Source organism: Elgaria multicarinata, chromosome 1 (genome assembly GCF_023053635.1).
Source record: "Elgaria multicarinata webbii isolate HBS135686 ecotype San Diego chromosome 1, rElgMul1.1.pri, whole genome shotgun sequence".
NCBI lineage: Eukaryota > Metazoa > Chordata > Lepidosauria > Squamata > Anguidae > Elgaria > Elgaria multicarinata.
In genome coordinates, this window is record NC_086171.1 from 159,875,026 (window position 1) to 159,947,114 (window position 72,089).

At 42.7% G+C, this 72,089-nt stretch overlaps 2 protein-coding genes across 2 annotated transcripts; one reads left to right on the forward strand and one right to left on the reverse strand.

The window, feature by feature from the left end:
• The first annotated feature begins 11,981 nt into the window (after positions 1 to 11,981).
• On the forward strand, positions 11,982 to 47,630 carry BRPF3 (bromodomain and PHD finger containing 3). The gene is made up of 13 exons (XM_063140871.1): positions 11,982 to 12,033; positions 16,246 to 17,612; positions 18,471 to 18,627; positions 19,634 to 19,765; positions 21,638 to 21,766; positions 22,158 to 22,470; positions 23,877 to 24,146; positions 29,170 to 29,673; positions 35,492 to 35,591; positions 37,137 to 37,234; positions 39,271 to 39,368; positions 44,502 to 44,656; positions 45,123 to 47,630. Exons 2-13 carry the CDS (start codon positions 16,264 to 16,266, stop codon positions 45,304 to 45,306), a joined length of 3,489 nt encoding a protein of 1,162 aa, XP_062996941.1. The 5' UTR covers positions 11,982 to 12,033; positions 16,246 to 16,263; the 3' UTR covers positions 45,307 to 47,630.
• Positions 47,631 to 50,995: 3,365 nt separating this feature from the next.
• On the reverse strand, positions 50,996 to 57,763 carry LOC134393799 (armadillo repeat-containing protein 12-like). The gene is made up of 6 exons (XM_063118900.1): positions 57,317 to 57,763; positions 56,202 to 56,350; positions 54,297 to 54,431; positions 53,039 to 53,212; positions 52,824 to 52,895; positions 50,996 to 51,412 (listed from the first exon to the last, which is right to left on the reverse strand). The coding sequence occupies exons 1-6, from the start codon at positions 57,456 to 57,458 to the stop codon at positions 51,059 to 51,061; spliced, it is 1,026 nt and encodes a 341-aa protein (XP_062974970.1). The 5' UTR covers positions 57,459 to 57,763; the 3' UTR covers positions 50,996 to 51,058.
• Positions 57,764 to 72,089: the final 14,326 nt, after the last annotated feature.

Genomic DNA, 72,089 nt, shown 5'->3' on the forward strand with positions numbered 1-72,089 from the left:
ACAAACAATTCTGACGGCTTTCTAAAAAGCTAGAACTTGACAGTGTAAGGAAGTATCTCAATTGCAAACAAGTATGTTTATTTTGAAAATGTCACCCGTTATCTTTAGACTTCTTGAGACCTTTTGTGGAACTACCTGACTAAAAAGAACAGCTTACCTGTTGTACTACTTTTGCCTTTAGGATTCTAAAGTGTATTCCATGTGTATTTTCCTTTTCCATTGTTTAATATACCATTACTTCCTAGACTAGTTTCAAATTGTGATGGTTTTCCTCTAGGTTATACAAAAGTACTGTGCAATTCAGTCTCTAAGCAAAGCATTGCTCTCAGTGAACATTAAATGCAATGACAATAATCAGGTGAATTCCTGAATGATTCATATGAAACAATTGGGTACTCTGTTCTACTCATGGCTGACTCAGATGAATATTTGGAAGTGTGTTTTAAAAACTAGCTTGGGGGACACCTATGTTGAATCTACAATCAGTTGTATGAGTGGGTTTATCGTGTGCCCAGATTATAGGTATGCCTATAACAGAGCTGTAGGCAAATTTGTATTAAGGATTAATATGCTGGTGATCAAAGTACGTGACAAACCTTACTCAGCTAGTTATTCAACACATTAAGGTACAATGGTCTTGGGTCTCACATCAGATTTCAGAGCAGTGTACAATCATAAAAGAAAAACTGAAAAATGCAACACTCACGAAAGATCAAAGTAGTAGAGACCAGTAACTCTTTAAAGGCAATTTTAGAAGCTGTGTAAATAAAAAATGTTTTCCCCCTGGCACTTAATTGACACCAATGTTGGTGCCTGGTTAACTTCTTTGGGGAACGGTTCTATAACCGGGGTGCCACTGCCAAAAAGCCTTCTCCCTTATTGTTGATCATCTCACCTGACCTGACCTGAAGAAGAGCTTTGGCAGATGATTCTAAAGCACAAGAAGGTATTTGGATTTGGGTTCCAAGCCATTAAGGACTTTAAAAGTGAGTACCAGCACCATGAACAAGTCTTGTGCTTGTATGTCCTTTCACATGCCTGGCTTTGAAGATATTGTGGTTTGGCAAAACCAGTTTCCTCGTGGAAGATAAGGCCATCAATGGCAACTAGTCCTGATGGCTATATGCTACCTTCAGTATCATAGGCCGTATGCCTATGCACAGCAGTTGCTGGGGAACATGGACAGGAGGGTGATGTGGCATTTACGGCCTGCTTCGGAGTTTCCTTTGGGCAGCTGGTTGGCCACTGTGTGAACAGAATGCTGGACTTGATTGACACTTGGTTTGATCCAGCGTGGCTCTTATGTCTGAAAGTGATTTACGGCGCAATCCTATGCATGCTTAGACAGGGAAAAAAAGTCCTACAATTCTCAACTTTTCACAAGTTCCTTCACTATCTAGCCATACTATTTGAAGTGCTGTCAGTTTTAAATTGCTTCTACCTGCTTTCATGTCAAAGTTATCTACTCACCCTCTCCAGCATTTCCTACAACCTACACCTCCTACAATTAAAAACAAACATTCCCTCCCGAGATGCTCCCTTGGCAGTGACTAGTGTTGTACTCCCCCATTATGTGGAGATATTACTTGATATGGCTATTAGTAAACTGCTAGGAAAATACCATGTTACACCCATGGGAAACTACTTTCATTTAGAAAGCCTTAAGGATAGTCACAAGGATCACAAATTCTCCATTATTTTATTATATGGAATGCATATTATTCTTGCCTTTCTCAAACATTGCTGCATGCTACATTGGAAGGTTTGGATACATTGGATATTTAGGTATCAGAGAGCACTGTAATAGTTTTCAAATTCAGCACAGTTTGTTCTACATGGAAGGTTATAAATACAGCATGAGCTAGAGAACTCACTGGATTTAAATTAGTATACAATTTTGTATACATATGTTGATCATGTTTAACATGTACTTTGAAGTGTTTGCCTTTAAAAGGGCCATGGTATCCCTGTCTCTACTTCCTTCCCCCATACTTGATCATACAGTCCAATACTATATGATCTATTAGCACTGTTCCAACAATATGTTCTGTATGTAAACCATGTATCTTTGATACTTTGCCAGAAGATGAGTGGAAATAATTTGAGACAATGGGACATAGCATGAAAAGTCTCTCTTTACTATCTGAGCCTGACAACCTCTTAGCAGTACCAAGGATTTTGGTTACCCTATCTCTAAATACACCAAAGCATACACTGACAACTCAGTCATAACATTTTTAAACATAATGAAAAGTTCTTCTCCTTCAGATTTCTTCTCCTTCAGTTATCTCCTTCAGATAACTGAACCTTTTGAGCAGGTTTTGCATGATCAAAGTCCCTATTAACACCCATAGAAACTGGTATAAATAACAGTAAAAAATGAATTTTTCAGTAGAGCCTATGGACTGCACTTGAGTACTTTTAGTATCACTATCCATTTCTAGCATAATATTTGGAAGACAGCTAAACCATTGGGTTGGGGCATAATAAATCTCAAGCACATTACCCATAGGCATTTGTGGAAAAATTCCAACACAGTAAGTAGCCTTTCTATTGTCATTTACACTAAAGGGCAGGAATACATAAGTCTGCCATCTTAGTGTAAAGAATAAAAATACCTAAGTCTTTATCGGTTTGTGCTCATACACTGTATAGCACAGAAGCGCCACCTATCAGATCACTATAAATGAGGGAAAGGAAATAATGCTTCGATCTGCTTCTCCTGTAGAAAATGGTCTTCTCTTCTATTACTGTCTCTTCTGAAATAAAGAACACCCCATTAAACTGGTAACACAGACAATCAATTTTTTCTTCAGAAAGCAGTGACATTCTTTGGAATGTTATTTGAAGGATTAAAATAGATTTCATGATTACAGCATGTTCAGGTGGAGTAACCATATGTGGGACAAGCTTGTATCTGCCTAAAAAGCAACTACAGCTTTTCTTAAGTATCAAACAACAAATGTGATGTTACCTGAAAAAGATTCAATATGGCATTTCTTTGCATCATTTTGACTGCACAGCCCATATTTGGTAAGTTTGTGGCAGCATGCCATTTGTGTGAATATTTTATTTAAGGCAAATATAACCATCACCAAAGAGAGATAAAGCTCACCACACGTGTGATATGTTAAGCCAGACCTGTCTTTCAGCAGATGGAAAACCTGGGTCTGGACTGTACCACTTGCACTGAAGTATGTGGGTCTGCACATTTGTTCCATCCTATGAGTCTTCATCTAAACTGGCACAGTCAAGACACAGGTTCACCTCCTCCTCTACTGTTTGTAAGAAGGCGGCCTACATTAGGACTGCTTCACACATGATGGCAATGACTCTTTTGTTGGAACCTGTGCTAACACCACATGTAGATCACCAGATGATATCAAAATACTTGTCATTTCCTGATCTCAGCTACCCAATGTATATGTCTGAAACAAATTACGTATTAAAGCATGACATGCAACAATCTACATATGGGTTTCACATACATTCCTGCACAGTAGTGACTTACTGTAGGAATTTGATCATGTAAACAAGACCTTCGATTGCTGCAACAGGATGCTATCATGAACCCTTTGATTTAGAAAACAAGGCACCCTTTTCCCTATATCCCCAGCATTCAGAGTGGCCCCCAAACTGGCCCCCAAGGGTACCAGTTCAAGGCTTCCCCCACCTCTAATGCAACATAGTGCATCCGAGAGTATCAGCCTCAAAGGTCTGCTCGCAACAGTGCAGTGCTCATTAACTTATCTCGGTGTGCTCCCCCCCCCCACGAATCCACCGCTGCCCCCGGGCCTCCAAGATTTGTGTCCAGGGAGGAAACGCAAGGGGGGGCGGTCCCTGTCCGGGGGGGGGAGAGAAAGAGAGTGGAGCGCGGTAGCAGCCCCCTCCCTCGCCGCCTCCTTCCCTCCCCCCTTTCCCTCTCTCCATCGTTTGGCCGGGCTGCGCTCCTGCCGCCGCCGCCGCCTCCATCTTGCCTTCCCTCTCTCCCTCCCCCCACCCCGCAACAGGAGCCGGAGCCGCGGCGGAGGCGCTGAAGCAAGCGGCAGCGGGGCCGAGCGGGCTGGGAGCCGCGGGCATGAGGGGGCGGCGCTGAGGAGACACGGGCTGAGCCGACATCTTGTCCCCCCTCCCCCCTCGCCGACGGTGCAAGCCCGTCTGCCCCGCGGAAGACCCGGTGCCGCCGCCGCGGAGCACAAGGAAGCGGCCCAGGCAAGTAGAGCCGAAACTCTCTTCCCCCCCCCCGCCGGTAACCCCCGTTCCTTCCGTTCCCTCCCTCAGTTGTGCGGTCCCAGGGTCGCGGAAAGGTGACCGGACTGGGCGGGAAGATGGCGGGACTGCAAAGGCCTAGGGCCCTCCGAGTGCAGGGCGGGGCTCCCTCCACAGCGCCTTATACCGATGTTGAGGAGGGGGATAGTGAGTGAGAACGCGGGGGGGACAGGGAAACCGATCCCCGCCATCTTGTTCGCCCTCATAACCGGGACACCATTGGCCACGCCCACCTTCCCCTTCACCATTGGTCTAGTCACGGACACGTCGCTTCTGCCCGCGAGCTGGCTGCTGCTATTGACGGTAGGGGAAGACGATGGACAGCAGTGGCATCCAATGACAGCGTGGCTACAGCTGTTTCCTTTACCTGCTGTGTAATTAATCGAGGGATATCCCCTTCAGAGGGGGCTTGTAGATGTTGGCAAATTTATATGCAACCCCTCTTTCCTACCCTGCCATCGTCTTGCTTTGGATGGAAGCGGGGCCGCTCGCATCTGGCAGAGCGAGATGGTTGCACCTTTGTCACGTGAAAAGGGCCGGAGTTCTGACACGGTCCAGTCCGTTCCCCTGGGAAAGGATTTCTTTTGCGAGGCTGGTGGATTTCTGCTTCCCTGTGAATATTGGAGTCTCGGTACTTGCCAGTGTATGTGAATTCGGACTTCCCGCAAAGGGCTGCTGCTAGGACCCGGGCACAGATCAGTGCACAGTTTTCAGAAGACAGCTCTCAGATTTACTTTATTATTGGCAGAGCCAAGGCCAGAATGTTATAAGACGATGTTCAGGAAGTGACACACAAACACGCACTCCTCATACTGTTGTCAGCTTGGTGACAGAAAATCCTTTCTCTGTTGAAGAGATGGTAGCCAGGTTAGTCTGCTAAGAGCTCTGTGGCACAGTTTATGGTAGATCCTTCCCTCTTGAGTGGTTTCTACTATATGAGCCTTCAACACACAGAGAGAGATCTAAAAGAGTCTAGTGTGGTCTAAGTTTTATTTCTTGACTCCATATGGTCCAAAGAATGAGAACAAGTTGTCACCTTAGGGTTTACTCCTTGCTTCAAGTTCACTAAAGCATAACTACACATGAATTGGGGCCAGCTTCTCATGACATACTTTGCGCATTCTGTGGCAAGAAGAAACTGCCTTCATTGAAGGTACTCTGCATTGTTTATGTTTCTTCTGCTGCTGCTAGAGTGAGATATATTTGAAAGAAAAAAAGGTTGGAACACAATACACAAAGAACATCCCATCCCACTTCCGTTCATGGGGCTATACTTGTAGTGTTGTTTTTATTTGATGCAGAATGTTCCTGCCCTAGAATTGTGAGGTACACATTGGACTCATTGAATACACACTACAAATCTACAGACTGATCTAATTGGCTGGTTAGTTCCAGTTTGTATGTAGGAGTTCAGCTCTGTTCCTCACTGCTTCTTGCTTTGGCTGTTCTTGCCCACTTAGGTTTGCCAGGTCATAATGCTGCTGTGACAGTAGAAGCCACAAAAGACAGAATTCTCCTGTCAGGGTCTCTTCATTTAGGCAGAGCAACTCTGTGCCTCCTTAGCTTTCCCCTTTGATTGCTCACTTTCTTCCTTCTAAAAGAACACAGCCCCTCCTGCATCTTAGTGGTATGTGTAGTTTTGCCCTCGTCCTACGTTTTCCGTGGCTCTGTTTCCTCAGGTGCTTGCTAGTCAGGCCATTTCTTGCTTTGTCCAATTTCCTTTAGCCATCTGTCTTTACTAATATTCCTTTCCTAATACTTCTAATATTTCCTTTAGCTAACAACTTTCCTAATACTCCTTTCTTGCTCCCTTCTGATATTAAGCATTGTGAAATTTCTTCAGAGCCCCCCCTCTGATTAGCCCTTCCTTGTTTCAGTTTCCTTTCTCATCCTTGTTTCAGTTCTTTTCCTCAAACTTCATTCTCCATCTATCCTTCCTTTAGATTCCTCTTTCTCCTTCCATTGCCTATCTTGTTCTCTAGATACCTTGTATCCCAAGGCTCCTCCATAGCTCTCAGTCAACCTGTTCGGAGTTTTAATCCCAGCCAAACTGACAACTTTGCCTTTCCTCACAGAATCAGGACAACAAAGTGTTTAGTTCTGTGAGCAACTGAACATGCTGACCCAATTCACACTGTCAAAACAAGCCACTGTGGCTTAAACAAGTGGCTTGTTGTAAGTCATGACACATGTTGGGTGCAATTTGCATAATTACCACCAGACCACAGCTTATTATGTTGTCCAAACCCAGGTGGCACGGCTTGTTGTACGGTTATTTGAGGATTGTTTAACCCTCCCAACAAACCATCTGCTCTGGTTTATTTAAATTTAATTAAATATTAAATTAATATTAAATATTAATTAAATTTAATTAAATAAATAAATAATGCAAATCACGCCTGGCACATGTTGTAGCTCACAACAAGCTACCATGGCTTGTTTTGATCATGTGAACCAGCCCTCTAAGTCATCACACCAGTTCAGCCAGTGTCAGAGGAGTTCAGAAGTACAAAACAGTCTAGATAATCTTTTGGATCTCATTACGCTGGCAAAAGCTCACTGATCAACATGTTGCATAGAGCTTCGTCATAGTTTTGCATGCATGGTACGTATTTGTTTTTAATTCAAGACATACTTGATAGAAATACAGTTTAAAAGCATGTGGAAAGAGTGGGATCGAAGGTGTTACAAACGGACAAAACATAGTTTGGAGACAAGTAGAGGTGCAAAAGGAATGTGACAAAAGTTTCAGCAGAGAGATTACCTATATTGTTGTTTGGTGACATTTGGAGATGGTGGCTAGCATGCACAGAAGCAGGGTGACAGTGCTGAAGGAGTCTGGCCTGGTGATAATTGGCAAATGTTGGAAGTAGGCAAGGGGTGAGGTCTTGGAAAGAGTGGAGGAAAGGTAAGGCCATTTCAGAAAGAAAGGATGTTTGTTGGCACTGGAGGAAGACTGCCACAATATTATAGAGGAAGGGGTCCTTGGTTCCCAAATGTTCTTTGCAATAATGGAAGAAGGGTGGTATAGTGTCAAAGGAGAGAGACCAGAAACAAAACCATGTGAAATAATTAGTTTGTGTTTGTGAACTGTGGGTAATCTCTATAATTAAACAAACAAACACACAAAAACAATAAGTGCTGAGTTAGCATTGTTAAGATACTTTGAATACTGAAAAGCAAGAAAATGCAAACTAGAGCAACGCCTATCTTGTGTAGCCAGCTGGCAGCATTAATGCTTTAGCATAGTAATAGCTAAAAGGGTTTTGATAGGCAAACCAGGGATGGCCAGCTTTGGTATTATTTGCGAAGGAGGCACTTTTCTTTAGGCAGTGGTGCAAGGGACTAGAAGTGTATTTTGCCACACAATTGATTTCCTCACTGGTAGTTAGGCAACTTTCCATATGGTCACTGTAGCTCTATGGTCCACAGCTTTATGGACTAGTTAGCTGTCCCAGCTGTAAATCATTCATTAAAGGGGTACCGCATCTAAAGTTCACAAATGTCTAAAACGAATCCTGTTTTATAAATATTTTTTTCAAGACCCCCATATTATTTGCATAATTGTTGTTAGGATTGCACATATTTTTACTGGTCCTAGTCCTATGCCTTTAACAGCATCCTGACATGCAGAATTTAAGCAGGTGAAGCTTTTCCAGTCACATTACCTTCCTGCCAGGAAAAGCTTCACTTTCTAACTTCTGCATGCCATCCTGCTATATACTGTGGGAGCAAAACTGGTGCCAAAAAAAGTTGGCAGATGTGCTCCATTACTTTGGAGAGCTCTCAGTTCCTTTTCCTATATTAACATTATAAGCGCAGAGTTTTGGCCAACAAGGGAGGGCAGGAACAGCTCAATTTTGCACTTTGCTTTTAATAGTGCATTCCTATTGCTGTCTACTTAGAGGTAAGTCCCATTGAATTCAATAGTGGTTACTCTAGTTAAGTGGGTATAGAATTGCATCCAAAGTTGTACAAATATTCCCTAATTCTAGACTTGCAAAGTTGTTTATATCCTCTCCTGAGCACAGAGCAGTTCCAAGGGCATCACTGCATGGTTTAGTTTTCTTTAGAGGAAAGAAAACTAAAGAACATTGCCCATGTGTCCTTGTAATATCTGTTTTATTACTATAGCATTTGCCAGAAGCTTTTGTATGCTGGCATAAATCCAGATAAACTTCCGCCAATGGAAATACACCGGTGTAGTTACACACTTGCACTGCTGGAGTGGCCAAATTAGGGCAAAGGTAGGGTGACCATATGGAAAGAAGGACAAGGGTCCTGTATCTTTAATAGTTGTATAGAAAAGGGAATTTCAACTGGTGCCATATGTATGCATGCAGCACCTGGCGAAATTCCCTCTTCATCACAACAGTTAAAGCTGCAGGAGATATACTAGAATGACCAGCTACAAAAGGGCAGGGCTCCTGCAGCTCTAACTGTTGTGATGAAGAGGGAATTTCACCAGGTGCTACATGCATACATATGACACCTGCTAAAGATACAGGTGCCCTGTCCTCCTTTCTGTATGGTACTTTTGAAAATATACAAGTCTAGCTGTTACCCAAACTGTTTATCATCATAAAAATATTGACTAAAATATACTATATATATATATATATATATATAGTGAAATATATCTTCAGTCAATATTTTTATGATGATAAACGGTTTGGGTAACAGCTAGACTTGTATATTTTCAAAAATGGGGTCCAGCCATTGCTTCTTCTTCCCAGAATCCTAGATGTCATCTGACTCTTACAGCAACCAGTAGAGACTCATTAATTCAGTATGCAATCTCCATCTTGAGACTCTGTCTAAATGCAATTCTTGCTCTTTGTACCATTGAGCTTGATGGAGAGTTCTCAAGAACTTGAAAGCTTGCATGCTATTTTGTGGCATTTTGCTTGTCCAACTGTGAACTTTGTTGTTGTTTTTCTAATGGATCATAAACCTTCTTACGGACTTTTGCTTTTTAATGTAAAATTAGTTCTGTACAATATGAACAGTCTAACAAAATCAACAAACCTGATTTTAGCTTGTTACATTTTGATAATTTTGTTAAAGATTAAAAGCATGGAATTTTCAGAACTAAATTGAAATGTCCTGCTCTAACTAATCAGCATTTACTTCTATGCAGTAATGCAGTCCATATATACACCACAGAACTGAGCCAGGGGACTGAAGTAGTTTGCAGAGTAGCCAGATAGGCTATTCTAATTTGTTTCAGTGTTCTGTGACTTTACTTCTCTGACGATTATTTTTATAAATTTATTTAAAATATTTGTAGGCCACACCTCCATTTAACTATCAGGGTGGGGTACAAGAAAATGAGAAAACCTCAATATTCAGTCACAATAACATATACAAAGCAGAACACCAATACAGGAGAAAACCTTATCAGCCAGTTCACATTCCATACTGGAGGGCCTGTGCAAATAAAAAAAAAGTCTTTGCCTGGTGCTGAAAAGACAAGACAGTTGTTGCCAGGTGAGCCTCCCTAGCAATGGCATTCCATAAAAACGGTGCTGCAACTGACAAGGCCCTTTTTCTAGTTACCATCCAACAAACAAGTATTCCAACTACATTTGGTACATTGAGTTGGATGCAGGGCTGAACACTGAGAATTTTTCCATTTATTTTAATGTTCTCTCTCTTAATACATGAACTGATTCATTCACTTTAGCATTTACAAAAGATAATATTATTTCTCCCTTTTAGTACGGAATTGTGCAGAATTAAATTAGCCTTGAACAAAGGTGGTAGCATTCAGTAGTTGAGCAGTGCGAACCTTAATGACATTGGAAACAGAATTAAACCAACACTAGTGTGATGTTATTAGTGCTTGGTAGTGTAAATTCTTTCCCAAATTTATGCTGGCACATCATTAGCGTTAGTGCTGCGTCACCATTCGATATTGCCCATTAATCCTAGATTTAAATATTTGCTTAGCTATGGAACCCTCTGGGTAACCCTGAGCAAGTTATTATTGCTTACCCTAACCTATTTCACAGGGTTGTTTTGAAACTACAATTATGCGCTGAACTAGGGCTCTACTCTGTTTCGGGTCGTAGAAGCGGGAGCGGAGCGACCCGCTTCGGCGGAGGCGAATTGGGTCGGGGGCAGCAGAGCGACACGGAGCAGTTCGCTCATTTGCGGTGCGCTCCACATCTTTTCAGAGCTCTGTCCACCATTTTGAACTTTCTTTCCATAGGATTGCATTGGGCGAAAAATCACCTATAACTTCTTTGTTTTTAAAGCTAGATTCCTGAAAATTAGTGTGCTTAGACATTGATAATTGGGGGGTCATTTGTGTCGATTTTCAAAAACATATGTTCAGTGCTTGGGTTGCTATTAATTTTTATTGAATGGTTAAAAGCGGGGGGGGGGGAACCTTTTCCCCCAGTGTTGATAGACAGGTTCATCTCCTAATCGTGATAAGTGATCAGCCCATGTGAAGCATCCTCCAATCCCAATGTTGGAGGGGGGGGGGATAAGCAAAAAAGGATACTTAGTAACTTTTCTTTCTTTGTCTTTCGGTCGGACTTTTTTCAGTGTGTAGTGGATTGGTAAAGCAGTAGCCCGAGCAAACTCACACACAACCTTAAATAATATACAAAGTAAAATAACAGATAGGCAACACAGCACTGCTAGGTACCCACCATAACTTTGGTGGACAACTGGATAGAAGTGGTGCAAGTGGATGACGTCCTGTACGGCATGTGGACATGCCCAGTGTCCACCGCCCTTGAGGGTAATCAGAACCCTCCAAAGGGGAACCAGTGGAAACCAATGAGTTGCACGAGTTGTTGTATTATGTGGCTTCTTAAAGGCAGGCACCTAGACAGGACCAGCCAAACGACTGAGAGATGGTGGCACAGTCCACTGGGCACGTCCATTTTTCCATACTGGTAATAAAGTCAGTCAGCCTTTTTTGTTCTATAGTAATAATGGATGATGATGATGATGATGATGATGATGATGATGATGATTTAGGAATGGCTGTGTAGTCAATCAACTCTGAAGCAAGGAGCACAAAGCTTTACTGTTGTCCTGCTAGCCTCCTATTATTTATGGGCTGCAAAGGCATCTCTCTGTGTTGTTCCCGCCTCACAGGGCCGTTTTTTGTTTCTGCCTTTGAATGGCCTGGAAACAATCCTTGGCTCACTGACTTGTGCCTGCAGAGCTGTCTGCTGCCTGCCCGCCTCCCTGGGTTCCCACGTTGTGGGTTAGCCGCATCTGGTGGGATTTACCCACGGATGTATTGCTTACTTGTGCATTGCGTAGCACCTACCTGCCAGCCTCCTCCACCTCTCTGTCTGCCTCTCTGCCCTCCTGATGCCAGGGAGATATAGATGGGCTGTGTGGGTCAACCCCACAAGCCTATGGCATGCTTCCTCCCAGTGCTTCAGGGGCATAGCCGCCTGCTGCCTCTTCTCCTCTGTGTCCGCCTCAGAGGGCTGGTTTGTGTGTGTCTTGCTTTGACTCCGGGCATTAGTCCTTCCTTCCTCCTCCTGAAAAGGCAGTTGCATTTTGCTGCTGCCATGATCACTGAATCCTCTGTGACAATGTAGGCTCATTATTACTATTATTATTGTTATTACAATTATTGGCTTTTTAGATTAAGCATTTTGCAAGTTTAATCTGGCTAAAGAGTTGTATCATTAGCTTTAAAAAGACATGCAATGCTGAAGATTTTATAGACATTCTGACAGCCTTTGCCTGGAAGACAGTCTCATGGAGTTCAGAAGGACTTCCAAGTAAGTGGGCATAGGGCTGGAGCATTACTATTTATAATAACAGTTTTATTTCACAGCTGATTTAACAACTGAAAACCTCATCAAGATGAGGGAGATTAGATTTCAGACAATTGGCTAATATATCCTGTTAAAATATTTAAAGTATTTAGAAGGCAGCATAATATTTTAGGTGCTAGATCTTTTATAGAGCTGGTGTCAGCATCAATATTTTAGTAGTTGGGCAATTAGACTCTTGAGATTTTCTCCAGTTCTAATATTTTTCCAGCAGTCTTAAAACTGTTCACTGTGAAGTAGCTTTACTGACTTAAATGACATTACTTCAAAACAAGTAGTGTGAAAATGGTATGTGCACTTTAAGCAGGTGGAAGTTGAAAGCCCATATTCTGTAACCACAATTGAAGTTTAGCCTTCACAATTAAAACATGTCTTATCTTAATAGAGGATCTATTAACCCTTGGCACAAATGGAGACTTTTAAAAAGCCTAAATGCAGCATGTTCAGCTGTGGAGGGAGAGAAGGGAAATCTCTTATTTCTTATCTCCAGGCATATCTCATATTTCTTATCTCCAGGCACATCTCTTATTTCTTATCCTGTTTGGCACGGAAACAGCCTTGGTCACCCTGTATGATGACCTATGTCGGGAGAAAGACAGGGGGAGTGTGACTCTGTTGATTCTCCTTGATCTCTCAGCGGCTTTCGATACCATCGACCATGGTATCCTTCTGGAACGTCTGGCTGAGTTGGGAGTGGGGGGCACTGCATTGCAGTGGTTCCGCTCCTACTTAGCAGGACGGCTCCAGAAGGTGGTGCTTGGGGGACATTGCTCGGCCCCGTGGACTCTCCAGTATGGGGTTCCGCAGGGGTCGGTCTTGTCCCCCATGCTGTTTAACATGTACATGAAACCGTTGGGTGCGGTCATCCAGAGTTTTGGAGTGCGCTGTCATCAGTATGCTGACGACACGCAGCTCTACTGCTCCTTTTCATCCTCATCAGGTGTGGCTGTGGATGTGCTGAACCGGTGCTTGGCTGCGACAATGGACTGGATGAGGGCTAATAAACTGAAGCTCAATCCAGACAAGACTGAGATGCTGCTGGTGGGTGGTTCATCTGATCGGATGGGGGGCGTTCAACTGGTTCTGGATGGGGTTGCACTTCCCCTGAAGGAGCAGGTTCGTAGCTTGGGGGTTCTCCTAGAACCGTCTTTGTCACTTGAGACTCAGGTGGCCTCGATGGCATGGAGTGCTTTCTACCAACTTCAGTTGGTGGCCCAGCTACGCCCCTATCTGGACAGGGATAACCTAGCTTCAGTTGTCCATACTTTGGTAACTTCCAAATTAGATTACTGCAATGCCCTCTACATGGGGCAGCCTTTGAAGACGGTCTGGAAGCTGCAGCTTGTGCAAAATGCGGCGGCCAGATTGATAGCTGGAACAGGGAGGTTTGAGCATACAACACCGATTCTGGCCCGCTTGCATTGGCTGCCTATATGTTTCCGAGCCCAATTCAAGGTGCTGGTTTTAACCTATAAAGCCCTACATGGCTTGGGACCGCAATACCTGACGGAACGCCTCTCCCGACATGAACCTACCCGTACACTGCGCTCAACATCTAAGGTCCTCCTCCGAGTGCCTACTCCGAGGGAAGCTTGGAGGATAGCAACAAGGGAGAGGGCCTTCTCAGTGGTGGCCCCCCGACTGTGGAATGATCTCCCCGATGAGGCTCGCCTGGCGCCAACGTTGTTATCTTTTCGGTGCCAGGTCAAGACTTTCCTCTTCTCCCAGCCATTTTAACAGCATTCAACAACGTTAAGTTTGTTTTTAATGGCCCCCAGAATTGTTGTTTTTGAATGGATCCTGTTGTTGTTTTTATACTGGTTTTATGTTTTTGATGGTTTTAAATTTTGTATACTTTTAATGTTTACTATTTTTAATTGTTGTAAACCGCCCAGAGAGCTTCGGCTGGGGGGCGGTATATAAATGTAATAAAATAAATAAATAAATAAATAAAGCTCCAGAGGCAAAATCACCAGGCTTTGGGGGGAGAAGATGGCGTGCCTGATGGAGAACCCCCACCCCATAGGCCATATCCAGCCTGTGGGCTGGAGGTTCCTCATCCTTGATCTACACCATTAGGCGCTGCAGGTCCCCATGCCTGGGAATAATGCACCTGTTCAGTTTCTGCCTGACATACAGTTAAACAGAACACTTTAGCCAGGAAAAAAAAGTTTTCAACACCTATTTGGCACTTGTATTTCTAAATTTCTATTTGGCACTTGCATTTCTAAAAGCCTCTTTGAACATTTTCTTCCAACTCCGGTTATAGGAGTGCAATTCCAAATCCACATGATTTGTTTGGTCTGGATGGTGTCATTCACAAGTAATGCTGTAATCATGGTTTATTGTTATGAGGATAAACTGCAGTGAGCCTTAGGATGGCTCAGAGAAACCCCTCCTGAAGTCAGGGACAATGCTCTAACCTTGGGAAGGGGAGTTGGAGACATGACCCTGACCCCTCACAGCCAGTGTGGAGAGAGCTACACCAGCTGTCACTCTGAGGTTGGAAAATTGAGGGAGGGAAAAGGGGGTATTCCAGTGGGAGAGGAGACCAGAGAGGTCTGGATACGATTTATCCTGAACCTCCTCCAGCCTCCTTCTCACCCCCTTCTGAAGCGCCCTCGCTAGATATCCTCTTGGCTCACTGTGGGTCACTCCTGTCGTTGTAAGCTATGGGATATCTTGATGCCTGAATGTGGCCACTGTGGTTAATTTTAATTATGATTTTTTTGAAATAAGTCATAGTTAAAATCATGGTTTATGAAGCTGGCTTATTTCAACAAACCGTAATTGATGAAAATATATTATGGTTTAGTGTTCAGACATATTGCAAACTTGTAGTTAATCTAAACTGGAAGTGAAAGCTTCTGGAGTCCAGTTTGCAACTGTGCTAGAGACCTGGGGTGTGGGGGAGCATGCAAGCCTGAGGCTTGCTTTGGCTCATTCTCATAATACTAAAGTATGGTTTAGCATTACATGAGAACTCTGTTTATTTTTCTTCAATGAAAAGCTGTTTGCAGAATTAGACTGATCCAAGTTTTGCAAATAGGCTAAACCCAGTCTTTTGTAATAGAGTCCCATGTCTGTGAGTGTTGAGAAGCGCTGCGTGACATATGGATCTCATGTATTATTTATTTGAGGCATTTGTAAGTTGTATCTTCTGCCAAAATGACACTCAAAAAGTGGCATACGACACTAGTAAGTTGCTACTTTAAGGCTTCACACCCCAAACAGTGCAGTCAGAGATAAGCCCCTTGTCCCAAATTTATCTTTTCAGTCGCACTCCTACACTGAGAGATGTTTAGTCCCTGCTTCAGTTAATGTCTTCATGTGAGTTTGTGTTTCTCACATTAGGTCTTTTTTTCCAAGACTTTTCAAATTAGTGTCTCCTTCCTGTCCATTTCTTCACTTTTAAAAACTTGGTTGTTAGTGTGTGTGTTTTCTCTTTGCTTCTAAGTTTTTTCGTAGACGTTACATTTCTAGCTTTCCCATTTACCAACCATGGGATCTTTGCTTTTCCTTTTCTGTATCACCACAGTCAATGTTCTTAAACATTTATGAAGAAGGAGAGATTAAAAAGGATCTAAGGATTCATATTCAGGATTTCTTAATGTTAAGTAAACTGCCCAGAGAGCTTCAGCTATGGGGCGGTATATAAATTAAATAAATAAATAAATAAATACTATACTATACATTTATTAAAGAATGTTTAGGGTGCAATCCTGTACCCATTTATTTGGAACTCAATCATATAAGCCGTGTATTGGAATGTGTTGTTAGCAGTTTATAATCTGTCTTTTAACTGAGTTACCAGTTCACTTAAATAAATTTCAATGTTAATAAATTAATATTGCCAAAACTTCAGGTTGGCACCTTTTTGACATATTTGAGGAAGTGTGAGCTAAGTTGCTTTTTCATACACAAAGGCTGTCTTCAGCTCACTGTTAGAATCCACCTTTAGTATTTCCTTTTTTTATTCCCACATTCAAATGTGCCTCAGAATAAACAAGTGTACTCTTGACTCTCAGCTCTATCAGTTATAATTCACTTCAACCAATTAATCAGCTTAAAGAGTTAGCCCCCATGCTGTATTGGAATCTATGTGGCTCGTATTTGTATGTGCTACTGTTTTAAACTGTTTTTCTGTTGGATTATGCTATAGGTTCTCTTAGTTGCTGCTATGAGGAAACCTCGGAGGAGGTCCCGACAGACCCTAGAAGGGAGACGTTCTCCTTCACCGTACAGCTTGAAATGCTCACCTACACGAGAGACCCTGACATATGCCCAGGCTCAACGAATAGTGGAAGTTGATATTGAAGGGCGCCTTCATCGTATCAGCATTTATGATCCTCTAAAGATCATCACAGAGGATGAGCTGACTGCCCAGGACATCACAGAATGCAACAGTAACAAAGAAAACAGTGAACTGCCACTATTTCCTTCAAAATCCAAGAAAACTCAGTGCAAAGGCAAAAAAAGGGAGACATGCACGAAACATGCTCCTGGGACATCTTTCCATCTACCACAGCCCAGCTTTCGCACACTTGACTCCTTCAGCCAGCCAGATGCTCCTCCCTTGCCTTCAGCATACTATCAGTACATTGAGAAACCACCTGAGGATGTTGATGCTGAAGTAGAGTACGATATGGATGAGGAGGATTTGGCTTGGCTTGACATGATCAACGAGAAGCGGAAGAATGACGGCTATGGGTCAATTTCTGCGGAGACGTTTGAATTGCTGGTGGACCGGTTGGAGAAGGAGTCATACTTGGAGAGTCGTAACAATGGGGCCCAGCAGACTCTAATAGACGAGGATGCTGTCTGTTGTGTTTGCATGGATGATGAGTGTCATAACAGCAATGTTATTTTGTTTTGTGACATTTGCAACTTGGCTGTGCACCAGGAATGCTATGGAGTGCCCTACATCCCTGAGGGGCAATGGCTTTGTCGTTGCTGTCTACAATCCCCCTCCCGCCCAGTTGATTGTGTTTTGTGCCCAAACAAAGGTGGAGCCTTTAAACAGACAAGTGATAGTCACTGGGCCCATGTTGTTTGTGCCATCTGGATCCCAGAAGTCTGCTTTGCAAATACGGTGTTTCTGGAACCGATTGAGGGGATAGACAATATCCCCCCAGCTCGCTGGAAGCTGACTTGCTACATCTGCAAGCAGAAGGGCATGGGAGCAGCCATTCAGTGTCACAAGGTGAACTGCTACACTGCTTTCCATGTTACCTGTGCCCAGAGGGCTGGTCTCTTCATGAAGATTGAGCCCATGAGGGAGACCAGTCTCAATGGCACAACATTTACTGTGCGCAAAACTGCTTATTGTGAGGCACATTCCCCTCCTGGCAGTGTGAAGAAAGGGCGTACTTCTATTGTTCATGAAGGAGAGGAGGTCATTGAAAAGAATGAGACAGTGGATGAGGGCACTCCCAAAAACAAGAACAAAGTGAAGTTGAAACAGAAGGTAAAGAAGGAAACCTGTGCTTCTGTGCCTCTACTGATGGTCACACAGATCCCTTCTTACCGGTGAGTGGTGCAACTGGTCATAGTTTCCATGCTGATCTCTAAAGTAGTCCAGCATTTCTCTTCAGTTTTCTCTTTAAATGACATCTTTTCTAACCTATGGCTGCTTTGGCAAATGCCGAACACCATTGCCAGAACTACATTGATCCGGTGTATTTATATGTTGTACACTCCTTTGATGGACACAGTTGTAGCTACTCTGTCCTCAAAGGCAAATAACGTTTAAAACACTTAAAGTATTTTAAAAAGATAAATGAAGAATACAAACAAATAGGTTTATTTACAAAATGTGCTACTTGGCAGAGTCAACCACAATGCAACATAGAAGTCCCTTGAATTAAGTTAGAAAATAGATACAAATCACTTTAGATGGCAGGCTTCTTTGGAAGCAGTGATACCTTACAAGTTATGGGGTGAGTATAGGTTCATCCCATTTACATCAATGGGTTTTAGGTAGCCTAACTGTGTGCAGGATTGCAGCCTTAATCTACAGTTCAGTTCGTTGCCTATTGCTCATATTAACAATAAATTGAAATGACTGCATGAAAGTTGCTTCTGTTAAACTTCTGAAGTAATTTGGTCTATTTGAGCTCAGCTGGTGACTGAATGCTGCCCGTGTTACTGTTGTTGCTGCTTAATTGGAGCTGTAGAGCTATTTGTAACGGAACCAGTTTCACAGTTAAAATGCCTGTGATAAACTTCAGATACTTGTATGGTTCCTAATATGTACCCATACGACATTACAAAATTAGGCAATGTATATTGCTGAAGTGGAAGGGTTATCATGACTCACATTGGGCTTAAATCTGAAACTGGGTTTAATACATGGTGAAAATCCCTTGGTGCTGTTGTTTTCCCTAGGCTGAATAAAATCTGCAGTGGACTCTCCTTCCAGAGAAAGAATCAGTTTATGCAGCGGCTGCACAACTACTGGCTCTTAAAACGTCAGTCAAGAAATGGTGTCCCACTGATACGGCGGCTGCACTCTCACTTACAGTCCCAAAGAAATGCAGAACAGGTATATGACATTTTTCTGTTTTCTGAAATAATGTGAGGGGAAAGTATCGTGTGAACTTATCAGGAAGGTTTTTAGAAGGGTTTGCCAGCTAAAGGAAGTGAGTGGGCAGTTAATTCGGGGAAATTGTAGAGAATAGTAGAGATGGAACTTCTACATCCTCCCTTAGTGGAGTCTTCCATGGCATAATAACTCTCGTAACAACATGTATTTTGTTGTGTTAGATTACAATATGGAGAAAAGCAAAGCCATCAGTGGCCTATCTCTCTATCTTGAAAATACTCTGAACTCATTCCATTATTTGGAATGAATTCAAGGAAGCAGTATTTGCTTCCTTGAATGTTATTTTCATGCTGGATATTAATCACTGGATTCTGTCCACTTTGTTTTTCTTTCCTATGTAGAGCTTTTCGTTTGTCTTTGCTTTAGAAACAATCAGCACTTCTGAACATCACGTTACCATAATTTTTAATGCAACAGGGCCATACCTTCTGATTTACTGTTTGTGGTCCATTGCCTTTGGTCTGACTTCTTGTTCTCTAGACATGAACCCTAGTTTTACTACTACTACTACTACTATTTAACAGTCACATAGCATCAACAGTGAGCAAGGCATGCACGTTACTATTTTCTTCACCCAGAATTATTGATACTTGCTTATGCTCCATCATTTGTTTGTTTGCTTGGGTAGAAAGTATTCCTTGGTAGCGGAGTGCAACACAATGAAGTCTTGCTTTCCATTATTGAACTGGTATGATGTGACAACTTACATTCAAAAAGGTACAGGAATGTCAATGAGCGTTGCTAAAACATTTTGAGAATGCAGATATAAACTGGATTGGTCTTCTTTAGATAGCCAATTCCAAATCTATGCTTAAGACTCAACTGGGCTGAATCACAGTGCTTATAAAGTAGATTCTGTGGTTTTGATAGGAAGAGAGAGGTAAATTGGGAGAGATATGAAGTGAGAGCAGGCAAAATAAAATAACAAACTATCTCCATTTCACAGAAAGAGCAGGATGAGAAAACCACTGCAGTAAAAGAAGAACTGAAGTATTGGCAGAAACTGCGGCATGACTTAGAAAGAGCACGGCTGCTCATCGAATTAATTCGTAAGCGGGAGAAACTCAAACGTGAGCAGGTAGGGTAACTTGGTGGTCTGTTAGCAGCAATCCTTTAGCCTAGACATGATATTTCATTTTGCTACAGGATGGTTTCATGGTCCACGCGAACATATAACTGTTTACACTGCTAATGAGAGACAGACACTATTGAATGCCATTGATTAGAACTGCTAAAGGCGTCCTAGAAGTTATGAGTTATTCTCATATTAGTCCAAAAATCTGCGCAATCTTAAGCATGTTTATTCAGAATCAAGCCCCACTGTATTTAATGGACTTACACTGAAGTAAATGTACACAAGGTTGTAGCCAAAGACAAATTCTGAATTGGGTCAGACAGTACCTTTTATTGGAAAACTCAGTTATGTGTAATTGAACACACACATTGTCCAAAAAAAAAGGTGGGGGGAGGTAGTATCTTATTTCATGTCAGAATCTATTTGGGGTGGTATACAAGGACAGATAAATGGACAGATAAAGGACAGACTATGGAATTTACTTCCACAGGATATAGTGCACGGATAACTGTGGCTAGGCTATCTCTGTCCATGACGAGTCATAGTAAATATTCAAGCCATTGCCGGTGAAAAAGCATTGTGGACCATGGAGACCACTTGGGCGTCCAGTGAGAATTCTGGATCCATCAGTATCCCCAAACAGCAAAACTGGTACTAGTTAGGAGGAGTGCATTCCTGTCCAGAGCAGGCTGAACGCTTTTCTCAGTGATGTTTCCTAGCCTTTTGTTATTACTACCTTGTCTTTCATGAAACAGCTAATATTAAATATAAAGCAGTCCTTTTGTAAATGGCATTCTTGTAGATATCAGATCAATTCTCTTTATTCCGTATTAATGCCATATGATCAAATAAGCTTACATAGTTAAAATAAAAGGTATTTATCAAACTAGTAGTTTATTGGGACCTGAGGTACTATCAGTACATGACACCCTGAATGAAGGTGCAAGAAATCGTACACGAAGAATGATTAAATATTTAACTTACCGATATAATCTTTATTACCACTGTTTGGGGTTATTAATTCCCATAGTTGTATACATTATTGTTTTGACTGCTTGTGCCATACTTGTTCTGTTGTTAGGGCTGTTTCAAGGCATTTTACCAGAGGCAGAGAAGCAAATGGTGAATGGCCCCACCCCTCCAAGTCCAGGTGCATAGTGCCCAAGGCTTGCCAAATTATTTTGGCAACTACTGCAGAAAATCCCACAAGTACATCTTCCCCTTCCTGGTAGTAAAAATAGAGCAATAACAATTTACTGCGCTTTCATGATGCACAAAATCAGCTGGCTGAAGTGGCTGCCTCAGTCTGCTTAATGGTAGTGCTGGCCTTACCTGTTGTGTTATATCCTGTTATTCGTTTAACATTTAGCTAGTTGGATTCAACTAAGCTGGCATTTGTAATCTCTGCAATTCACATAGTTTGTTTACAGGAAATGCCATTATATAGCTAAACATCAGTTTTAAACTTGTTGTTTATACCTTAAGTGACTATTGACTTGTTCAAACTATATGAAGTAAGTTGAACAGGACTGCTTCCCACCCCCCAATCTTACGGGCGGCTGATTTAGTGTTTATAGCACCTTTCATAAAGGGCAAGAAAATACCTTCTTGAAATATATGCTGCTGTGTAATATACAGGAAACTTTTTCAAAGCTGTGAATCTCCCAGAGAGCTTTGGCGATTGGCTGGTATAGAAATGTAGTTAATTTATTAATAAAATGAGCTAGTGAACTTACTACATACATTGTAGACTGTTGGGGGAAGCACTTCTCCAAACTTCCTCTGGAATTAGCTGACACTCCATATCTACAGTGTCCTAAGACTGCTAAGAGAGGGCAGTTGGTTCATTTTGTTATTATTTTTTCTGACTCTCAGGTAAAGGTTCAGCAAGCTGCTATGGAATTACAGCTCACACCCTTCAATGTGCTGCTGCGCACCACACTGGATCTACTGCAGGAGAAGGATCCAGCCCAGATCTTTGCAGAGCCTGTAAACCTGAGTGAGGCAAGTACCTGGAAGAATTGTTTGGCTTGACTTGAAGGCCTCTTCAGATACATGCCTACGTAATACTATCACTGGCAAGAGGAAGGCCCTGTTGAATTGCTCATGCCAAAGCTGTTAAGTTGTTGCATAAACTAAGGAATTTCTCCAAGGTGTTTCTGCAGAGGGCTTCCCTACTGTCCAGACTATGGCATTATTTTGAGGAAGTTGGCTATTGCTTCTCAGCAAGGTCATTTTATTTGCCAGAATGGGGTATGACTTAACCAGGGTGATATTGCTGAGCATTTGTGCTCTGCCTCAGTGCCAGTGAGAGGGCATTTAGAGTGCTTGTGATGGGTATGCCCTGGTTGGCTAGTAAATGATTTTTGTAATTGTACAGGTTTTATATGTTTAGGTTCCAGATTACCTGGAATTCATTTCCAAGCCAATGGATTTTTCTACCATGAGGCAGAAGCTGGAGTCCCACCAGTACCGAACACTGGATGAGTTTGAGGAGGATTTTAACCTTATTCTAACCAACTGCATGAGGTATAATTCTAAAGACACAATTTTCCATCGAGCAGCTGTCCGGCTCAGGGACCTCGGAGGAGCAATATTACGCCATGCACGGCGACAAGCTGAGAATATTGGTTTTGACCCCCAAGTAGGGATTCACTTGCCTGAATCACCAAAGACAGAAGACTTCTATCGATTTTCTTGGGAGGATGGTGAGTTTTCTTTGGGGAGTTCTGCTTTAATAATAAAATGAAACTTAAGATAAAAACTCCACGAGTACAAAGATAAGATAGTAATTCAAGAAATCAGTTTGGAGGCAACTGTGGCGTGACACCCCACAAGTCAATTCCCAAATGTATGCCTGCAGTTTGTAAGTCTGTGGTTTGTAGAATGTTGGCCTGAGTGGGCGGAGTTAGAATGTCTTGGGAGGGGGGAGGAGTGATATATAAGGGAAGGACTGAGGGGATTGAGAATACTTTTTAGGGAGACTTGTTAGGTACTCTTAGAGTCTGCAGTGCTCTCTGTGTTTATGGTACTTAAGTTCTGGGAAATTTGAGAGTCAGTGTAGTGAGTGGTGTCTTTAGAATGTGGTGTGCACGTAGTGGAAGTATATAATTCAATACTGATAATAAAGAAAGTTCAAGAGTGATTGTGTGAGTGAAAGGAAAGCGCGAATGTGAGGGTGACAGGATTGTATGGATGGTTTCAAAAAAGTTTTTAAATGTTATTAGATGCAAAGCTTATGAACTTTTAAAAATAAATTTTGATTGTTTATTTTAAAAACTACCACGAAAATCCCACGTGTCTGTTTGGCATTTATCATCTTAAGTTTACACATTCAGCACCCACTCTGACAATAATTCACCTCAACAGATATAACTCACAGCGCATTATTATATATATATTAAATCCTTCTCCATTTTAAACCCCTTTCTCCACATAGTTTGAAGGAAGGTGGGCTTTATCCCTTGCCTCAGGCATATCAAGCAGTGGTGCTTGGCTTGAGCAGGGAGTAGTCTCGGTCAGGTCTGTTGTGTTGCCCCATAATTATGTGTTGCCCCATAATAAGTGGTGGCAGACGTGAAGTCTGGTGTTCAGAGCCTGTGTCATGGCAGCAACATCCCATACAACAATTTTTATTTTGCTAATCCAGACCTCAGTTTTCCATTGACCATATACTCTTTCTCATTGTCTCAGTTCACATGTACTGGCAGTTCATGAGTTATTTAACCCAAGAATTGTTGAAATGTAGCAAGAACAACCCATGGGTTAACTCTGGGTTGTTTAACCCCTGACACCCAGAGTTTCTTGGTTCAGACGTCACTCTAACAACCTATAAATAGGGCAATCGTAGATGGTTAATTGAAAATTGAAGTTATGAGCATGCGGAGGGTTGTTGTTATGTGTGAACCAGTGCATTGGTTCTGTGATGTTATTGCAGTCTCATCCTCAAAAGTCTTATTTGCTACATATGGTATAAAGTTCAAAAGTAGTTTTGGTAAGAACTTTGCATAAGTGTGGCTTTGAAAGCTTGAATCACTGAGGAGTTCGGAGAACATTTTGGTTGGCAGGAGGCCTCAATCATTGGCTGTTAATACCACTACTCTTCTCATTGCAGTTGATAATATTCTCCTTCCTGAGAACCGGGCTCACCTTTCCTTAGAGGCGCAACTGAAGGAGCTGCTGGAAAAACTGGACATGGTGAGCACCATGAGGTCAAGTGGTGCCCGAACCCGCCGCATCCGCCTCTTGAGACGTGAAATCAATTCTATCCGGCAAAAGCTGGCCCAGCAACAGAACAAAACCATGCCAAATGGAGATCCAGCTCCGTGGGAGGAGGGACTGGAGAAAATGCTACTAGGAGAACGGGATGAAGATGGTGGAAAAGGTGAGAGGTGTCACCAGATCTCTGAGAGAAGCAGTTGGGCTGTACTGGAAAGGCAGTCCTCTGGGAACTAGCTGGGAAACTGGAAATAACCCTCAGGGATCTATGCCCATGAATCCTCTATCACACTCTTAGGAAGAAGTCATTGTTTAATCTCAGTGACTGCTTTTAACAACACACTCAGAAATCATTTAAAGAAATGAAGAGTATCAGAACAACCTTAAAATGCTGCAAAATAATATGAAATTTTACATTGTAACAAGGGCTGGAGAGTTTGGAAGAAAGATGATAATCAGGTTAGCCAATCTTGAATCTTTATGGCTGCAGCCCAAAATGCATTTATGCTGACCTCTCTGAGGCATCTCTAGAGTATTCTGGGCTGTGAGGGGTCTAGTTTGGGGAGACAGAAATGTGTTTCTAGAAGTCTACATCACAAAGACACCAACACTGGAAGCACTAATTGGCAATCTCATCAGAATTTTTTAAAAGTCTGTCAGAAAGCTAGCAGTTTCATCTTTCACCTCCCTCAAGTGTCTGTCAGCTAATGGGTACATACTTGCAACAATGGGCAGTGAATGTTATAGTTTGAGATTCTGAAGGAACTGTAACATTGGTTTGTCTAAAGGATACTGAATAGATTAAGTCAAGGGATGTTGTGATCCCATGGTCTTCTGAGAATCAAAGGTAGCATAGACAGGTGCAGAATAGCATACAGGTAATTGCAGCCAACCAGGATCTTAGTTTGATTTTGAGCAGGGGGTCCTCTATTTCCTTATATTTTTCTAAACCAGATAGCAGCATTTGGCAGTATCTGAGTAACCTTCTGACTGTGCCCTAAAAGCAAGATGAGAAAACAGTGTCCTTAGGTTTTGACACACTGTGGAAATGAGACGTGCCGTACATAGGGGGAAAATGGCCAGGGAAGCAATCTGTGTTGTCCCTTTGCTATAGTTTGCTCTACCTAGAATGTTGTTCTCATGGCGGCAGCAAAGGAAATAGCTGTTAGATGTTGTTTGCCTTCTCTTCCTGCTGAAAAGCTCAAAACAGTAACAATAAGTGACTTTTAATACTATAAAATAAAGCACAAATAATTGTGATTGATGAATGTAGTGTGGACCAGCTGGCTACGTCAAAGAACTTGTCTGTATTCCTGACACTGCTGTTGAGCTGTGTGCTGTCCAAAAGCCCCAAATGTAAACTTTTGCAAACCGCCCAGAGAGCTTCAGCTGTGGGGCGGTATATAAATGTAAATAATAATAATAATAATAATAATAATAATAATAATAATAATAGTGTCAGCTTGTTACAGGTAGCTCTTTTCTCAGCTTTAGCATTTTTGTAAAGCTTTACCTGCAGCCAAAGAATAGGAAGCCCTCTCGGTTTGGGCAATATACTTAAGTATCGGAGTGATCTTTGACAAATGCAAGTTGGGAGAATAGTGACCTCTGGTGCCAGATGGCTGATGGTGCATAGGGGCCAAAAAATAAATGCTAAAAAGCCACCCGGATTCCTGTAAAAAAACCCACCACCTTTGCTCATCTGAAAAAACCTTGCTCATCTGTGTTTAGTAATATTGTACTTGCTGAATATCTATCATGTGTGTTTTGTGTGTGTACTTGTGTGACACTTAGCCTCTCTTTGCTAACCTTGTACGTTGTCATATAGTAACTTTATTATAAGCAAACCATATAGTAAATGGTTTGCTTACACCACTTTTTGTGTATATTTTTTATAATATACACTTATATTTTTTATAATATTTTTGTGCAGTTGTATGCTTTTTAGCATTTATTTTTTGGCTCTTATTCAAGTGGTGCCCTATTTTGGTTTTCTGATAATGCATAGGTACATTCTTATATGTTTATTCACTATACTAGAAAAGCAAAATTCTTAGAGCATGTGCTTGGATACAAGATCGACCCATATTAAGCTGATATATTTTTAACTGAGATGCAAGTAATTTATGAGAGAGAATTGTCCATAATAACAGAGTTTGATATCTGCACAAACAGCTTTCGAATAGAAATAATAATTTAAAACACAAAGCCTTGCATGAAGGCTTTTATTTCAGATGGAGACATGATTCAACAATTTCATGATGATTATAATGTATTCTCTTCTCTCAAAAGGGCATTTATGTGCTGGTGGTTTACAGTGGTCTATTCTTCCCTGCGCAAGTAGATAAATAGTAAAACCAAATTAACAAGTGGTATGTGAATCACAGAACATAAACGTTACCCTTCCCAAATATATTAGCTTTGTGAATGAACACAATACTAATTTTACAATGAGGACTGAGTCACGTTCCTTTTGGCAGATGACAGATAAAAAAGAAAAACCCAAGACTACTTTTTCCATTTAAATATACTGTTCTCAAAATAAAAGTGTTCACATTTTCAATATTTAGCTCTTTTTATCTTCAAAAGGAAACTAAATGGAATAAAACTTTAGAAGTGATTTAACTTCCTTAACTTCACTCGCAAAAAGATATTGGGTGCATGTTTAAATTTTGTAGACTTGTTTTTACCTCAATTTTAGAATTTCTGTAAACCGCCCAGAGAGCCCTGGCTATGGGAGTGGTATATAAGTTTAATAAATAAATAAATACATAAATAAATAAATAAATGTTAAAAGTTGTTACCAACCTCTCTTACTGGGAAAAGATCTAAAAGCCAATCCATATGGCATGTTTTTGTTTGTGGTGACATTGCAAAGCCTAGATCGGTATTTTGAGTTGTCATTGGTAGGTGCAGCAGATCATGGCCATCACTGTGCGCAGGGTGCCTTGCATCTGCCCACAACTGATCTAAGTTATACATAATGCCTTGGTTTCAGTTCATACTGGTATTCCTCCTCCACACTGTTCTGATAAATGAAGCGAAAATCTTGTGTTCTTCAAAGCTCATTGAAAATTGTATCACCTTCCTGTCCACTGTCTGTTTATTAACAAAAAGCGTCTCCAACAAACCAGGCAGGATAGTATAAAGCTCTGTCCATCTCATGTAAGCATGCAGTCCCTGAGAGGGGAGGATCAAGGAACGCAGTCCATTCTGGGGACGCTGGAGCTATTTTCATATTTCCTGAACTCGTGTCCAAGTGGTCGTGACTACTTAACCAGCTTCCCTGCTGTTTGCTTCCTTCCTTCTCTCTCCCTCTCTCCAGTATTGCTGTTTCACCACAGCATTTTTCCAACTCTGGAGAGCAGTATCCAGTCACTACCAAACTATTAGAATACGTTCATGTATAGCTGATGGCATAGATGTAGTTTGGGTGGAATTCTTGCTATCCAGTAGCTCCATTAGGTATGCAACTGCCATGCTGGGAGAGAGGAAGTAAGTGGGGTATAGCTTGCTTAAGCAGCCAGGTTGAGGAAGGCTGATAGGGTGGAGCAAATAGTAACATTCTGTCTCCCTGCTGCTCCTGAGAACCAGACCTCTGAACTGATCTGGATTGTTCAGGGTTTGTTCGTTTTTTTAAAAAAGAAAGATTAGAAGCTTGAGGCCCCTTCATTGGTCTTCGTTTTTGATCTTTCAATTCACAGGTTGCTAAAGGCGTTTTTAATCCCTTCCCCTGGTGACACTGGTACCTTTTAAAAACCCTACTTTTTCAAAATGCAGATTGTGATACTTTATATTTTATCACACATCTCACAGTTTCAGGTTTCTAGAGCTCTCTGAAAGAGGGCAGTAGCTATGAAATCTTGCAGCAATGCAAAGTGCTCAGCAGCTGCTCAGTGGGAGGTATATGGTCCAGTTTAAGGTCAGGTCATTATTGCAGCTGATGAGAGACTCCTGCAACTTTGCCGGATGGCTTTCAGCAGTCCTAATTTCTTTCATGCAGGTACTTGAAAGAACAGCTAGGGGGAACTTTAAAGAGCCACCTGGTGGTGTTGGTGGGGTGGGATGTGGGGTCTAAACTATTATCCAAGAAACATAAGATTACCATTATCCATGAGTGATGTTTTACAACTTGTTCCAAAATAGGGAAATGATCCCATTGAATTATTTTGGTTAGTCCATAATAATTTTTGCTGTAAAAATTTTCAATCTCTCTTATTTCAGGTCTGTACTAAATGGTGCAATATGAAGTTTGATGTAATTTACATTCAGAGACTCTCTGCAGAATCTTTATGATTTTGTTAGGAAATTCCTGAATGATGATATTCTTCCTTCTTCAGGGGGATGTGGTCAGCTTAGCAGCCAGGCTTCCCCTCAGTGTTGGCAATCCATGCTATTTAGGTGGTTGAGGAAATAACTTGTTTTCCTGGTGACTGCCAGGGCATTGCACAGATAGAAAATAATGCTTGGACAGCTGCAGAACCTTAGAAAAGAGGGGCAGGGGTGAGGATGGAATGCAGTTAATCTCTGATCTCGTTCCACCATAAATTGGAATGAAATGCTCAGACACATTAATGTTAGAGTGGAAGGAAGGCTCAGTGGGGAGAAACCTGACATCTGGATTTGTTCCTTTGCTGAGTATTCTGGTGCCTTCGGTGAACTTAGTGCAAGGGACAGTGGCAGTTTTTTAAAAGCAAAAGAACACATAAGCAATTGTTTCCCATTGACTTGCAACAGGATCTAGGCCTTTAAGGAGACTTTTTTTTGCATTTGAAACTCTTCTCTGACCTTCTGGTCCTCCCATATCTCCTAACCTTTTATGGCATACAGGGATGTGGAAGGTATGAGGGTCTGAAAAAGTGAGAAATGAATGTCATGCAGCTCAGTCTTCAGGATGTTTACTTGGAAGTTAATCCCACTAAATTGAATGGAGTTTACATTCAAGTAAATATGCACAGGACTGCATGCCTTCCATAACGTGATTGGTTAAATGACAGGTATGTTTGTTGGTTCTCTGGCAGAGGGACACAGTTCTGGTCCCACACACTCACGCTCCCTCCCTTAAGGGTTAACTATCGCACTGACTTACCACTGACTTTTGTCCATAGAAAAGCGCAGAAAGCTGTGATCCGTACTTGGGGGTGGGGCGTTCTTTCTAAAATGTTCAAGCAGATTCTTTTTCTCTTTAGCAGATGACACCAAGCCCCCACTTCCCCCCACCCTGGAGCCCACAGGACCTGCACCCTCCCTATCGGAGCTGGACTCTCTGCAGGACCCTCCAACTCTCAAACCCATTAGCGAAAGCAAGTCCTTGAACAGACTACATAAACGGCTGAAGTCCGAGGGTGAGCACTTTGATAAGAAGACGCTGCAGAGGGAGAGCCACGCCTTCCAGCGCTTGCTCAGCGACAACGGCCTGAACGGATTGGCCCTTCAGGCCACAGGCGCTTCTGCCACCCCCCCGTTTAGTGGAGTGGGCAGGCGGACATCTGTCCTTTTTAAAAAAGCCAAGAACGGGGTGAAACTGCAAAGAGGTCTGGACTGCCCCCTTGAGAATGGAGAGGACCACAGCCAGAGTGGGCAGCTCTCCCCCTCCAGCATAGGGGGTGAGCGGCCATCCCGGAAACGGCCACAGAGTGGGAGCTGCAGCGAGAGCGATGGCGAGAAATCCCCCAGACAGGCAGGAGTGACAGGTGACTCCCCTGAGCTTTCATTCCTCTGATGTCTCGGAAGGTCAGAGACCCCAGGGTAGGGGTGCCTTGCAGTTGCACTGCTTGCCTGCTGGCAAGAAGTCTCCATGTCCCCACAGCATCCAACACTTCCCTGAGTCCCTGTGGGAATTGAGTTCTGTCGCATGAATCACAGCACTGTCATCTTGTGCTGTTGTTCTGGAGGATGAGGGGGGAAATGACGGGCTCAGGAGCAGAAGAGGATCTTGTGTTGTAGAGGAAGTCAGATTTACTGGCCTTTACTGTAACTAATTTGGGACTTTTCTTTCTTGATGCTGCTAGGCTGCTTTAGGAGGGGTGTAATATTTGATCATTTCAGTGCAGTGGGGAGAGTGTTTTCTTTCTCTTTACGACAGTAAAATGCTGCATCACTTCTTCAACCTTCAGCTGAATCATATACAAATCTTTTTCATGTTTTTTGTTGATGTGTGAGTAACTGTGTGTGTGTGTGTGTGTGTGAGAGAGAGAGAGAGAGTTCATAGTTCTTTTATATGGAGTTAGCTCTGGCACTATTGAGGTTGGTTTTTGTTTGCTTTTAGTGAAAACAAATGATGTGAAAAGTTTCCACCAGCCTCTTCCTCACTGCTTCTTGCTTCTGATCTTGTTTAGTCATGCACCAGACTATAACAAATCAGTATGCAGTGAGATAATATTGGTTTGATGGTAACATAAAGGTCTGGAGGATCGAGGAAGAGGCAGATACTACTAGGGGCACTTCATCTACTTATATGGTTTAGAGTGCCAAACAGCAGGATCGTAGCATTGACCTGAATGTCTCCCTGAAACTCAGGACTGTTTCACACATCTTTGAACATTATTATGCCACATTTGATGACTCTCAGGTGAATGTGTGATTTGGCGCCACTGAAAAACATAGTATTTAAGGTGATAATGAAAGTTCTGCCAGTGGTGTTTCATCTGTGATGGTTCATTCACACATGCAAGTCACTGCAGCCATCAAGTGATCAACATAAACCTGTGAGCCAGCCCTAACACACTACTTAAGGAAGCATAGCAAGCAAGCAAACAAACTGAAAGCAATAAAGGAAACGTACTGCTTTCTACTTCTGCCTTCACTCCTGCTTTCTTCCAAAATAAGCTACTAGCTACAACTATCTGTCAGGGATGCTTTAAGGTGGATTCCTACACTGAGCAGGGGGTTGGATTCAATAGCCTTATAGGCCCCTTCCAACTCTACAATTCTATGATTCTGTGATATATGTCTTCTTCATCATTAAAAACATTCTTATTAGCACTTGGTAGTCTTTGGATCAGTTTTTAATACAATCTGATCGGATTCTGCTTAATGATCAATTCTGGAAAAGTTGAATGGGTAATCATTTTTTACATGTGTGCTTAAAGGAGCATTTCTCAGAGTGATCCTGTGAATACCAAAAAAGTAAGCTTGGAAGAGGCACAGAGGATCAAGTGATCATTTGGGTGAAATAAACTTCAATGGCAAACAGTCCCATCTTGAGTAAATAAAGTAGTACCTATGTAGTATATTGTTAAGGACCAGGAACTGGGCTTAAACTGAGAAGTGAAATTTCCCACTTAGATACTGTCCAATCATAGGAATGTGTGTGCTAGCTTGCACTGCTCTGTTTTATGGTTCATGTGGGGATGAGGTATGTGTTTCATATGATTACATGTTAGTTATTTAGACTTATCCCAAAGGATGATACTGGGTCACAACATTTAAATACTAAAAGCATGAATTCCAAAAGAGGACCAAAAGAGACACAAATCCCAGTGAAAGTTGCCCCACAGGTCTGAGCACTTCTAGAAGAACTTCATGCTCAGCTTTCACACATACCCAGGGGGAGAGAATTCCATAAAAGTGGGGTCACCACTGATAACATTTTTCTTGTACTCCCTGTTGTATGGACTTCACACACAGTGGAAATGAGTGTGCTCCTTAGTTCATTATGGAGTTTGTAATGGGATACAACAAAGAAGATTAACTCTTTAATGTATAGAGCTTCAGTTTTCTAGGGCATTATAGGCCAAACTTACCACCTCGGACCTGAATTCTATAAGGAGCCAATGTAAACTGTAGAATACTGGTGTGATGTGCATCCGATGACCAAATTGTACAGCAACATTGGGGGCCTAAGTTTGACCTGATAATAGCTGGTTCTCTGTTGGCTGAAATGCTTTTAAGGTTGGCTGTGGTGATGAGTTGTCCCCACTAGTTCCCTTCTCCACCTTGTTCTATGCTGTGCAGCAGCTTGGTGTTATGTTGCATCACTTGTATGGTGCCTCTTGTAAAAGTGAGAACCATTCTGTGAGGCCAGTGCCATATCCTAGATCAGTTTGTGATGCTAGTACAGCATTATAAGATGCAGAACTTGCTATTTGACAGCTCAGTGGCTCACTGGACTGGGCTATAGGATGGGTAAAATGAAGAGGGTGGAATTAAAACAGAGAAAATTGATTACCAAAGGTTTCCAGTGTTCTGCTAAACTGATTACATATTTTCCCCTTGCTCCCATTTCCCTTGTTAATTCTTTGTTCCTGCTTTTATTAAACTGGCTTAGAAAATTTTATAGTGAACTTCAGGGAGTTTTCTGCACTTCTCATTATAATTATGCAACAAAGATTTCCCAAGAAAAAATAATAAAACTTTAATTGGCAGAATGAATTGAAATTAGACGAGAGAGAGTAAATTTACCACATAATAAGAAGTGCCCTGCTGGATCAGACCAACAAAGGCCTCTCCAGTCCAGCATTCTGTTCCCATAGTGACCAAAGAGATGCCTATGGGAAGCCTACAGGCAGGACACGAATGTAATAACACCCTCTTGCTCGGGTTCCCCAGCAACGGGGGAATGAGTGCCTGTGATACCGGTAGCATGTAGCCATCGTGCCCTTAATAGCCTAATGCTCCATTAATTTGTCTAATCCCCCTATAAAGCTGCCCATGCCTGTGGCCATCACAGCATCTTATGGTAGTGAATTCACTACCATAAGATGTGAGTAAGTACTCCTTTGTGTCTGTCCTAAATTTCTCACCGTCCAGCTTCATTGGATGATCCCCACTATTGAGATCCCATTGGGGAGGAGTCCAGTATTATGTAAGAGTGAGAATAACCTCTCTGTATCTACTTTCTTATTAGAAGAGCGATTCTGGATCAGACCAAGGTTTATGTGGTCCAGTATTTTGTTCACACAGTGGCCAATCAGCTGCCCACAGAAAACCTACAAACAGGACATGGCTACAACAGCACTCTTCTGCCCACGTTTCCCAGAGATTGATGTACACAGGCATAATGCCTCTGATACTCGAAGTAGAATATAATAATCAGGACTAGTAGCCATTGATATCCTTAGTATCCCTGAATTTGGCCACAACCCCCTTTTATAACAATCCAAATTGGTTGCTATCACTACAACTTGTGGTAGGAAATTCCATAGTTTAACTGTGCATCCTGTGAAGAAGTATTTCCTTTTATTGATTGTACACCACCCCGAACAGATTGTGACATGAGTCAGATACTAGCCTTTTTTGTGGGGCAATATGCATGTGTAATTATATCTAACAACGTTTGTCCAATAAAAGGTAATATCTGGCCCATTTCAGAATTTGTCTTCTGTTGCAACCCTGTGGGTATTTACTTGTATCTAAGCCCATTGAATACAGTGGGGCTTGATTCTAAATAAACATAGTAACTCTAGGTCACTTATGAGCAAGTTAAAAAGCACTGATTCCAATATAAATCCTTTGGGGGACTTCTTACATCCCTCCATTGTGAGAACTGTTGGTTCATTCCTCTTCTTTCCTTGGTTGAGGGAGGGACTGTACTCATAACCAATTTATGGAATCTTAGGGGAAGAAAAGCTAAGATGTATCTGCCCCAGTGCATATTGCTTAACCTCTTAATAGTTCTGTTTGCCTCTTATTGTTCTGTGATATTCTGATGCTATTTATATGTATATGAACTTTCCGCTCTTGGAATTAAGGGCTACTCTTAGATTTATTTCTTTTTAAGCAAAGTGTCATGGAATATGTGGAAGATATTTATACAGTTTGTTGAAAACCAATAGTCAACAGAAGGGAAAAAGAACAGGGAATAAGATGGCACCCCTGCCATGATGAATGCATAAAGAAACAAAGAAGTAGAACAGACATCTGTGGATGAACAAACCTACAGGGATTAGGCAAGGGCAGGAACAAACACATACACACCCACCCAAAGGAAAGTAATGAGGTATCTAGGGGATTGCTGCAGAAGTGGATACGAATGCAATCCACATTTAAAATAAACCTTTAAAAAGTGTGTGGAGACAGTTATTAGTTGAGGAGTAATGAGACAATGGCTGGGATGAGGGACATTCCAAATGTCAGTCCACTTGACCACAAGGGACATTGCGTGACATTAGTATTTCATTCATGTCCTAATATCCAGGGAAAAACAAAATAGATATGGAAGTAGAGCACTAATCAGGAACATGACTCAAAATATGGACTATGCTATTTATTCACAGTAACCAGGTTTGCACGATCACAGGGTGGTTAATAACCCACTGTGGCTTATTAACCACCCTGTGTTAACCACCCCTCCCTTGGCAGTTGCTTGCCAAGGGAGGGGGTGGGGGTGGGGTTAGCATAGATGCCCTTGGCAGCGTGGCTAGCCATGTTGCCAAAACCTGGTAGGGTGGGTTTCTGCTGTGGTTAACAAGCCATCCAGAACCATTGCTTGCTCTAAGCTGGATTCACATGACATGACAAGCTGCATTGCCAAGGGTAATTTATGATAAACTCCCCCCCACCCCCCAGCATGTGTCCAGCATGTGCAGTGGGAGAAATAAGCCACCATAATTATCATACAACCACAAGCTCAAAGCTTCCTATTTAACAGGGATATTTTCGCATGTATTTTACTTCACTCTCTCAACTTTACTCCATTCAGCAAATGTACTAACTGCCTTACAAGTTCAATGCAATCTCATCTTAGTGAGACTGGAGAACTCCCTGGAATCTGGAGGGTCCTGGCACAGATTTGAAAGCCTTGGGAGACATAATAAACTGTGCTATGCATGTACATGGGCCTCCTATGCCAACATAGCATAATGTTATTGTGGCATTGGAAGTCTCTGCAATATCCCTCAACTCTTCTGTAGGTGCCAGAACTGCTGGATTCAGTACATTCCAGTGCAAAAACTGGTCACCAGTAACAAAAATGGTTTTCAGAGTGTTGGGTGGCAGTTTGGCAGTTATCCAGAAGGAAAACACACCTTGCTAAATATTTTCTGAAGCTGAACTCAGTGCAGGAGTTCAGCAGTAAGCAAAACTTTATTTTGGGGGGTGCATTTTTGGCTTTGTAATCACAGGATGAGACTATAATCAGGCGCTATATTGCCATATTTCATATTGCCATATTTCTCTAGTATCAATGGGCTTGAAGAGATATCAGGTGTGGGGAGAAAGGGAAGTGAATAAGGAACATCGCCTTGTTAATGGGTAGCAGCTGGTAAGGATTGCTATATGGACACAATAGCACAGAAGGAAGAGAGCTGCTATTGAACTAGTTCTTTGAACATAAAAAGTGCAAGACACCTCTTGACTGCGACTGTGCGCAGACATTGGGGAAGAGAATTTCATGCATTCTCTTAAATCATAAGTACATTCCTTCCACAAAACTGAACACGAACAAAGTAGCGTGGTTAGCGGCATTGTGGAAATGTGGTCTTGTCTATGTTTTCCTTTGTATGGTGTCTAAAGAATCTTTTAAAGAACAGTGTATACAGCTAGACTCATTCTTACATGCATTCTTTTCAGCAGCAGCAGTGACTAATGGCTACAGGAAGCATGCGGAAAGCGGGTCTGATTCTGAGTGCAGTTCTGGTCTTGGCAGTGGTCTCCCATTTGACATCTGCAGGTAAGCCCCTTTTCGGAAGGTCTCACCCAGAATAGCCATTATTCCACTGCTAATTTCTAGTCTTTCTTTCAGTTCATACTTTTAGATTTTGCTTGCATCAATCTCAGTGGCCATGAGTGAAGTTGGACATTGGCTGCTGGCTGCTTGCTGCTGCTGCTGCTTCCTCTTCCTCCTCCTCTTCCTCCTCCTCCTCTTCCTCTGCATTCCAGCAGATGTTCCCATGGTTGTGTATGTGGTGTCATGGTTTACAAATTTTGGGATTATTTATTCTGCCATGTATTTTGAGCAGTATGCAGTAAATTTATTTTAATGATGACATTGGCACTTGGTTATAATCTCACCTGTGGCATCTTTGTTTTCTGTGTCTTCTATAATTTTGTACTTTGTTGTCAATACTTCAGTTAACCCACCTGCTGTTCCCAAGACAGATCCATGGGTGGCTGTAGCAGTCTTCCCCAACCTGATGCCCTCCAGATGTTGTGGGCTTCAACTCCCATCATTCCCAGCCAACAATGAATGCTGAGACTTGTAGTCCAAAACATCTGGAAGGTGCTAAGTTGGGAAAGGCTGGACTATAGGGTCAAGTGTGGACCACAATACAATTTTTTTTAAAAAGAAAATTAGTCCTTAATTAAAACACAGTCCTACCATTAGCTTGCCTAGCCCAATTTCATTTCCCCTCTAGCTTTACAGTTGAACATTTGGCCCATGGAGAGCCAACCTTGTTGCTACATTGACACACTGCTGCCCCATCGCACAGTGAGCCGGTTCATATGTCACAGCAGCAAATCGTGGGTTACTTAACCCATGACTCACAGGGACAGACACGGACTGCAAGCTGCTTTTCGATTTCAGCCCAATCAAAGGTTGTGAGTGTGATGTGCAAAACCAGATTGTTGGGTTGTTTAGGGGCTAAACTGCCCAGCAGTTAACTCATGGTGTAACCACATCACCCTCGCAAGCTCCTAAACAATCCTTCGGTCCAGCTTCACATGTTATGGCAACCTCCAAGCACATCAGTTGGAGGTTGCTTATAGAAAATGGAAGCGGCTCGTTCATGGCGCATGTCCCTGCAAATCATACATTAATTAATTAAATGCTGCCGTGACATGCAAATAGACACCCCACCGCTTAACTGCCCCCAAAGTTCACAGACTGCCTGATTCCCTGCTCCTCCTTTGCATCTGATCCAAATCCTAAAAGCATCTGTTCAGCCTCCTAATTTATTAGACTACCCATGATGTATAGCAATTATTTTGTATGTTTTTGTGGCCATTTTCCTTTGTATGGCTTCAGTTGCTAGTGTGGCCATCCATATCTTGCAAAGGCTTGGTTGTTTGCCAGAGGAAGGGTGCTGAAGCCACTTACGAGGCCCAGAGGAATTGCTCTCACATTGGCATGGTAGCTACCCAAAAAACACTCCTCTGTGTTTTGGCTTCACGTCTTCCTTCACTCCACAGCACAACTTGAAGTGAACTCAAGCTAAGCCTTGGAGGTGAGCATTGTTTTATCGCTTAACTTACTCTCCATATTTCCTTTGCACAGTGGTCTGACTCCACACAAACGTAGCCGAGGAAAGCCTGCTCTTGCTCGGGTCCCTTTCTTGGATGGTGTAAATGGAGACTTGGAATACAGCAGCTCAGGTGAGAAGACTGTGTGTGTGTGTGTGTGTGTGTGTGTTTCTTAAGCAAAATGTGCAGCTATAATATGTACTATTTATTTATTTATTTATTTATTTATTACATTTTTATACCGCCCAATAGCCGAAGCTCTCCGGGCGGTTCACAAAAATTAAAACCATCATAAAACAACCAACAGGTTAAAAACACAAATACAAAATACAGTATAAAAAGCACAACCAGGATAAAACTACGCAGCAAAATTGATATAAGGTTAAAATACAGAGTTAAAACAGTTACTACTAGATGATGGGTGCTATTTTCCCCTTTGGTTGTGCCAAAGGAGGCTAAGGCTACAATCCTATACACACTTCCTGGAAGTAAGACTTCTTTGAACTCAAGGGGGCTTACTTCTGAGTAGATACTTGCAGCGTTGCACTGTGGGGCTGCAATCCTTTGCACATTTCCATGGACGTAAGCACCCCTGAGCCATGAAACTTGTTTCTGGGTAGACATGCATAAGATCATAGTAAATGTATTCTTTAAGTCTGTTGATGTCAATCTATGGCCTGTAGCTTTTAAAGCAGAATCTGTTCCATCATAAAGCTGTCAATATTTGGCAAATTGTATAGTAAGGATTTCAACTTTTTAAAGAATGCAGCTATTATAGCTGTAAAGAAAAGCTTGAAAATCTGCCATTAATATCCAGAGAAGCTTCAAACTCAAAAGTGGGGCTGAGCAGGGCTCATTGCATTGCGCTTCAGTGCTTTGCACATCTGCATATACTTATGTGCCAGTGTCAGTGTTGGCCCAAAATCTCCTACTGCCTGAGGCAAGAAACCTCCATGGCTACCAGCCATCATTGCTGCTCCACACTTTCCATCCCCCATGTCTGTCCTCCTTCCTCCTGCTTGCCGCGTCTGTCTCCTTTCTCCCCCGCTCCCCCCGCCCATTCTGTCTCCCTACTCCCTTTCAGCCAGTCTATCTCTCTCCTTCCCTCCTCTCTACCACCCTCCCTTCCTGCCACTGCCACCAGCTGCTCTGTGGTTGCCACATTGTCTGGAAAAGTGGCAAGTGCAGCTTTTCAGAGAGGCAGTCATGCCCAAATGCCTGAGAGGTCTTTCGTTAGTGCCAGGCATTGTAGGAGGGGATGGCCCTGGAGATACACTTCCTGCTCACTCTGAGAGGATCTGCAGAGCGGTCAGCTACAGTGGGATGGGTGGAGAGGGAGAGACATTGTGGTGGCAAAGGGAGGGAGCTCAGCAGTGGCAGGTCCTCCTAATGAGGTGACGAGTGCACAATTTGCCACTCCTTCCACTCCGCTGTCTGAGGCCGTGTGAGAGAGCCGGCTCTTGCCTGATGAGAGAGCCGGCTCTGGCCACATTGACTGTAATGGTTCTCTGCTTCTTTGTCCTTCCTAGCCACCAGAGTCCAAGCACCAAGTCACCTTCCTCCACACCCTCTGCCACTCAAAGTTTTACCATCCAAATTCATCAAATTAGAATGTAGGAGGAAAACACCAATCACAGCAAATTATCTGCAAACTATATAAACCCCACACAGGGGAGGGCATATCTCAGATGATAGGGTGCATGGCATGGGGCCCTATTTCCTTGTCCCCATGTTGTACAGACTTAGAACTCAAAAGGAGGAAGTCCGGCAAGGGGAACTTTGGAAGAAGAGCACTTTGCACAAATCAGCCTGACTCCAGAACACACTGGGGAACTCGAGCACATTGCTCACACTGCTCTGCCTAGAACCCTAACAGGCGCTTAGCATTGGGACATCAACAACAACCCCCACTCCAACAATGGTGAGAGCCAGAACAGAGTTTTTGTTTACTGCAGCTATTTTTAATCAACAAATTTGTCCTATCGTATTATTTGTGCTACAAGTCAAATCAGAAATGGCATTTTAGGTACAGGATACGATTTCTCCATTTCAAAGTCAAAACACAACCTTTACCCGTAGACCTACAGTTACTTTCAAGAAGAAAAGTTCATGCTCTTGACCTCCTGGGAGAATATAATTTCAAGTCAGTTCTTGTTGTCACTTCTTAGGTAGAAACCTACTGATGCCATTTGAAGAGCAGGCTGAACTAGAACCTCTGGAGCTTGTATGGGCAAAGTGTCGGGGCTACCCTTCCTACCCAGCATTGGTATGTACACAAGTTTCACAACTTCCTTTCCTTTTATGGAGGACATCTTGATGCCCTAGTATTCAGTGCTAAGCACACAATGCAGTTCATTGGACATAGAGGATGTCCGCTGGAAGAATTGTGTGCAAGACTGACATTCTCATTGAGAGTCTTACTTAGGGTGCTTCCAGACAGGGCTTTTATTGTGCCTTCGCCCTGCCTCATTCATGGAATTTCATTGGGGTTTCAGATGCCATTGTCTTCCATTTAAGCCCTCCTGTGTTTTCCCACTGCTGCTTCCATCTTTTTTTCTTACCACAGAAAACCTGTTCAAGAGAAAAAGATGAAATGGCTGCATAATGCCTTCAAATTGGGCTAGGAGCCCTCCATCTAGAAGCACCCTTAGTATATGTAATAATATATGTCTCACTAATCTGCTAGAATTCCTTGAGAGTGTCAACAAACATGTAGACAGGGGTGATCCGGTGGACATTGTTTACTTGGACTTCCAAAAGGCTTTTGGTAAAGTCCCCCACCAAAGACTCCTGAACAAACTTAGTAGTCATGGAATAACAGGAAAGGTCCTCTTATGGATCAGTGACTGGTTAGAGAATAGAAAACAGAGAGTAGGAATTAATGGTCAATTCTCCCGATGGAGGGAAGTAAATAGTGGGGTCCCACAGGGAATGGTATTGGGACCAGTCCTTTTCAACTTATTCATAAATGATCTGGAATTAGGAGTGAGTAGTGAAGTAGCCAAGTTTGCCGACGACACCAAATTATTTAAGGTTGTTACAACACAAAGGGATTGTGAAGAGCTTCAAAGGGATCTCTCCAAGCTGGGAGAGTGGGCATCCAAACGGCAGATGCGGTTCAATGTAAGCAAGTGTAAGGTGGTCATGTTGGGGCAAAAAACCCGAACTTAAAGTATAACCTAATGGGAACTGAGCTGGCGGTGACCAAACAGGAAAGAGATCTTGGGATTGTGATAGACAGCTCGATGAAAATGTACGCCCAGTGTGCGGCTGCTGTAAAGAAGGCAAACTCCGTGTTAGGCATTATAAGAAAAGGAATTGAGAATAAAACTGCCAGTATCATACTGCCATTATACAAATCTATGGTGCGACCACACTTTGAATACTGTGTACAGTTTTGGTCAGTACACCTAAAAAAGGATATTATAGAGCTGGAAAAAGTGCAGAAAAGGGCCACTAAAATGATTAAAGGGCTGGAGCATCTCCCCCATGAGGGAAAGTTACATCAAATGGGATTGTTTAGCTTGGAAAAAAGGAGGCTAAGGAGAGACATGGTAAAATTATTCATGGTACGGAGAATGTGGATAGGGAGACATTTTTCTCCCTCTCTCAAAATTCTAGAACCCGGGGTCATCCCATGAAGCTGATTGGTGAGAGATCCAGGACAAATAAAAGGAAGTATTTCCTCACACAGTTCATAGTTAAATATGGAACTCACTACCACAAGATGTAGTGATGGCCACCAATTTGGATGGCTTTAAAAGGAGGTTAGATAAATTCCTGGAGTCGTAGGCTCTCAATGCCTACTAGCTCTGATGGTTGTGTGCTAACTCCAGTATTTGAGGCAGTAAGGCTGTGTGCACCATTTGCTGGGGACCATGGGTGGGAGGGTGCTGTTGCACCATGTCCTGCCTTGTTGGTCCCTGGCCAATGGCTGGTTGGCCACTGTGTGAACAGTGTTGGACTAGATGGAGCCTTGGTCTGATCCAGCATGGCTCTTCTTGTGTTCTTAACAATATATGTGTGTGAGTTATTGCAAAATGAAAGACAGAACAGAAAACATGATACAATCTTTAATGAACTCAATCTTTAATGGATTCAATCTTAAAAGATTGAATTATCAGGGCTGGAGCTGCTGCCCTGAGAACAAAAGATGTGAATGCAAGGATTAACTGTTTGTGCTTCCAGACAGACAGCTCCTAGCATTAACCATCAAAAGACACTGTACAGTGATTCCATCTTTCTTCCCTTAATGGCTTTTTGTGTGGAAAAAAATACAGGAGCAGTGGTGGGAAAACACAGAAAAGTTACAAATTGAAGACAATGTCTGAAATTCCATAAATGAGGTCAAGTGATTATTTGATAATAGCATTGCTTGGAAGCATCCCTTGTGTGGATGAATTAGTGTGGTCTAGGTTTTCCTCTCTTGTTATAAAAGCTGGAGACCTGGCCATTGGGAGGCCTATACAGGTAGCCACCATATTTTAAAGTATGTTCTGACCAAAACTTGGTTAAATCATTAAATAGTCCCATGCAATATATAATTTAAACTGTGACTTTTATTATCTCAGTGTATGTATCATTCCATTGTACCGTGATAGTTAAGTTATATAAGCTGTTATCATTCTGCACTTTTCAGAGTTGAGACTCTTCACATGTGCAGAATAGCAATACCTTTGCTAAATGGGCACTGTTGTGCATGCACTATATACAGGTGATGCTACTAAGATAAGCTAGAACAGGGGAACATCTTCTGCACAAAAAGCTTCCCTATTGCTGCCATTACTGCAGTTGCACTGTAAGGAGAGCTGTGGGAGCTAAAAAAAAAATCGGTTTCCATATTAAACACCCTTGTTATGTGTATGATTTCTCAAGTTCTGCAGGCTTCTTCTGCTCTAGTTCTCCGCTAGCGAGGAATGGCAGGAATCAACTGTACTGTGCAGCATCATACTGTACGATGCAGAGCCATGTTCTACAAGAAAGATCTGAACACAATGCTGTTGACAACACAAGCTTAAACCACATTTATGCTTAAACATGATTGAAATCAGACAGAAGAAAAGGAAGGGAAGCACGAGAGGGAGCGAGAGGGGGACTAAACTTTAAATTGGTGTTTAAAAAGTAATCATTTGTATTTATAAATAATTTCCCTAACGGATTTTAAAATCAGCCTTCCTTGGGACACTGTAAAAGTAAATGCTCTGTATCAAACTGTAGGGAGGTTTTGAGCAGGAAGCCAGTCAGCTCTGTCCCAGACCAACCCTGTGCTGTTCAACAGTTTTATAAATGACTTGGATGAAGGAGTATAGGGGATGCTTATCAAATTTGCAGATGGCACAAAGCTGGGTAGCAAGTACCATAGAAAACAGATTCAAGATCCAAAATGATCTTGAGAGTGTGGAATATGTGGGGCTGAAACCAGCAAGATTAAATTCAACAGAGATAAATGTGAAGTTCTGCATTTAAGTACAAAGCATCAAAGGCACAAGTGTAGGATGGGGAAGATAAATAAATAAAAATAAAAAGATAAAATCCTACCAAGATGAGTTAGAAGTAAAACAATAATACATTCTAAAACCTATGAAATACAGTATGAGAAATAACTCATAAGGATCCTTCTGGCAGGGCACGGTGGTAGAAAGCCCTGTGAGAGAAGGGAGGGGCAGTCCAGTTGGAACAGGGGCCTGGGGTGATCTTCACCTGCTTACCTTGATCATTCTTCTGGGGTCCTTCCCACTTTCCCATTTTATGCTTTTAAAGGATGTTTCTGGTTCTTTATGTTAGCCACCTTCAAGTGTTTGGTGGGAAATAGATAAGTAAACAAATAAACAACTCAGAGTAGATAGCAATCAACAGTCAGCCATCACCATATGCCTAGACCATATGGCTAGTGGTATACACATTTCAGAAACGTGGAAGGATAAACAGTGATAAAAATATAATGCAACTAGAGATATGCCATAATGCTACTAAGAGCATTAACTGCACTCTTCTTAGGCAAAATATCTATGCAGGTCAATCCTATGCATGTCTACTCAGAAGTAAGTCCAGTTACTTTCAATGGTACTTACTTCCAGGTAAATGTGTATAGGACTGCAGCCGAAATATCATTATTGTTAAAAGCAAATAACAAACTCTAATTAGAATAAAATATATTCTAATAAATTAGGGTTCAAAGTAGTTGAATATAAGAAACATGAGGTGCAAAACCCACGAGGTACAATAGGCATAAAAATATTAATTTATTGCAAGCAGTCTGCTTGTGCTTTACAACAGTCATACTGAAAATAATCCCATAAGAAAAGTTAAGGAGCCCATGTAGCCACTAACCCAAATGAAGGCCATTCTATGACCATATATTATGCAGCACAAAACACAAGTAAAAACTCCAACTAAGAAAAAAGGAGTAATAGACAATCCCACCCAACCCTTCTGTGTATATCCATATTTTAATTTTTTGAATCTAATTATGATCCAACAAGAGCAGATTGTCTGTGACAGAGGCCTTGAATCAAAAGGCTTGCAGTTGAATAGAACTGGTGCGAGAGATAGCAAAAGGACTGAACTGAATGGTGGGTCAGCAGGGCCCTTGAAGAACAACTATTCTAAAAACTTCTTAGTTGTCAAAAAATAACACAAAGACACTCCTCATTTGTGCCCACTAGTGGGAATCTGTCAGTCCTGAAAAAGAAAGGTATACCAGATTTCCTCTGGATGGGCACACATAGATAACTTTAGCAGAGGGGCACAAAGTGGTGTGGGGAGAAGAAGTCACATGATGAATATCTCTGGCCATAGCTAGACCAGGCCTATATCCCGGGATCGTCCCAGGATCCAAATGACACACAGGGGATCCCGGGAGCAGGCAGGGATGATCCCTCCATTTGCCTGGGATAATCTTTAGGTCTAGCTAAGGCCTATGTCTTTCTGTGAAAGATTTTTCATCTTCCTTATATGTTACCTTAAATTACTACCTTGAACAAATGGAAATGCAGAGTGCAAATAAGCTGTGGTCTCTTCGTATTTGTTCAAAGCTTATTCTGAAGCATTTTGCTACAAAGGCTTCCAGTCTTATCGCTGCTGGGCTCTGCCCTATTATACATGTTAAATAATTCGTCATATTGCTTCACTCCTACTTAATCGTTCTTCTTCATAATTCTCTTGACTCCATACTACATCCAGCCTAAATGCTCAGGCGGTTGTGAAACATGTTTGTTTAATTGCATTTTAAATCAAGAATTCCCACCATCCCATCATGCATTAGATGCTTCTCTGCCCACCTTCCCACCCTCTTTGCAGTGTCCCCAGGCGCTACAGAACAGGGCTGTATCTTTGGACTGAACTTCCGAAGTTTGCGATGAGTCTCCAGGGTATCGACCTGTCTGTTTTGTGTTTTTAGATCATTGATCCCGAAATGCCACGAGAGGGCCTTCTTCACAACGGGGTCCCAATCCCCGTCCCTCCTTTGGAGGTATTGAAGTTAGGGGAACAGAAACAAGCAGAGGCTGGAGAAAAGCTGTTTCTTGTCCTTTTCTTTGACAATAAGAGAACGTGGTAAGTAAATATAAACAGACGAAGGGAAATAACTTCTTTGGACTATAGAGTATCAGGACATTACTCTGATGCATTTACAGCTAAATATTTAAGCACCCAGAAGCTTGGGGAAAAATATTGGATGATGTAACTACATGACAGGCCTATAGTTCTTCCTTCCTCCAGTGAATGATGAAAAGGCTTTCTGTTCATTTCAGCACCAAGCAGAGCCGTTACAGGACTTCCTTCTGCTGCTGGAGAGTGTGCGTGTCGCAATCCTGTTCATCAGACATACTGATGTTTCTTGGGGAGTTTTCTTCCCAATTAAAATGAATAATAAAGAAAATTTCTATTAATTTGGAAACTGGGCTGAACTGTACCGTTTAGGAGAAAGCTAACACCCGAGGTTACTAGAAATATGTTTCCTTGTATTTCTTTATACTCTCCCTAAATAACTTTTCTCTGTATCATTGCTCTTGAACTGCAGGCAGTGGCTTCCACGGGAAAAGGTTCTTCCCCTTGGAGTAGATGACACAGTGGATAAATTAAAGATGATGGAGGGACGGAAAACCAGCATTCGCAAGTCTGTCCAGGTTGCATATGACCGGGCCATGATCCATATGAGTCGGGTTCGGGGAGACCATCCTTTTGTCACACCAAATTATCTGTAGGGGCTGATAAAGCCTGCTCTGCCCTTCCTACTTTCCCTGGAGATTATGTCTGCATCTATAGGCTCAGTGGGTCTTGGTGTACACTGAACAGTGTGGGATTTCCTCCCTTTCCTGGAGGAAGGTGTGACTGCTCTGTTTTGTGTTCAAAGCAGAGAAGCACTATTCCTAGCAGTTGGGAAAGCTCCTGTAAAGTACCTGATATGTGCCAAAACACCTGCCTGGGTTCTTTCTGAATATGTATCACTGAAGAGCCAGCAGGAGAGGAAGTAATGGAATGCTCTGACTGGCAAGACGATGTCAGGAGCAGCTGCACTGCAATGCCGTGGCCTTGGCAGAATCTTAGACATGAGAAGCAGAGCTAATTTGCTGATTGGACTGGAAGCCCCGCAAGACTCTTGTGTTTTCAATCTTCAGCTAGTCCTGAAGAATTCTCTGGAGCCTGCCACTACTATAAATAACCCAGTATCCTCTTGATGACTCTTGTGTGCCAAATTTACAGTAATATTCATCCTCCTTTTTCATGTTATTTTTAAAAGCACTCGTTTGCCCCTGCTGCATTATAACATTTACGGCCTAGTCTAGAAATCTCATACCTGGGTTTATGTCTGTTTTTATGTTAGAACTTACCGACAAACAAACAAAAAAGAGATGATATTTTGGTGAAATTTCCCCTATTCCCTTATGCACATTTACATGCACAGAGCTTTAAATATGAAGAAGAAATTACTTGTAAAATGATTTGTGTGATTACATTTATGAAGTAGTTTTTACATTTCAACGTCCAGTTAATACATTATTGGAACAGGAACAGAACGATGTTGTAAAAGTTCTTTTAGAAAGCACCCAACCTGCTAGAAGAATATTTGATACTGAGGTTTATGAAGTCATGAAGAAAATACAACCTTTTGTGGTTTTGAAAACGTTTGGTCCTGTTGCCCCAATCCAAGGCGGTACGAACCGAGTTCTGTCTAAGTGCTGCCTCATTCATTTCAGTACTTGGGAAAACACCGACCCATAAGTCTGCATGATTGCTGGACACGGAAGCAGCCTATTGCCGAGGTAGAGGGGGCACAGTATGTATAGCAACCTGTTTCCATATGCGCTCCACCTCTACTTGGAGTTGGGCCATTGTGCTGCTCACTGCACATGGAGCGCTTTCACCAGCTTCTTACCTGCTTGCATAGAGTGCCATATGTACAGTGTGCAGCTTTGGATCAGGATATCCATGTCAAACCACAGTTCCTCTTTATCCTGGAAAATCACCCCATTTCGTTTTGGGTTGAATCAAAATGGTGTCTTATCTTCTTGCTCACCAGAACGCATTGCACTTTCACCCTTAGCTATCCCATAAATATTTCACCATTGGCTTTTGTGCTCGGTGAACTTCCGTTATTAGGAACTGTTAAGAATAGAGCACAACTCTTCAGAGGATCCTATTTTTTTAAAACTTGCATGTGCTGAGAAAACAGGGAGAGCTGAAGTGTGCAAGCTGAAAAAGCAGTTAGATTTGAAGTTTGATTTATCTAGATTTTGTTGTCTTTTCTTTTTAAGTGTTGCAAACCAAAGGTGCAGAGCAAGATTGTAATTTGAAGATATCATTTCCCCCCTTTTAAACTCAGTATTTTTTATTGTTTTATTTTTTCATACTAAAGAGATTGTGGAACAAAATGTTAATTGGAGAAAATCACTGCCATTTGTATGTGGTCTACTTTTTTAAAGAAGCACCACGTCTTATATATTGGGACATAAAACCACACTTTATGGAAAATATCTGTAACATAAAGAAGATGAAGAGGAATCTTTTTTAAACTAGTTAATAATACCTGAAGAGTGTGGCTATGGAAGGAACTTGTGTACATAGTTGTAAAATAATATTCTAAATTATTCAGGCCAATTGTTACCATTCTTAACTCCTCAGTTGCGTTGCTGGGTCTTTGTATGCACACGGTGTCATTAATTTAAAGCAACATACACTTTTCCCAGGTTGTAGTTCAGCTGTGGACTTGTGACCTATGTATAACTGTTTTAAGATCTTGCATTTTACTTTTCATTTTTTTAAAATTACATTTTAAAGATTTGAATTGGCTAATATCCTGCTGTTGCTATGGGACCTAAACGTGACTTGTCAGTCTGCTGTAAAGCACAGATGGCTCTATTTATTGTAGAAAGTGAGTTTATTTGCTTTCTAGAACTGTTTATATCAGATGGTATAAGAGGTAATAAAATTCTATGCTTGTAAAGAAAAAAATGCTAATTTTACCTACTATAATCTGACTGTTTGAAGCTATATTTTCTCTCTGAGAAATAAATGTTCTAATGTAAAATGTCTGATTGAATTGCCTTAATCTGGGTGGGATCCTTTGGTTGACATTTGGACTCTAAAATGTAATATTTTGCCAATTTTCATAAGCTCCAAAATATTTAGTCTTGGAATGTCTTTTTCCTCATTGTATTTGAGTTCCATACATGGCAGTGTTCAAAGATTGAAAAGTACAGGTAGGTGGGACATCTCAGGGCTAGTATGGGGGAGGTGGGGATTTTAAAAATGGGAAGGCATTGAACTCGTACACCAGGAAAACATCTGTAGTGTGAAACTTCAGTCTGTGAAGTTGTGTGTATGGGATCCCTACCACCACCACCACCACCACCACAATTGTACTTCTTTAATGTTTTAAAAGATGGACTCTCTGGCTGCTGTGGAACATATGGGTTGGCACCCTCTGTTTCTAGTGCAATGTTACCCACAACATATCTTTCTCCCCAAGCATAGGAGAACATCCACGATTCATTTGAATCAGATTATTTATTACTTTTATTTTAGGGTATATTGCTTCCCATTTTAAAAATCCCAAAGCAGTTTACAATAAATTATAAAAGACTTTCATTATAAAAGCACAACAGCATTTAGACAAGTTAATGGTTGAAAAAAAAAACCTGGGATAAACAAGTAATTTTTAAATTAATTGTTAAAAGCACATGACTTTGACTGTTGGTGACTGATGTACTGATAGGGGGACATCATTCCAGTGAGAGGGTCCCACTACTGAGAAGGCCCATTGCCAGATAGTACTCTCCAGAATGCGGCCCAAACAACAAGGCCTCCCCTGAAGATTGTGGTGGGCTAATGGATCTATATAAGGAGAGACAATCTTTCAGGTAACTTGGTCCTAAGTTGTATAGGGCTTTATATGGCAATAATACCTTGAACCTGGCTGACTAGCAAACTCGTTCACAAATTTGGCATATACAGTAGTAACCACACTACTACTTCTGCCTATGTGAAATGCAGCATGAATCTACACGACATACATTGCAAAGGTTTCATTTGGGTTGCATGAATTGGCCCTAAGAGCTAAGAAGAATAGGGCACATGTGCTGCTTCGGCTTAACTGGACGGAATGTTGTTAGTATTGCAGTGGCTTTTTTCTTAGCTGTCTAACCCAAACCCTTTGATTGGAAAGGTGTTTCTACTCTTCTGCTTTGAGGGCATTCTAGATTAGTTGCAATAGGAAGGCTCCCCATGGAACAGGAAACTGAGTCAGGTTTCTTGACATCACACCTCCTAGGGGAGCCGCATCCCTGCCTTCCTGAATCACTTTGCCCAGTGACAGAGAAACAGAATCTTCATTGAACTCTGTAAGCTTGCTTGACCTCCCTTTTTTCCTTTTTGGATTATCTCCTCCAGCCTTCAACCCTACCCCCAACACAGGTGGGGATGGATCCCTGCCCAGTTTCAAGGATTCATGCAGACTGTCACTACTTGAGACCCTCTCCCCTTGAGCGTCTCTCCTCCATCACTGTGGGGAGCAACAAGGTGCAGCTGGATGTTCCGGACCCCATTGAAAGGATAACGTAAGCTGCCTGAATCACTGACATTGGCTGCTGACTCGCCTCTTTGTAAGACAGCTAGAAGACTTAACATTGCATTCCCACCTAGATCCTGGCAGTCATCATTAAGGCCGGACATCATGGCCAGCTCATATTCTGGCTTATGCTGGCAGTCAGCATGAGGGAGCAACCTCACCCCTTCACTATTTTTATGGGAGCATCTTCCTATTTCCATGAGTGGATGGGCTCCTGTGGCTGCCTAACATGGGGATGTTGCGGCTGTGCTGGCCTGTGATAGGTGGGCACTGGTGATGTTGCCATGGATACTGGGAGTGTGGCTGTTGTTCCAGTCTGTGCCTTTTGTTAATGGTATTTCCCCACCCACCCCCCTTCCCTTCAACTTTTGTACTGGCTGAGTATATAATGCTGGCGTAGTTACAACAATGCTGCAGAAGTGCAAGTCAGTTGGGCAGAAGGTAGATCAGAATCTACTGGTAGATCTTTGGGTGATTTGCAGAAGACCAGCAAGGGTTTCTGATTCCCAGTTTAACAACAGCAGCAACAAAATGACTCTCCTGCCTTAACCTCAACTGCTGAAATGAAGAAAACTTGGGATAACCAGAAGTGGACTCTTGCGTGAAAGGACTATGCACTCAGTTCTGTTCCGTTATTGAAAACAAATGTCTGTGTTCAGAGGCACCCTCTTCTTTCATTCTCTGGCTCAAAGTTCACATTACTTTAAAGCTGTAGCTAGTGGTGATGTTTTTCCTCCTTTTTTCCTCAACAGTAAGTGCAGAGCCTCTGATCTTGATCAGGACCCAAACTTAGGGGTAGGGGGCCTTTAACCCTTTCCCCCCTCACTACAGTCCCAATGTGGACCAGGTGGCCCACACCTGTGATATATATATTGCTGAACAGCGATCTATTTGCTTTAATAGATTGCTATTTTCAATATAAATTGCAGGCATGGGGATTCCGCTCTGGAACGAGGCATGGGGGGGGGGGTGGCGGCGGCGGCGGCAAAGGGTTAAAGCCCTCTACTCTCCATGGTAAGGCCACAATCTGGATAGGTGTCCTATACTAGTCAAAAAAGAAACATTTAAGGTAACTTGTGCTTTGGTAAGTGAATGTGTTTTGCTCCTGGCTGTAGTTCATAGAAGCATGTAAGAATTTTGTTTCTGTTTGTAAACCGTGGAAGGTGACTTTTTCACAATCCCAAATACAAGTTGGAGCACTTTTACCCCAAGAAATGTTTGCAAATTCCCGAATTGGCAGTCATGTTTGAATATATATATATATATATATATATATATATATATATATATATATGTATGTGCGTGCGCGCACACACTTTGAAATGCAAATTTTTCAGAAAAAAATGTACATGTTCATGCTTAGTCAATGGGGGAAAGTGTGTCCTTTTGAAAAATATGTACATAGATATGTATTTTTTCCTGTTCAAACAGGAAGAGAAAAACAGGAACAGAAAAAAAGGTGGAAAATGAGAGCAAACCAAAACTAGCTTTGAAGTGATTTTTGGAGAATTTAAGTGAGCTTGAAAATTGTTGGTTATCCTGTCCCTAGTGTTTCTTGAGCTTTGAATAAAGAACGAAGTAGATCTGACAAACCTGAAGTCTTTCCACTCCCGGTGTAAGTCGACTACTGGTGTAGAGGGACTAACAGACTATTCAGCCCGTCTTCTGGCTGCAGAACACTAGCCTTTACAATAAAATAATCTGCTACAGACTAATCTGGACACCACCACATTGAGAAGAGCTTAGGTCAGGGACAACTGATGTCCTGGTAAAAGACTATTTCCACTGGTGTGCACTGCGTCACACCACACAATTTCTCCCCCAAACTTACTAGTTTCCCATGATGGTTCTGGTTTAAATAATTTAATTCTCTTAAATTCTGCAAGGGTTTAACACGTGGATTCAATAAAGGAGTCACTGAAGAAGCTGCTGAAGATGGGGTCCGAGTGGCGGATGCGAGCAATCTCTCCTTCCTCGTTCAGCTGGAGTTTCAGGATGACCCTGCAGGCCTGGATCTGCACCCCTTCCTCAGGGTGAATGATGAGGGAGAGAAGGCAGTCGGCAAGGCGGGAGTCATCTCCAAAGAGGACCTCATGAAGGGACGACTCATTGTACTGCCAATGCACCGACTGGTAGTGGGGAGTCAAGCGGCCCTCACAAAGTCGTTCCACGAACACCAGCAGCTCAGAGAGCAGGTTCCCAGGCTGGGAAGGTTGGAAAAGGTTGAGGAATTCAGGGTACACCTTAAAGAGAGGCAGGGTAGTTGGTTTAGTCTTCAAAACGAGGATGGGACAGTTGGCTTAGGCATGAGTGCCCTGTCCTTGTGGCTAGCGGACTTCCGTTTCTTTTGAGAGTGACTACAGAGTCTTCTATAAATGCAGGTTGCTTACCTGTAACTGTAGTTCTTTGAGTGGTCATCTGTGCAGTCACACTATGGGCTCTGCGCTGGCGCTGAGCTCTGCCTCAGAAAATCTTCTCTAGCTGAGAATCGTTAATTTTGGCAGGAACCCTACCCCACCGTCCACTGCGCATGCTCGTGCATAGTGGACAGTGTGCGCAAGCATGTGGACGGTGGACGTCTACAGTGGACGGTGTGGGAGGGTCCCTTTGCGTTAGGGATATCCCTGACAGTCGGGGTTCTCTGATTTCACCCTCCAATGTCATGGAGAGTAGTTCAACTGCCGGAAATTCTGCCAGGTTGGAACTCTCTATTATGATAGCTGGGCGTGGCACAAGTGGGCCGGGTTTTGCGGCTCCTGGCCTCTTTTTCTTCTTTTTATCATGAGTGGCGGGAGGCGATTTAGCTTTCTTTGCTTTCTTTGCTATTTTCTTTGCTGTTGATACTGTCAGAGATTGGGTCGATGTCGAGGGTTCGGCGTGTAATGTCGACGTCGAGGGGTCTGTCGACGTCGAAGATTGTGGAGCTGCAGTCAAAATAGCAGCCATAGTTTTAGGTCTATCGGCTCGTTGCACTGTTTGTTTCCAGAGTTTAGCCTTGAGTCGGTCTGACCTATGCCTCCTCGTTTGCCTAGAAAATGACTGGCAATGATGGCACATCTCCACTACGTGTGACTCATCGAGATACAGTAGACAGAGTGAATGCCTGTCTGCTGCAGGGAGTTTGCTGCCACAGCGGACGTACTTGCGGAATGGAGCCTTAAGGGCCATACAAAGTTATAGAGAAAAAGTAAGTTTTATATAATATAGATAGATAGATAGATATAGATATAGATATACGAAAAAGAAAGACAGAGGAAGTTGAGATAACGAAGAAGAATAACGAAGAAGATTAACTCAGCTACTCAATCTTTGAAGATGAGACGAACTCTTTATGAGGCACCAGCTACGGCGGTCGCAAAGGAACTGAGAGGGAGGTGGGAACGTGCGCGTGCATGCGCAGTGGACGGCGGGGGAGGGTTCCCGCCAAAATTAACGATTCTCAGCTAGAGAAGATTTTCCGAGGCAGAGCTCTGCGCCAGCGCAGAGGCCATAGTGTGATGCACAGAGACCACGAAGAAGAAGGAAAACTTCCCAGGCAGCAGGAAGGATCTATGCTTGGGTCTGACCCCCCTAAGCTGCAGTGGACTAGTGGTTTTGCCCTCTTCTCATGCCTTTTGTTCCTTTTCTAGGTGGAGGAAGTAAGTAAGTTCTTACCTGGCAATTCATGATGTCAAATAACAGATCTTCTTTCTGGGCTAGCATGCTCAGGTATTTCAGAACCTGCACCTGAATAGACAAAAAACAGAGCAAATAATCAACTATACAGGTAGGGGTGGGGGGTGTCTCTCTGTAATGGCTTCCACATAATGTCGCAATGATATTTCCAAGGTTTTGGCTGTGGGGTGGGATTAGGACAGGAGCCTTACTACCTGGGTCAAGTTGTTCCCCATCTGCAGAATCTCCATTAAGCCTGGCATGCGCTTTTTCAGCAGCGCATGCGTGTGATCCGGCAATGCCAACCCATTCAGTAACCTCAGTCCAGCAACGTGGACATCGTTGTCCCATATACTGGTGATTGTTTCAAGAACTTTAGGGATAAACTCCTGCAAAAAAAGCAAAGCAGATTTTATGGTTGTAATATAAACCAAAGGCCAGAACTGTCTGGATTCCATATGGTGATTAACAACAATGGGTTGTATGGAAATTGGGCTGTTGCACAGCTTTTGGCTTCTTGAGAATCTTCCAGCTCCATGATTCTATGAACCTTGATTTTCATGCTGGTGGTTATTTTTAAATGGTTCCCAAGGAAAGATTATCACGTCAGTTTAAAATGCTAAGTGTTATTCCTCAACGTTTCAGACACACTGTGAATTCTACCTGGAAGGCACATTTAATAATTCTTGAAGTCTGGACATCTTAGAAAACAAAGACATGAAACAAAAGACATGTCAAACATGGGAAATCTCAAATCTCACTAGGTAAAACAGGGATATTTAGAGTGAATCGTCCAAAGATGAAAGGCAAATGTCACCTTGCAATTATTTTACTGCACAGGAATTTCACGTGCTAACAGCCCTTGGTAAAGTGAAAGGTTGGGTTGCCCTTCCATATATACAGAGAAAGTGATTACTTTGCTTGGATGCCTCAAAGAGCCATCACAGGCCCTATCCCCCAGGCAGAGGCCCCCTCCATCATCTGAGATTCATGGCTTTTCAATGGAGCCAGTTCATATGGTCTGTTGTGAGCCATCAGAAGATGATTAAGGGAATGATGCCAAATGGCAAACATGCATGTGTGGATCAGTCCTGATTTGATGCATGAAGCCTGGCACAGAGGTGTCACATCAGGGAAGGGGGACCTCTGGTGTGTGGGCCTAATCTTGTCCACAGAGGTTCTCCATCCAGCCCACAGAGCTTTCCTGGATTCCTTCAGGTGGTTGGACTTGGATTCCAAGTTCCAGCCCCCGGAGAAATTCTCACTGTTTCTGATCATAGATAACAGTGGGGGATATGGGTGTGAGAGGAGGGTTCACCCACATGGCAGCATCCCCACTGGGTAAAACTGCTGAGACAGAGCCAGTGGCCAGAGGAGCACTTCAACATGAAATCTGAAGCTGCATGATAACTTTGTAAAGATGATTATAGGATTTATTTTTGTCTGAGACAAGATGTGAGTGCCAAGTATCACCTGAATTTTAATTCTAAACTTCCAGATGCCAGTGAAGGCCTTGAGGGCATGCAGAGTCTGAATCTTGATGCCCACATCTGGATCATCCAGGAATGATGCCACTAGTTTGATGTCCTCATAGGTACACGCAGATGCCTGGAAAAGCAGAGCATGCAAAGTTAGGGTGTGTGCATTGGTATAATTGTATATTTTAAAGAGCAGGCACTCATCATGACAGTCCCCATTTCCACATCCACAAAGAAAGACCAAAAATGCAGCCTGTTGTGCTGATCCACATCAACAAGCCAGTTCTAGCAGTTCCCATCCCCATCAGGAGCAGGTCTTTTCTAAAGCTACTGGGTGATAATTGCCCATTCAAGACCAAACCACCTGAAAATACTTTGCATTCAACAATAGGTTTGTTGCTTGGAAAATCCATACCCCCCTCCCCTGCCAACTACTGTTAAGATTGCAGCTCACCCCAAAGAGAGGTTAGCTGCTAGTAAAAAAAAGAAGTCCCTGCTAGTAAAAAAGAAGAAGTTAAAGGTCTACTACCATCAGGAATAGTATTGGTCAGAATACATTGTGTACCATTTCAGGCCAGGGATCCTGTCAATGCCCTTGTGCTGCCTCACCTAGAGGGAGGACTTCACATTGCTGGGTGTTGCTGTCATTTGGATTCCAGGTTTCAACTAGGGAGTCAGAAGTTTACCAGGGAACTGAGTTGGTCAGTTTTTCATAGGAAAACCAGACAGAAACAGATCAGTATCACAGAAAGCTCCAAAAGGGGCTGGGGCTGGAAGTCAGACAGGTGACTGCCACGACACAGGCGCTGATGTCGCTTGATACGCCTGAGGCGAGGGATAAAAACCACCTTCCTCCAAACTATGTGGAGAAAGGGGTTAAATGGAGAAGGATTTCACTATATAAAATAATACACTGTGAGTTATACGTGCTGAGGTGAATTATTGTCAGAGTGGGTGCTAAATGTGTAAACCTTAGACGATAAATGCCAAACAGACACGTGGGATTTTTATGGTAGTTAAAAACAAAATAATTAAAAAATATTTTTAAAAGTTCACAAGTTTTGTTTCAAATAAAACATTTAAAAACCTTTTTGAAATCTTTCATCCAATCCTTTCACTTATTCACATATGCGCTTTCCTTTTTCTCACACAATCAATCTTGAACTGATTGAACTGATTAATACTATTAATAAGTATTGATTATTATACATCATCTACATGCACACCACACTCCAAAGACACCACTCTCTACACTGACCCTCAAATTTCCCAGAACTTAAGTACCCTAAACACAGAGAGCACTAAAGACTCTAAGAGTACCTAACAAGTCCCTCACAATCCCCTCAGTCATTCCGTTATATATCACTCCTCCCCCTCCCAAGACATTCTAACTCCACCCACTCAGGCCAACATTCTAAACTCACCACAGACTTACAAACTGCAGACATACATTTGGGAACTGACTTGTGGGGTGTAACGCCACAGTGACCTGTATGTTGGCTCCAACAAGGAGCAGATAAAACAGCCTCAAATAAGAGTCTGGCTTCCTTTAGGCTGGTTGGCTCTACCTCCTCATTTAGCCTTTATCTCTTAAAGTGCCCTGGTATGTTTTAGCAGCCTCCAGCTATGACAATGTGAGAATGGCTGTGGCACATAATGTCCTCATGGCTGGAGTCCTCGGTGTCCAAAGATGGCAAGGTGACCTCCTTTAGATGCAAGGGAGCCAACCCCTGAAAACGTTCTGGGAACTGGGTCCTATAGAGAATCAGGGTCCTCTGAGGATGAGGGCTTCAGTCCTGGTCCACGATACCTTGTTACATAGCTATCCTACCCATCTCTGATTACCTTTGGGTTCCTCTTCCACAAGTGTACTGTACATTTTGCAATTCTGGACTCTTACCTCTGTATCCAGTAGATAAACACATCGTGTGATGCCATGGAGTACCATATTCTTGGAGTAGTCATCTAGCCTCAGACTGAGGGAGGCCAAGAGTCCCCTGAGTTCTCCAGAATCCATCATAATTTTACTATGGTGGGCCTGGGAAAGTCCTAAAAACAAAAAGGAAAGGAGGGCAGCCCCAAGAAAGGCAGAAGTGACAATGTGCCTTAAAACCACTGTTGAATGGAGAATGCACTAGACTGAATGAAAATGCCCAATACATTTTGCCAGTGTGTCTTCTGCAAAGGCAATATTTTTGATAGATCAACAAAGTGTTCTCTCTCCAAGTTCGGCATCTCAAAAGGAGGACCCTGACAGATACTTGGAGCTATCTGATATTGAATTCACAGCACTTCACAGGTCATTAAGCTAATCACTTCATCCCAAAGAGTTAGATAAAAACTGTGATGTCTACACTCAGCACATGAACAGTAAGCATTGCAGACTCTGAAACAACTCAGTATGTCAAAGAACACAGCAGAGACTGTGTCGGAATGCATAGGACAGTGATGCTAATATAAGGAATCACAAGAATATCCCTTCGTGGCAGACAGTGTGAATTTCTTTTGGCCCAATCTGGGTGCGGAAAAGGTGTAGCACTTCTTGTCTGAGCTGAATCAAACTTTGGTAGGTATCCAAGAGCCTGATTTATGGCTGATAAACACCACATGGCGCTGTGAAATACGGCACATGGCACTGTGAAATCTGTAATTCGGCAAAGGTATATGTTATTCCCACATATTCATTTGGAGAAGCATTCCTCAACCTGGTGCCCTCCAGATATTTTGGACTACAACCCCCAGAATCCCTGCCCACTAGCCATACTGGCTGGGGCTGATGGGAGTTAAAGTCCAAAACATCTGGAGAGTAACAGCTTGGGAAGGCTGATTTAGAGCATATCCAAAAGACCAGTTCCCTCTATGCTCTTGGTTTGGCTCAGCCAGGGCCACATGGAATCCTACACGTGGCTACAGCCACATCTGAATAGCTTGTTGCATGGCAATGACCACTCCCAAAATACAGTAAAAAGCAATGGGAATGCTTCACCATTTCTCTGACTCCCCATGTTCACTCACTGGTCACTAAGGTAAGTGGCCGTGGGTTATAGGGAGGGCACTTGATCACTGCCATGATGGTCTTGGCCACCAGGAAGATTGCACCAGCTCCTGTAGCTGCAGACACCACGTTTTTAGGTGTTACCAGCTCTGAATACTTCATCTCCTCGCCTTGGACACCAAGGGATGCAGCTCGAGGCCTGGATCCTGACCTCAAGCAAGCTTTCCAATGGAAACACTAAACTGCTCACCATATGGTTTGTGACGTCACCAGGTTCCATCATGACATCTATGACATGAGGCTTGAGTCCCACGAGGCTTATCAAGGCCGGATGTCTCACGCTTTGTCACCCTTGAGCCTCTCCATCATCTATGACACACCATCCCAGTAGCTGCAGAAAGCAGGACGAATGCAAGTCAAGATCCCCAGGTTCATTGATGGAATCAGTGCAATAAATCACTCTTCCTTTGTTTTCATGTGTAAAATAGGCAGAGGCACCAAACGTGCACGCTCGCACACTCACTAGCAATCCATGGTTTGTTGATGATGGGTTGATCGTACGAACTAGCTTAACTCCAACTGTGCAGGGGGCTCGAACTTGCCCACTTTCTGTACTTAGCTTGGGATGGAGGTGGGCAGCCACCAGCCAACTTCTGCGCCATGCCAGGCAAGCAGTGCAAGTTTTCTTCAGCTACTTCACAACACTCAGTGTTAACTAGGTTTACAGCAGTATCAGCTCACCTGTAAAAGAAGGTGGGGAGGGGAGGGCCAATTTTAGTAGACCAGCCTTTATAAATCAGGTGCCCTCCAGATGTTTTGGATTGGAACACCCATAATTCTCATCCAGCAGGGCTATTGGCCATGTATGTTATATACAGTATACTATATCCTACCGACAACAGCAATAATCTTCCTGGGGGCACCAGTGTGGTATATAACACATTGCAGCTCTGTCGTGGGCGGCTGACACTAGCAGACCAGTCTTACCTATCTAGCATTTATTTACCAGCACAAAAACTTACTGGATATGTCTGCAAATATCATAAATCCCATTTCGTGTACCATTTCCTGGGACGTGTAGGACCCAAATTGGCCTAATGGAGGCGCTGTTTTGCCCTTCTCCACAGCTAAAACACAGCCTTTCCTTCCAGATGCAGATTATTTTTTCCAGAAATAGCAGAATTTAGGGCTATTTTGTATGCACATGCAAGATTGGGTTGCATCCAGACTAGCTAATTGAAAGGCCCCTTCTTCCAAGAGCTACTACTTTTCTTCCCATGTCATCTTTTTGTTATTTCTTGGCATGAGGCTGTTATTCTTCGACTCTGTCCTCACAACCTGAATACTCAGGAGTCTTATGATAGCCTCTGCTGCTTATCCGCTCATGGAGCAGATCAAACTTTGCCCCTCTTCCTAACTTCTACTGAAGCAGTTCATTGATAGGAAGGAAGTATTTGGGATCGGATTTTAATTTTTTTTCTAGTGGTATTACTCAACTGAACTAGGCGGGGCATGTGTTCCACTTTACAGAGGACAGTCCTCTATTGGACGGCATCTTCTACTTGAAGCGCTGCCCAGTCTAAGCCAAGTTTAAAGAATCCTACGAAGGGAGAGAAGCAGGGACCTTGGAGTTGCCCATCAATGGTTAGCAGCTGATGCAGTCTTCCCAACTATGGTGAGATGTACTGCATCTCTAATTAATTTATAGTAATTCTTTCTCAATGTGCATGTCGAGATATAAATTAGCATATGCAAATACCATGCTAATCTGTGCCATTTCTTGCTCCCTTTTTTAAAAGGTGCATTTTACGTAAGTGACCATGTGCACACACAAGTAGGGTGACCATATGAAAAGGAGGACAGGGCTCCTGCATCTTTAACAGTTGCATAGAAAAGGGAATTTCAGCAGGTGTCATTTGTAGGCATGCAGCACCTGGTGAAATCCCCTCTTCATCACAACAGTTAAAGCTGCAGGAGCCCTGTCTTTCTTTTGTAGAGTGACCAAATACAAAAGAGGGCAGGGCTCCTGCAGTATTAACAGTTGTGATGAAGAGGGAATTTCACCAGGTGCTGCATGCATACAAATGACACCTGCTGAAATTCCCTTTTCTATGCAACTGTTAAAGACGCAGAAGCCCTGTCCTCCTTTTCATATGGTCACTCTACACACAAGCAAAAAGAGCATGTGCATATTTTGAAAAGCTACAGGAAATAGCAAGTTGTGGGTAGGCTCTCATGACGGTCCTTTTCTTTATTCAAATGGAAGGCCTTGCACCATCTCAAGGACACAAAGCAAATATCAAATATCTAGTTGAAAACTTAGTAGAAACAGCTAGGGCTTAACCAAGGCTTTAAAACAAGAGAAAACCAAAACCTCACCACTCACTTCGATCCCAAAACCAGACTTACAGAAATCTCCAGGGAGGAGGGTGCGCGTGTTCTAATGAGAATGTTTTCCCCGCATGCTAAAACTTTTCTCTTACTTGATGCAAGGAGGACAGTAGCCTCAAGAGGGCGATCTCACCCAAAGTTAGACATTACAACAGGCTATAATAGAAGAGGCAGTTCGGTATGTTGGGCTATTTAGGGCTTTATGTGCAGTCCCTTGAACTGTTCCTGAAAGGATGCAAGAGATAATGCAGACACGGCAACATTAGTGGAACATGCTCGTAGCAGTGCTTTGCTCCAGGCCATCTGGCTTGCTGGCACAGCAGGTGAAGGATGCAAAACACGTTACTAGTCTTAGCTAATGTAATGGACTGCTCAAATGGTGCCAAACACATGTCTGTTATTTGGAGGCAGATCTCTGTTTGGTGGGTAGTGCCATGTGCATGTGCTTGCATTCATAGAGCAGAGCATTCATTACACGTGCATATAGTATGTGACACTAGGGTGATCATATGAAAAGGCGGACAGGGCTCCTGTATCTTAAAGAGTTGTATAGAAAGGGGAATTTCAGCAGGTGTCATTTGTATGCATGCGGCATCTGGTGAAATTCCCTCTTCATCACAGCAGTTAAAGCTGAAGGAGCCCTGCCTAGAGTGAGCAGATTCAAAAGAGGCCAGGGCTCCTGCATCTTTAACTGTTGTGATGAAGAGGGAATTTCACCAGGTGCTGAAACAACACTCCTCTCGACCATCCCAGAGTGCAGGACACAGAATAACGGGCTCAAGTTACAGGAAGTCAGATTCCGGCTGGACATCAGGAACAACTTCCTGACTTTTAGAGCAGTACGACAATGGAACCAGTTACCTAGGGAGGTTGTGGGCTCTCCCACACTAGAGGCATTCAAGAGGCAGCTGGACAACCATCTGTCAAGTATGCTGTAGGGTGGATTCCTGCATTGAGCAGGGGGCTGGACTCGATGGCCTTGTAGGCCCCTTCCAATTCTACTATTTTATGATTCTATGCTGAAATTCCCTTTTCTAGACAACTATTAAAGATATAGGAGCCCTGTCCTCCTTTCCATATGGTCACCCTATGCAGCACATTGAGCCACCCCACCTCCACCTCCATATGAAGCCTCAGGCATTCATGCAACAAAGGCTAAGGTACATCTCCTTTCCATAAAGCAATTGTAAATTGGCTAAAATGTACAACTGCAGTATCGTGTGTGTGTGCGTGTGTCTGTGTGTTGCATTAACAACAATAACAGGTGGCTCAAATGTGCTTTCAAAGTGTTTATGTTACATCGGACTCTATCACACCTACTACTTTTTCCAGGTATGCACCTGTGAATTTGACCCCCATTTCATTAGCATGGCAAACGCTCGTCCCTTTTACGACTGTCCTGATAACAGTGAACTCCCTTTTCACTTGTTTGTTCTCCTGCCATTATTGTTCCCCCACCCTGCCCTTTCCCCCGCCAGTTCATTGGTTCTTGTTGCTGATGGACATTGAGATCGGGCAGCCTTCCCCCATCGCTCATCAGAGCTCCTCTGGGAATTAACCAAAATGCTTACACTTCCCTCATTTTTAAAGATAAGAGATGAAGGCATTGTGGGAGTTCTTAAGTAGGGCTTTAGCCATGGTAAATTTGAATCAGATAGGTTCATCCCTTGATTTCTAGGGATTTTTTTTTAAAGTTTGAAGTTTTAAAATTATTATTTTAAAAAACTGATGTCATTTTTAAAGATAAACAGTTGAAATTTGGCACCATGATAGCTCTTAAGTAAGGCTTTAGGTATGCCAAGATTAAATCATGTCCCTTCCTCCATTGATTTTTTTAGGATTTTTTTTTAAAAACCCCTCAAACCATTCCTTTCCATTAATACACACACCTCTCCGATTCTGCCTTAATCCACCTCTGCGCAGAATCGGAGGTGTGTGTGTTAATGGGAAGGAATGATATTGTGAAATCCTTTTGGCTGGGCAAGGGGAAGGGGATGGGGACACACATGCACGAAAGGAGCTTAGCAAGCTCTATAAACAAAGATGGCATATTTGCATTGTTGAAGCTGGGAGTTAAAGGACCAGGAATAAAATCCAGCCAGGCTGAAGGCAACAAGCCGATTGCAAAGTGGGCGAGATCCTGGATATTTTTCTCTCTGCTTAGAAGACCCACCCAGAATTTATTCTGGTAAACAAGAGGGAAAATATATCATTTGGCTCAACCGAGTTGTGGATTGGGACCACACACTGTGTACGTCATCACCCTGCTGTTCATACATATGAGGAAATATACTTGTGAAATACACACGAGGACTATATGGGATCTTCATGCATGTGGAGGCACCTGATCCCCCTCTGCTTATGTTAAGCGGGTCAGTTCAGAATATGGATGGGAGGCTGTCTGAGGACCCCGTACAGAGCTTCTAGTTCCATGATGGATGGAAGCCAGGATGCAAATGCAATTAAAAACAAAACGAAAAACACCCTTCCCAACACCCTTCCCAAAACACCCCCAACATTAGTCTGGATCCAAGAGTCAGCTTGGGAGGAGGGGCAATTGGTTTTGGAGGACCGGGATGGTAGTTCCATTTCTCAACCCAAACCTTTGCGTGCTTACATGGAAGGAAATCCTATTATGTTCTAAGGAGGCTTACTCTTGAGTTTTAGTTTTAGGGCACAATCCTTTGCATGTGTAGACAGAAAAAAGTGTTGTCATCCCCCTAGCGGCTGGGGATGGGACTAGTAAGACTTTTTAAATTTCCCTCCCCCTCAAATTATTCCTTCCCTTTAATACACACACACACACCTCCAATTCTGCTTTAATCCACCCCTGTGCAGAATCAGAGAGGTGTGTGTGTGTGTGTTAATGGGAAGGAATGATTTGAGGGGAGGGAAATTTAAAAATCGCAGGTGCATACCAGGATTTTTTAATATATAAAATTCCTAAACAAGCATTTTAGGAATGTAAGCATTTTGGATAATTTCCATTGACTGTAATAGAGTGTTTTTGCGGTCGAGGAAGGTGGGGTTGGAGCAGCAAAGTATGTTAGATTGGCTCAGCATAAGCCCATTCCTTCAACATGGCATGGAGGAGGAGAACCACCCCACCCTCCTCTTTCGTCAGTAAAACCTCCCTTCAAAGCACCCCCCCCCCCAAATGAAGGACAAGGCGTGAGGACAGGTGCTTTAATCCTGCATGGAGGAAATAAACTGGACTTTCCACGCTCTAAGAAAACATGAAAAATGGAGGGGAAGAGGTGGAGTGACTGCAGGACTTTGAATTTCAACTCACATGGTCACCATGGGTTGCCATCTAAAGAAGCCCATAATGAATGCAGAAAGAGCTGAGAAAAAAGCCTGGCAAGGCTGAGGCTTCCTCACTACCTTAATGTAAAGATGCCCCAGGTCTCAAATGCAGTGGAGGTTGGTGGCTCTGATGACAGTGGGGCAGTGAATCCGCTCTGGGTTTCCGTTAGGACCAATCAGATAGTTCCTGTAGAGTTCTGACTGAAATCCAGACTTACAACCCCACAGACATCAGAGCCACCAGCCTCCACTGCTCAAACGTTTGGGCAAGACTACCTTAAGGAGAAATACCAGGAGTCAAACATGGCTGTGCTCTTGCTCTCAATGAGCCCTGGGAGATGTTGAACAAGCGCTGGTTCCTTTGAAACACTCTCCGGTTACCTGCGCTGCTTCCCAGCCCCTCTCATTAGAGTGCAACAACAAGCATCCTTCCTTAGGTTCCCACAGCTGTCAGTCTGAGGCGTGATTAGGTCTAATTTCTGGTAATCTGCCTTCCTTGATGGCCCTTCTGCTGCTGCATCTCTCAATCCACAACTAAAATTGTTGATTAAAAAAAACCCTAACCCTGTAATTAAATTCCTGTTCCTCCTAACAGACTTGTCCTTTTCGGATGGCACTGCATCTCACCTGAAGCATCCGCAGGTGCTTTTGGGTTCAGGGTGAGGTGTCCCCCACCCCTCTGCTCCCACCCACCCTCAGTGGAACCAATTCGGCTTCCATTGATGGGGGAATTCAATGTAGGAAGGATATATTGCTCCTTCATTTCACCCTTTTGGAAGGGAGGGAAAGTGATGCTGTGTCACAGGGAGTTTCTCTCTGCATGGAGTTTGATTAATACCAATGCTGGAGTGCCTTTTCTATCTCCCAGCACAGAAAAGCATCTCCCTGAGCACAGCTCTGTCAGCTCAAAAGTGCCTTATTGCTGTAATGATAATAATAGCTGATCTAAACATAACAGAGCTATAAAAAAAAAAACACGCTCTCCTTGCCAGAGCTGAGCTATCACTGGACACTGAATGTGATCAGACATCACAGCCCAACAGGCGTGAAATGGGCAATAAGACACTTTGCAACCTGCCCTTTTGCATACATGTGAAATGCTCTGCTCTAGGGGGTGGGGAATTTGCCTGATGGTGGTTTTGGCTTTGCTAGATGACCACAAGTTACCTGTAGGCTTTATTCTCATGCAGCAATAGCTGTGTCTCTGTATGCACTTGCAAAAGGAAATTAAAATCCTACACCAACATGACCCAAATTCAGCACCCAGAAAAGTGGGATTCTACAAAAATGTATACATTATGCAGCTTTGTTTATATTTCCTATTTTCATTCATTTTTGCCCTGCTAATCATGGTGGGGGCTGAGGGGGGATCCAAAGGGCTGCCAATTAGTTTCCAGGTGAAGTATAAAGTGTTGGTTATTACATTTAAAGCCCTAAATGGTTTGGGGTCCAGGCTACCAGCGGGATCGCCTTCTCCCGTACAATCCACCCCGCACACTCAGGTCCTCTGGGAAGAATTTACTCCAATCAGCCACAACTAGGCTGACAACTGCTACCCAGAGGACCTTCTCTTCTGCTACCTCCAGACTGTGGAATAGCGTGCCAGAGGAGATTCATCAGCTTAATGCTCTGTCTGAGTTTAACACAGCCATAAAGACTAGTCTCTTCCAGCAGGCCTACCCAGATGAATTTTAAACCTAAGAATTTTAAGATGCTGTGATTGTTATTTTAATATTGTACTGGTTTTATATGCTCTTTTAACCAGTTTTATGTATTATATTGTATTTAATGTTGTTCCCCACCTCAAACCAGAGGGAGAGGCGGATTATTATTATTATTATTATTATTATTATTATTATTATTATTATTATTATTATTATTATTAATTTAATCATTCACCAGGGCCCATTTAGGGGTATGACAGTTTCATGCTTTTGGTGGTGGCACAAAACTCTGGATCCATGGAACAAAACAGCACAAATCTGGCACAAAATATTGACATATGTTTGGAGGAGATGCTAGTTTGGGGTGTTCATGGTTAACAGAGCAGAAAACAACTACACTCCTTAGCACAGGGGAGATTAAAAGAGATATATTGAATCCTTTCTCCCTTTCCAATGGAAAATGTCTTTAGAGCTCCCTGTCCGGTGGAAAACGTATTCCTTAGACAATTCACCTGGGAACCACGGGAATCCAGAAATAAAATACACTATACCCAATTTCCAGCTTTAGCTTTCCTATAATGATGCTCTCTGTTCTAGGAGATTGACAGAACTTGGGATTTGTGGCACAAAACGGCACAAAACATTGGCATATGTTTGGAGGAGATACTAGTTTGTGGGTTTTTTTGGAGGGAGGGGGTGTTTATAGTTAACAGAACTATTGTTTTCCTTTGGGCAGCTGAATTTGCCTGTGACGCCGTTATGGACATTTCTCTTTGAGATGGGTGAAAGATAATATTGTGTCACTTACTTGATTAGGTGGCAGAGGGTAAAGCAGCCTCTGAGATGCACTAGTGAATTCATGGCTTCCACTGTGAATGTCATTAAAGTGAAGCATTTCTTGGGCCAGTCTGGGCCCCTTTACAGCTTCTAGCCTCATCATGTCCCCACCCGGATAGTTAACTAGATAACCTCCTTGGTGCATGTCAGTGAAGGCATCTTTGGAGGAACGCAATAATTAATTTGAAGCCTCATAAGCAAAACTTCAATTTTCCTTTCATTACTTGTTACAACTTGCTCTCTCCTGCCAAGTGTTTCAGGTGCACTTATCAGACATTCTGCATTGCTTTCTCCAGACCTCCTGTCAGAGCAAAATGATGCTGCAAATGCAAGGTACTCATTAACCAACATCTGGAAGGTGGGGAAAGTTGGTGGGGCAATCAAGATGAGCTTTCCTCCTCTGATTTCTTCTGCCCCCTGGGATATCTGACCTCTTTCTCTTTTCTAGCAATTCTAGCAGGACTAAGAATGAAGGAAATTCATTCACAAGATGAATTTCACTCCCCCTGCATGTACCCTGTTATGTCTTGCAAGCACACATTGAATCATAGAGTTGTAAGGGACGTTGGGGATCTTCTAGTCTAATCCCACTCAATACACCTATGATGCTCCTATTTCTCCATGTGAAATAATTGAGGGTTCCTGCTATATTTTCATGCAGCAGTATGGAGATGCGTGTGCTGATCATACCTGATGGTGTCCATGCAAAGTGTGCTGAGTTTCCTATGAGATATCTATGTAGGAAATTTGTCTTGGCTGAAGTACTGAGATTACTTCAGATGGTGCTAGCTAATATGATTGGACCAGGTTGACACTTGAATTGAAGTGACTTTCCTTTCTAGCCCTTGGAATCCCCTGGAAATCCGTGTATATACCACCCAACTAGCAGATGCCCATAGGGTAGTTTACAATTATTATTCTTTAAAAAATCCAAAGAACAATGAAACAAAACAACGAGCAATATCTAACAGTGTCATTCCACTAGTGCAAATACGTTGCCTGAGCAGAAACTGGGTTCTGAATTATGTGCAAGAAGGGAATCCAACTATAGTTACATTTGTGCAAGCACGGTGGTGCAAGTAGTTACACAAGTGTGGTTGTGCAAATGGTTGCACAATGGAAAGTTTCCACAGGGTTCTACTAGTGCTATGAGTTGCAGAAAGACACTGTCAAATACTCCCCAATAAATACTACAATGAAAATATAAAAATATGAAAACATTAAAGCATTTTGAAGAGTCAGTTTAATAAACCGAGCAGAAGATTAGAAATGAAATGTTTGCCAGAAGGTCCTAACCTGCCATCTAAAAGAATACAGTGAATATAACAGGGTGTGGGTGTTGTTTTAATTGAAGCTAACAGTAGGTGGTTTGTAATACACTTCATTTCTCTGCAAACTGGGGGATTTCCATGCAGTTTGCAAAACTGATCCTGAAAGTTTGACGTTAGAAGGGACTGCAGAGTTAATGTAGCTAGTTTCTTCACTGCTCAAATAGTACCACTCAGAGTGCCAATTGGTTTTCAAGCCCATCATTTAAAGCCATTTTCTCTTATCCACAGACATGTGTTTTTAGTGTTCCTAGAACCACAATGCTGACTAGTGTGGGTGATAATGATACACTCAGAAGTGGCTGGATTTGGCTGTATAGGCTGAAAGCCGATTACAAAAATACATATAAGACTAGGATCTTACAGCAGTGAATCTAATTGTTCATAGACTCATGTATGTGTGCCTAATTAGCGTTACATAAATAAATCAACACTGTATAATTATACCGTGAATCAGCGTTTATTTTAGCAAGTGCCACAGTTACAATGTTGAGCCTTTTGTTACGTAGGAAAAGACCACTATTCTGAATGCAGGTAGAGGAAAGCATAGGATCACAACCACCCTGTGGCTGCTGATCCCACATTTGCTTCCTCTTTGTCTATTTGGCACAATGTTTTGTTTGAAAGAGCCAACACAGAGACAAACTGTATGTGCTCAGGCTCTCTATGTGTATTTGGGGGTATTTGAATAAGCAGGTCCAGAGAATGAAATATCTGAACTAGAGATGTTGGAGGAATTCATTTGGGGAGTGGAGCTTGATCGGTTTTTGTCAGTTTGGGCATCTGGGCATCAGCCCATTTTCTGCTAACTGGTCTGTTGGTCCAGTTAGCAGATATTCTATGATTTTTTTATTTGCGCAAATCACAACTGAATTTTGTGCAAATTCACATAATTTACACAAAATGGGCAAAGTACAACTGCAATTTGCCCAAATTATTCAAATTTCAGCTGCAATTTGTTCATGTTTCCATTTGTGCATCCAATACCAAAAATCAAAATCAAAATGGAAATGGTGCCCAGAGTTGTGGGGAAACAAGTCCTGCAGACCACATGCAATTATTTTTAGGAGCACCTATATTTCTGGACAACGCCCTGGTTCTACACAATGAATGACTATTATTGTAAACCAGTAAATATGGGCCTCTGCACTAAATATGCCTGCCAAACATACACATTTCTTTAGTATGAAAAATTTAAGGTGATCATCTGACCTTTGTTGATACACCATTGCTATAGCTGTCATATCTTCAGGGGATACCCGTTTCTTGGTCCCACTACCATCAGCGGCACATTTGTTGGGGACACAAGAGAGGGTCTTCTCAATGGCTGCTCCCAGGCTCTGGAGCTCTCTGCTGAGGGAACCTAGGTTGGCCCCCTTTCTGTTGACGTCTGCCAATAGGCAAAGTCAGTTTTATTTGGGCAGGTCTTTGGCCTTTAAGTTGGCGTGTTTTACTTGGTTGGATGCTGTTCGCTTCTTTTATTGTTGTGTCTTTAATTGCATTTTAATTTATTTGCTTTTATTTTATGCTTTTATTGAGATTTTGCTTTTAATCTATATTTTAAGGTTATCTACTGTGAGTGCCCTTTTTTTGGGTAGAAAGGCAGAGTAAAAGTTTTAATTAAAAAATAGTTATTATAAGGAGTGTTCTTAAAATATACCTGCACTTTTGAAATTTAATTTGAAAATATATCGAAGTGCTGACATTTACAGCTTGTTGGTAATCTACCTTGCTTCCACAAACTGATCTAAAATAGACAGTGCCTGTCTTTTCCAGGGCCAGGGGCAAGCTAGTGGATTTGTGCATGTAATGTGCATGTTTAAGAATGCAAAGAGCAGCTACTGGCAGGGCCAGGTGGACTGTTTTGAGGGGGGGGTTGCAGCAGGTATACCGGGGGGGGGGGACTTGAACCTTTGGCTTCCTACTGTGGTCTTGATGACAATCGTGGTTTAGATGCCGCTCTTTGCATTGGGGGATTTGTATTAAAAAATAACATGAACGTTAAATGCAAAGATACCTTTCATGGAGGGTGGCCTTGTGTCCTACTTTGTAGAAAACAGTCCTCTGTTAGAAGCTGATGTCTAAGTCCTGTTGCCATAAGAAGGAAGATCAGGAGCCTTGAAGTTGCCCATGCACAGTTAGCAGCACCCGGACAGCAGACTGAGCAGGCCTTCAGGTCATCTGATACCCGGTTTCCCTGCCATGGTGAGATGTATTGTTTTTCTATTTAAATTACAGTAATTATTTCTAAAGCTGCATCTCTGCATATAAATTAGCACAGACAATTTTTATGTAAATCTGTGCCATCTTTTGTCCCCTTGTTTTGGTGATGCATAAGTGGCCACCCTAATTTAAATGTCTTGTCTAGGTTGGCTGTAAAATGTGGTACTTGGGGGAATTAACAAGAAGGAGAAGGAGAAGGAAGAGAAGAAGAAGGGGAAGTAGGTGGTGGTGGTGGTGGTGGTGGTGGAGGAGGAGGAGGAGGAGGAGGAGGAAGACTTTGAGGTGAAGGAGAAGATAGAGAAGAAGGACAAGAAGGAGGAGGAGGAGAAGGAGAAAGACGTTGAGGAGGAGAAGGAGAGAGGTTGAGGAGGAGGAGGAGGAAAAGGAGGAGGAGGAGGAGGAGGTGGTGGTGGAGGAGGAGGTGGAGGAGAAGAAGACTCAGGAGGAGGAGGAGGAGGAAAAGGAGGAGAAAAAGGATGAGGGGAACATGGAGGAGGACAAGAAGAAGGAGGAGGAGGAGGAAGAGGAAAAGAAGGAGGAGAATGAGGAGAATGAGAATGAGAAATTGTCACTCTCACTCAGCTTTCAAAGCCCTCAGCAGCACTGGAAAGTCCCAAGGGAGGAAGTCCTGGTTGAGCTCTTTGTGGGGCTTTTCAGAAAGCTTAAGCAGCCAGCGAGGCTGCCCAGACAGAATGGTAAAAAATATTAAAAGAAAGAGTCCACAAACCGCCAGCACCATGCCTCCACAACCTCCTTACAGCAAGGATTCCCTGAAGCCCAGCATTCTGAGTAATGTCTTCAAAATTTTCAACATCCCCATGGAAGAGGCAGAAATCCCCCCCCCCCCCCCGGCCTCTTTCATGGGGAAATGAAGAGGTTGGGAAAGGACAGGTGGAGTTTCAGCACAGCACTAAAATGGAGCATGCTCTCTTTTACGCACACACAGCTAGTGCGTGTCAGTTTATGCCAGCTAGCAAAAAAGCCCATCCTCAGCTGACTAACTTCACAGATGGGAGAGAAACCTTGCCCCTGGCTTTAACCCAGCCATGTACTGAGGCAATCTGTGAAGAGGAGAACACAGATGATTGCTCTCATTCTCCAGTGACGGCCACATCTGCAGATCACTCATTGCTATTCCTGTGGCACCCAGCCTATAAGAATGCTTCCTCTCCTTTGTCACACAGCATTGATTTATTAGCCATAAATTCTTCCGGCTTTTCTTACCTGAAGGTCCCTGTTGAGCATTGGTCTTGTGGAATTTCACAATATGGTCCCCACCAGCCATGGTCCATCGGGACAGATTGACCTCAGGTTCATCTGCCTGCAATGAAATAAGAGAGCAAAGTGTGGAGCGAGCTTTTTACAGGCAGATGGATAGCAGGTGACAAAACTTAATGGTGCTTGATGCTGGGCTAGGGATTATTTCCTCCTTCTTAAGGATGTGCAAGTATCATGGCTTGGTGCTACCTCAGGGCCTCTCCATCACTAAATGACCTGTCTATGCGCTATTGCCATGCTGAAATGTTGCAGCTGTTGCCAGGTCAAGCAAGCCAGGGTCTTAACAATGGTGTAATATTGGGAGGGGGGATGTATTTTGTGTGTGTGTGTGTGTGTGTGTGTGTGTGTGTGTGTGTTTTCCAAATTATTAGAAACACAATAGAAACGGCCAGTGTTAGTGGAGCAGTAAATCCACTCTGGGTTTCAGTCAGACCAGACAGAACTCTAAAGCAGCTGTCCTACTCTCAAAGTGGGTTCAGCACCATGGAGAGCTCCTTTAGAGTTCTGACTGGTTCTGACTGAAACGCAGAATGGGTTCACCGCCCCACTGACATCAGAGCCACCAGACTCCACTGGAAATGACCAAATGACAGAGCTAGGAGTAGGCTTTTTCAGTAATTGGACTCTCAGAAATTTGTGTCGAGGAGAGAGAGAGAGAGAGAGAGAGAGAGAGAGAGTTACTTAGCTCCTTGTTGAGTGATGTAGCGACAGAACTGTCTTTGGGACTCCAATCTGCTGTCTCTCTGCTAATCCATAGGTTGGTTGAACAGGACTGATTCTGCCAGCTAAGTGATTTTCCTGTTGAAGAGGGTCACTAGGAGAAGTTTTAATACATGTGGTTTGTGCAGAATTCTGCATTAAATATGTGTTCTTTCCTTTGGATGGGAACATATGGCTGCTTTACCCTTTTGCTTTCCGTTTTAAATATCTAATACTTGTCATGTTTATAATTTGGTTGACAGAGCTAATGATCTTCGTGGGGAAATGGACAGGGAGAGAGCTTCTCTGTTGGATCTCTTAGGGTGTAGTCCTATGCATGTCTAGACAGAAAAAAGTCTTACAACTCCCAGCATGCCCCAGCCTGCATGCTGGGGCATGCTGGGAGTTGAAGGATCATTTTCTGTCTAAGCATGCATAGGTTTGCACCTTTAGCAGCTTATGACACGATCAATTATTGTATCCTTCCAGGTCTCCTGGCTGGTATGGATCTAGGGGGCTGGGATGCGCTGCTTTGCAGTGGTTCTGGTTCTATCTAGGGGTAGATAGATTTCAGAAGGTGGTGCTAAGATGCTGCTGCTGCTGCTGCTGTTCCCAGTAACTTTTGGCTTGTGGGTAGTCTCCTGGGTTGTTCGATATCTATATGAAACTGCTGGGAAAAGGAGCAGGGGATGGTACCATCATTATATTATTTATGTATTTAAAATATTTCTTGGCCACCTTTCAGGGCAGAAGTCCTCACAAGGTGGCTTACAGCAATAGAATACATAAAACAGTTAAAATATTAAAACCAATAAAAACATAATCACAATAGAATAGTAATTAAAAACAATAAAACCAACAATAAAGCCAGCAAGAAGAACAATAGCAGCACTAACAGTACTAATCATGGGAAGGCCAGTGTAAAATAAGATGTTTTCAAGGCCTTCTTAAAGGCCTGCAAGGATGGTGCGTGGAGGACCTCCAATGGGAGTGTGTCCCACAGATGCTGGGTCACCCACTACACTCTCTCCTTTCTTCCAGATGCTTGGACTGATGACAGATATGTA

Bases quoted from the DNA above. Each gene is read 5' to 3' on its own strand.
- BRPF3 (XM_063140871.1), top strand. From the start codon at position 16,264: ATGAGGAAACCTCGGAGGAGGTCCCGACAGACCCTAGAAGGGAGACGT. The intron at 19,766-21,637 runs GTAGGGTAACTT...TCTGACTCTCAG, and splicing joins AGAAACTCAAACGTGAGCAG to GTAAAGGTTCAGCAAGCTGC. The intron at 22,471-23,876 runs GTGAGTTTTCTT...TTCTCATTGCAG, and splicing joins TCGATTTTCTTGGGAGGATG to TTGATAATATTCTCCTTCCT.
- LOC134393799 (XM_063118900.1), bottom strand. From the start codon at position 57,458: ATGAAGTATTCAGAGCTGGTAACACCTAAAAACGTGGTGTCTGCAGCT. The intron at 53,213-54,296 runs GTGATACTTGGC...CTTTTTTTGCAG, and splicing joins AGTTTAGAATTAAAATTCAG to GAGTTTATCCCTAAAGTTCT. The intron at 51,413-52,823 runs GTAAGAACTTAC...CCTCTCTTTAAG, and splicing joins TTGACATCATGAATTGCCAG to GTGTACCCTGAATTCCTCAA.